The sequence below is a fragment of the Strix uralensis genome, chromosome 1 (assembly GCF_047716275.1).
Source record: "Strix uralensis isolate ZFMK-TIS-50842 chromosome 1, bStrUra1, whole genome shotgun sequence".
In the NCBI taxonomy this organism is placed as follows: Eukaryota; Metazoa; Chordata; class Aves; order Strigiformes; family Strigidae; genus Strix; species Strix uralensis.
The window spans coordinates 3,368,152-3,440,240 of NC_133972.1; the positions used below are offsets into that span (position 1 = coordinate 3,368,152).

The 72,089-nt window shown below is 41.6% G+C and overlaps 1 protein-coding gene across 1 annotated transcript; it reads right to left on the reverse strand.

The window, feature by feature from the left end:
* Positions 1-890: 890 nt before the first annotated feature.
* MYL3 (myosin light chain 3) lies at positions 891-39,751 on the reverse strand. Its single transcript, XM_074869162.1, has 7 exons — positions 39,535-39,751; positions 16,868-16,895; positions 11,639-11,788; positions 10,365-10,538; positions 7,483-7,560; positions 5,959-5,994; positions 891-1,701 (listed from the first exon to the last, which is right to left on the reverse strand). Exons 1-6 carry the CDS (start codon positions 39,655-39,657, stop codon positions 5,966-5,968), a joined length of 582 nt encoding a protein of 193 aa, XP_074725263.1. The 5' UTR covers positions 39,658-39,751; the 3' UTR covers positions 891-1,701; positions 5,959-5,965.
* Between the last annotated feature and the right edge of the window lie 32,338 nt (positions 39,752-72,089).

Below are 72,089 nucleotides of genomic sequence, written 5' to 3' on the forward strand. Positions count from 1 at the left end.
TAGGAAATCACAGAAGCCAGTGCTGAGAATGGAAGAGGTTGCCCACAAAAAGAGCCCTTAGGGGGAGATGGACCACTGGTGGTGACTGTCTCTGGTGTTCCTCTGGCACACTCGAGAAGACCCAGTTGCTTATCTCAAGGCTTTATCAATGGCCTGTTCAACGCATGGCTCTGTTCAGGACTGCTGTTTCAGAGGTGGTTTCTTCAAAACCATTGATCCGTGGTGACAATTTTTTTTTGCCACTTACTTGCACCTTTGTGTACAGTTAACCCAGACTGGATAGAAGATATTCCTGTCATTATTAGTATCTTTCTAGTCCTCTCTCTTCACTAGCTTTTTGAATTTCCTTTAGCAATTTATTGTTATTGCCATCAGTTTGATACTGCATTTAGGTCTTTAACTGCTGTTTTTCTATAATGGCTATTCAGTGGTACATTTTGTTACAGTTTGTATATTCATGAAATTTGATAGCTTGTGTTCTCTCATTCATAGCAATTCTTCTCTGTGGGGATGACCTATTCAACCATTGCTATAGAGTTTTTATCCTGGCATTCCAATGTTTCGCTGATTATCTTTCCTCTACTAAGTTTCCAAGCTGTCTGTTTTAACCATACCTCTTGCTTAAATGGAGTGTTGCATATTCAGATTTTTTGATATTTCCTAACAAACTGTATCAGCCTCTAGTTTCTCTTTTTTCAGACCCAAAGGATATATATTTTTTTTTTTTTACTTTTTAAATTATTATTCCCCAGAAAATGAGCCAACTTAATCAATGTGCTTTTTCACGCTTCTCAACTTTCCTTTGCCTCTACTGAGTTTTTTCCCAACAGCATTTATTTCCCATTTCCTGTTCTCTTACACAGACACAGAAACAATGATGAAACCAGGTGGTAAAGTATCCCATGTTTTACCGTGAAAAGCTACAGGACCAAGATATGTATATTAGAACAATTTCCAGTTTGCATTGGGAAAGGCTTTTTACTTGTTTCTTAGGTCAGACTGTTAGAATGGGAAATAATCCCTGTGGAGAAGAGATGCATTTTAGCAAATATTGTGTACACTTCTGTTTTGTTTTTTTCTTTTACATCTTATACATTAAAGGTGGTATCTTCCAAAGCTGAGAAACATGTGAACAAGGTTGTGTTTGTTCAATTGCTGGGCATTCTTCCTTTACTGTTTTTCTGTAAAGACTGAGTATTCCTTGCATACATAAAATTTATATAACCAGTTTAGTTTCTTTTCTCCCTTACTCTCTTACATCTATTTTTTTTTTACAAATGCAATAAACACAAAGAGAAAGATCCAGTTGTTTTGGAAGGAAGAGGGGAGGAAAGGATATGGCTACATGACAAATATGCTTTTTGAATGATTTAGTAATGAGAAAAATTACTCCCTTTTTCTCCCCTCTTGCTTAACAATTTTGCATTGCTGTTTATATTTTGTACCAGAAAAAAATTACAATGACCAGGTATTCACAGTTCAGATTCCAATTTCTTCAGTTTCCTAAGTATTGAATCTTCACAGAGGCCACCCTCTTCCCATGAAGAAAGACAATACAAACAAAAAAACATTTATCCAAATAACTTTAGAAATAGCACATTTTGTAGCTCTGTAATGGGAGTCCAGGCTGAAAAATGAGAAGACATTCCATTACATCAAAATCCAAGGCCAGCATCTGGGGTTCTCGGCGCCTATCTTGTCCTAAAAACAAAGTTATTTTTAAGCATTAGAGGAAGAAAGAAGAGACAAACAACACCACTAGGAATCAGCCTCACTTCTGTACTCAGCTTACTGGCAGCAAGGCCTGCAACTGAGTGTCTCTGTACTTTGTAGATGCCAACTGACATCAGAGTAATCGCACAATAGGACAAAATAGCCTTAGTCAGTCCCAACCCCACAATCTTACACTCAGTGTGTAGATGATGGACAAAACATGGGAAGCAGCGATATGGAGGTGCAATGTAGCCATGCCATACATGAAGCCAGGGTAAAGACTCAGCTTTCCAGAAAAACAGACCAGATCCTGAGCCACTAGACTGTTTCTCCTACTTCTGTTATCCCTCTATGATCTGTAGTTAGTCTCCCATTGGCAACATTTGAGCACAGGGATTTCTCTTAGCTAACATCTAGGTTTCAGGCAAGATTCAGTTCCCGAACCATAAGTATCTGATGCAATTTGAGAGCCCCAAGGCATTCAGAACATTCCCATACATATGGCAAATATGACATAGTGTTCATGGGAGATTTGTCCTTCTCAATGTTGGCAGCTGGACTCACTGCATCTACGTCCCTTCTTTGGATGACATGAACCACTCTGCATGCTCCATCTAACTGGACCTCCTTTAGGTCTAGAAACAGAGATACCCTGCTTTCACGTAGACACTTACCTGTAGGCATCTTAATCTGATGGGAGCCAAGGAAGACTATGTCAGCCAGTCAAATACTGATGGCATATTCTAGGATTTCACCTACGGCCATGTGAGTTCAAGCCATAGGGCTCAATTCACTTCCCCACACCTCAGCACCTAAAGCCACTTAAGGTGTCCTAGAGCGCCACGCTTGGCTGCCAGCTGCCAGAAAGCACTAGCCTGCCATGGGCTCTGCATCCCGTCTGTGAGGCCAGGGATATATGAGACACCTGGAGCATCTCAAACAATGCCATGAACCTACATGTGGGACAGCGAATTGAGCCTCTGTGTACACACTATGGACTGTCCCTACAGCTGTACTGCACTACTACTTGAGCTTATGTGTTTAAATAGGGTGGGTTTGTATCACAAGGTCTGTGTTAGAGAAGTAGGTATCTGAGCAACTCTGACAACATTCAACTCACTCCCAAAGATGTTCTTTCCCAGAATTTTGGGCTGTTTGATTAGCTCCCATGAATAGATATGTACCCAAGAGATAGACCATGAGATAAGGTTGAGTCTGTTCATACACTTTCAGTCACACGGCAAGGGGAGAGCTGTGTATATTGCCTTCACAGGGGGTCCATGTTGTCCACTGTACATATCCCACAGCCCCGCTCCACATTGAAACGGTCACTGGAGCACAAGTAGGGTACAGTGCTTTCCAGTTATGTGAGAAAGCTTAATGCATCCTGCTGCCCATGTCTTTCCTGCTGAATAGTGTTAGAAGCTGATGTGTAGTCAATCTGAGAGTATTTTCTACAATGTCTACTGTGAAGGAAGACTAGTTGGCTATAATCCTGCAAAACACTTGACCTGGGGGGGCTGAAAAAAACAGTGGAGGAGTCACTAATTGAAGATGTAATTGATTACTCTGTTATAAATAGTATGTAGCACCTGCGGACAAGCCAGTGGAGGGGCTGTATGTAAGAAGTCAATACAGAGTAGTCAAAACAACTATGCTCATAGAATAAAGAATGAGAAAAGGAAAGACACAATTCAGTTCTTACACCGGGATACAGCTCTAGCTTTCCTCCACCATATGGGAATGGCCAAGAAACACGAGCCACTACTTTATTTTTGGACTCAGATCCAGATTCCCACTGAGTTCAAATCCAGCGTTTTGGGATTTGTTTGTTATATGCTCTATGGCAAAGGGCCACCACCCTTTCAAGGGTAAAGACTGCATTTGTCTTTCCCTAAACATGCCAACAGCAACACAGCAGGGAGTGGAAGATACCACCACTGAATGACGCCCATCATGGCTCATTGGCAAATCAGTGGCACATTGGTTCTCTGTGAGTCAGGATGTCTCAGCTCCCTTTCCAAAACCACCATAAGCAAAGACACTCTTGCTGGCCCCTATGCTGCAACTCCCAGCTGTGAGAGCTTTACAGCCTACCACTGCTCACTTGTCTTCTTCAGTGGCTGAAGTTGCTTTAGGTGACTAGAAAGACTTTTGGCATAGGAATGGGAATTTCCCATGGCAGTGGGTTTAGGGTAAGATTAAGTATTGAAACATCTCTAAACAACAAGTAAGGATCATGCTAGCTGTGCGATTACCCACCATGACTGTGGACCGGTCCAAATCTTTGGAATCCAAAACTGGGAGCCAGTGTTGGAAAACCAAATGTATGTTCAGAGAAGATAAATGCTTTTAAGAAAGAAAGGTGGACCATAATAAGAAAAGAAAACTAGTAATCTTTTTTAGACAGTTTACATTTTGTTCAATTATGTCTTGGAACATAAGTCCCAAAAACCTGGATGTGACTCCTACTTATTCCCTGGGGTGCCAATGAACATAATCAAAAGTCGCCACACAACAGACAGGTCTCAGTGGGCTGGCATAATGTCAGCTCCAAAAACAAAACAAAGCCGGGCCTGGTCAGGACAGAGTAGGAAAATAAACCAAAGCAGAAAAAAAAAAAAAAAAAAAAAAAAAAAAGAAAAAGAAACTCCAAACAAACAAAACCCAAACCAACCAGAACAAATTTGAAAGAAGCCACTGCTTTTCCCAGTTTATCAGATACTTTGCAGAATATATGAAGTTGGTTAACTCTCAGGTCAGACCTTCCCCAATAGCTGACAGACATAAATAATGGTGAATGCCAGTTGAAAATAGTGGGCACTTTTTCCAGGAATACAAAAATAAACAATGACCAGGAAATACTGGAAATAAAGTGCAGCTCATTTTCAATGGCGAGACAGAGATACCCTTAATGGTACTGTGGTTTGGAGAACACTACTGAATAAAGCCAGAAAAAGTGCTAGACAAAGCTCATGTCTTTTCTTGGAAAACCAAACCATTTGCCAGGAGGTGTTGGGAGCCAGATTTATGGAAGGCAAATAATTATCTTCCTAGTGTTGGTTAGGTGACATAAGCATGCTTTACTCCTTATCTACTTTTCCTTGTATTTTTTGCCCACTCTTTCTCTAGTCAGCTCAGTTCTATCTCCTTGCCTTTTTAGGAGAAGTTTAGGAGCAGAGACTTGTAAGTGGACATGAAAAATATGCATCCTTTGAAGTTTCCAGTCAATCATAAAAGAATGAACACTTGTTCTTTGGAAATCAAACCCTTTTAGGATATATTATGTCGGGCTTCTAAAATAAAGATGTCTGGATTTACCAGACAATTGTAGAAAGGTCACTAATTTTCCATGCACTTGATAGGATGAAGATAACATTTGACTCATCCTGATCCTACTTAGAATCACAGAATCACAGAATCATTCAGGTTGGAAAAGCCCCTTGGGATCACCGAGTCCAACCCTCAGCCCGACTCTACAAAGTTCTCCCCGACACCACATCCCCCAACATCTCATCTAAACAACCCTTAAACACATCCAGGGATGGTGACTCTACCACCTCCCTGGGCAGCATATTCCACTCTCTGACCACTCTTTCTGTGAAAATTTTTTTCCTCATGTCCAGTCTGAACCTCCCCTGTTGCAGTTTAAAGCCGTTCCCTCTTGTTCTGTCACTAATCACCTGTGAGAAGAGACCAGCACCAACCTCTCTACAATGTCCTTCCAGGTAGTTGTAGAGAGTGATGAGGTCTCCCCTCAGCCTTCTCCTCCTCACACTGAACAGTCCCAGCTCCTTCAATCGCTCCTCACAGGATTTATTCTCCAGGCCCTTCCCCAGCCTTGTTGCCCTCCTCTACACTCGCTCCAGCCCCTCGAGATCTCTCTCGTACTGAGCTGCCCAAAACTGGACACAATACTCCAGGTGTGGCCTCACCAGTGCAGAGCACAGGGGGACTATCACCTCCCTGCTTCTGCTGGTCACACTATTGCTGATACAAGCCACGATGCCATTGGCTTTCTTGGCCACCTGGGCACACTGCTGGCTCATGTTCAGGTGCTTGTCAATTAGAACCCTCAGATCCTTCTCTTCCAGACAGCTCCAGCCACACCTCCCAAAGCCTGTACTTCCTTGTACAGCATGCTGAAAATATTCTCTTTGATTAGTCATTTACACATTCTTCAAGCCTATCTCAGATGCCAAAACCAAAATAATAGGATATTCAAGGAGGATAAAAGAGACTCACCCGGCATTCAGTTAGCCATGATGTGTTTCACAAAAGCTGGAAACAAGAGAAAGAGAAGGGTCATTTATCAATTCCTTTTTGCTGATCTCAGTAACATCCTGGGTATCATTGGTTGTTATTTAAATTCACTCTTTTTGGTTCCTCTGATGCAATGAAGACCACAGAGTTTTGTAAATAAGATTCCAGATACCAGGTGCTAAATGCTTTGTAAGACCTTAAGATAATATATATACAGTGCAGTGTAGCCAGCAGCCTAGGTATCGAGTGGAAATGAACCCACGCATCAGTTAATCCATAGCTTGCTTAATCCCTTACCCCTGGCTGCCATACAGAACTGGTTTTCCAAAGTATATAGCCGTCAAAAACTCTAGGTCCTCATCTTGCAAGGCTCTGAAGACTTCAGCACATTTGTACTAACTCAGGGGGCACTGAAGGTGCCTCTGCAGTGAACCTCCAGAATCCACAGAAGGTCACCAAGTCAGGTATTGTGACTCTGTCTCTCCAGTGAACTCAAGTTTACAAACAAACAAGATATTTCAAAGTCAAATTAAGCTTTTGTTTCAAAACTTTTTGGGTTCTATTTTTCTCAGTGTTAAAAAAAGCATTCATTATCCATAACTTTGAAATTCAAAAGGAAAAGGAAAAATACATCTTGTAGTAAGGAAACATTTTTTCCTTCCCAGTAATCCCCCCATGCTATGAATTTCTCTGAGTAAGTTCACGAGTCATTTGGGTTGGCTAAATCAACAGATTTCTACCAATAAACTACTTGTAAGAAATGGTTCCCTAAGTTCAGATCACTGGCATTTGTAAATAGAGGGAGATCACCAACTCAAATATTCATAAAAGGCTTAGTGGATATGACAATCAAGCTAAATCACCAAGATGGTACAATGGTCAGTCCACAGTTAACCTTGAAGACTCAGCTGTGTACAAATCATGTGTCCATGATTCCTACTAGAATATTGTGGTTTTATTGAACAGCCTGAAACACGTAGGCTTGCAAAATGCAGGAGAGAACCATGGTCCACTTACTCATGACCAAATTCTCTTATTGTGGCTTTCTACAATAGCAATGAAATAAAATGGAAGGTCTTTGGACAGTCTTGTAGGATACTTAGGACACCAAAGAGGATGATAACATTTTTTTTGCTGAGTTTTTGAAGGAAAATTTATTGATTTGCTGTAAGGAAGTCTCAAAAGGGATGTGTATCTTTTTTTTGAGAGGAAAAGGAACTGTGAGAGCAGGTAGAAAAAACAATGTAAAAATGTTTTTAAAAAGGCAAACAAAGTAAGAATATACAGCCCCAACTCCTGAAAGGGCAAGGCCATTCAGCTATGGACAATACAAGTAACCTTCAACAGATGGGGTATATCTTCAAATCATAGAATCTGAATTGGTCTAAAATTTGGAAGAACACACATCCTGCTCCAGATCTTCTACAGATTTAAACTTTCTCAGGACAATTGCAACAAAGCCTTCAAGCACATGAGCACTACTCAGACTGGAGTGGTCATACCTACCTTCATAGTTGATACAGCCATTGGCATCTTCCTGACCAGCCATTAGCTTATCAACTTCCTCTTCGGTCAACCTCTCACCTGGGTGGAAAGCAGAATGTCTGTTTGGTACCTGGGACCTTTTTTGATGATTTATGAAGCATATTTCAAGTAATAAAATAGTACAAAATAGAGTGAGAGGGAAGAAGGGGAGATTTTCTCTTCAGTTTAATTTGTGATGCTAACTGCTAGGAAAGCTACTTTTGTTCTTGCAAACTGAGAAAATTTGATCTCAAATCCAGAAAGAGAGAATAAATACAGAAACCCACATGATATCATGTACACATACTCATTCTTCTAAGAATAAACTTTCTCGAAGTGTCAAATCTTGAAGGATTTAGTGATTTTTTTAACCAAGTCCTCACTAAGCAAACTGCTTCTGAGTTTGAGGTTCAAGAATATTCCAGGGTCAAACTTAGGATCTCTGATCTGGATCAGTGATCCATTCCATTTAATATAATTATCTAAATATTAGGTACCTATTTGCTCATAAGGCTTCATTCTGGTTAAGCAGAGATCAACCCAATCTGTCCCCTTATTCTCATATTAGGCACTGATTTTAGGATGAAATCAAATGAGTTCCAGAAAAGTAAAAGAGAAATTTGAGGATGAATCAGATTAAAGAATATAAAATAATAAAATAAAAAATAAAATAAAAATAAAAAATAAAATAAAATAAAATAAAATAAAATAAAATAAAATAAAATAAAATAAAATAAAATAAAATAAAATAAAATAAAATAAAATAAAATAAAATAAAATAAAATAAAATAAAATAAAATAAAATAAAATAAAATACATTGGTTGTGCCTTGCTGCTCATGTTGTTCCACTTTTCCATCACTGAGTTCTGGCATATAGAGACAAACCTATGAAAATTCAACTGATTTTTTGAAAATCAGAAAAACTTGTTAATTTACAGAATATTTGGCTGTGCCTAGGATTTGACCAGTATTTAGAGATATAACTCTAAACAGAACTGTTAATTTTTAAGATATTTCAATCAGTGCTTGAAAATCAGACATTGCCACATTGTCCTGGGTTACTGGAAATAGAAGAGTAAGTGCAAAAGTATTTCTTGTAGTGCTGTGAAATCCACAGAACTGCCCACAGCGGTTTCTTTGTCCCAGATAAGGTAGGACAGAGCATCGATCCTGACCATGGGGGGTTTTTTTGTCATCACTGAATATGGTCCCCAAGCTGATCCAATAGCATCTGTGAAATCGGAAGGAAAATAACATTGCTCTCTTTCCTTATTCCCTGTGTCATTAATAGACATGGATATGCCATTGAATGAAAACCCCCAGGCATAAAAGATTTGGCTTCTTGAATTGATATCCCAGGTCAAAACCCGTCATTGGAACTCTTTGGTCTAAATCATATCTCTTTTCTAAAGATTCTTTTTTTTTTTTTTTTATCTTTTTTTTTTTTTTTTTTTTAAATAGTTGACTAACCCTAGTGGAAAAGGCTGATCTTGAGAAATGCTTAATGGATTCAGATGACAACATGTCAGTGCCATCTAATCAAAATTGGAAACCTGTCATTAACTTACAGCCAGATTTTCTGTCCTGCAGTCATTCTGTTGTCATCACTCTCTGTGAAAAAATTTGAGAGGACAGACAAATATTGATCCCTCCTTTAAAACCAGAGGCTTTCCATTTCAGAGACACTTCTGTTAAACAGATGACTGATAAAGTGTTTCATCTTAAAACTTTTATTGAAGGTACAGAAAAATGGAGACAAATATTGAAGGAATAGATGGGGTTTCCAATATTTAGATAATTTTATGGTGATAGAATATTTATTGGAGAAATAAAACACGGGAGGGAGGGAGGGAGGGAGGAAGGAAGGAAGGGAGGAAGGAAGGAAGGGAGGAAGGGAGGAAGGAAGGAAGGAAGGAAGGAAGGAAGGAAGGAAGGAAGGAAGGAAGGAAGGAAGGAAGGAAGGAAGGAAGGAAGGAAGGAAGGAAGGAAGGAAGGAAGGAAGGAAGGAAGGAAGGAAGGAAGGGAGGAAGGAAGGAAGGGAGGAAGGGAGGAAGGGAGGAAGGAAGGAAGGAAGGAAGGGAGGAAGGAAGGAAGGGAGGAAGGAAGGAAGGAAGGAAGGAAGGAAGGAAGGAAGGAAGGAAGGAAGGAAGGAAGGAAGGAAGGAAGGAAGGAAGGAAGGAAGGAAGGAAGGAAGGAAGGAAGGAAGGAAGGAAGGAAGGAAGGGAGGAAGGAAGGGAGGGAGGGAGGAAGGAAGGAAGGAAGGGAGGAAGGGAGGAAGGGAGGGAGGGAGGGAGGAAGGAAGGGAGGGAGGGAGGAAGGGAGGGAGGGAGGAAGGAAGGAAGGAAGGAAGGAAGGAAGGAAGGAAGGAAGGAAGGAAGGAAGGAAGGAAGGAAGGAAGGAAGGAAGGAAGGAAGGAAGGAAGGAAGGAAGGAAGGAAGGAAGGAAGGAAGGAAGGAAGGAAGGAAGGAAGGAAGGAAGGAAGGAAGGAAGGAAGGAAGGAAGGAAGGAAGGAAGGAAGGAAGGAAGAAGGGAGGAAGGAAGGGAGGAAGGAAGGGAGGGAGGAAGGGAGGAAGGGAAGAAGGAAGGGAGGAAGGAAGGGAGGAAGGAAGGGAGGAAGGAAGGAAGGAAGGAAGGAAGGAAGGAAGGAAGGAAGGAAGGAAGGAAGGAAGGAAGGACGGACAAATATTTGAGCTGTAGATCAGTGATTTTTAGTTAAAGAACTTTTTTTAGTCTTTATAACTGAGGACAGTGTAATAGCTGAAGGCTTGCCCAGCCATTTTCTTCACAAAGATTGCCCATAGTGATACAAGCTGTATGGGAAAGACCTCAGTGATGAAACTGCATGAAGAAAGGTTCACCTTACCCAGCGTAGCCAAAACATGGCGGAGTTCAGCCCCCATCACTGTTCCATTTCCCTCCTTGTCGAACACACGCAGACCCTCCACAAAGTCCTCGTAGGTGCCGGTGTCTTTTGTCTTGGCAATATGTTGGAGCATGGGAAGGAAGGTCTCAAAGTCAATCATCTTGGAGTTCATTTCTACAAAAATATGGATAGAAATGAAAGTTTTGGTGGATTCTGGGAGAGCTGAGGACTAACTCTGGGGCAACCACCATGGGTAGGTGATGAGGGTAGAAGAACATAAATACAGATGGAAGAATGGATAGTCAGTGGGAAAGAGGTCTGGCAAAGAGAGAAATATGAGGTTTTAATAGATAGATACATACACAAAGAGATAGATATGTCCTAGTATCTGATATACACAAACATCAAGGAAAAAAATATTTAGACACTAAAGGCTGTTTCATGCAACATACAATTATGAAACAAAGCAGAAGACAGTAAGAGATTCCCAATATGAAATCAGCTTTGCTTTGCAGCCCCATAGTGCAGAAATGTTTAAAACTATACTGGGAGAGGAGCTTCAAAGCGGATAGGCAGGACCAGGGCTGTGTATCCCATTTTCCTGATTCTTTGACTTTCAAGAACATTAGAGGGCATTTTGTTCCCATATGACTCCTTGTCCTACCTGCCACTGTGTCATTGTCATATCCTGACATATCATAGCTGTTGAATGATGGCCTAATTGTCAGTTCCACCCACCTCAGTGGAAGGAAAGGACAGAGAAGTAGTCTAGAAAATGCCTGAATATAGGTATGGTCTGAGACAGTTCTGAAGAACCTCTGTTCTGAAGAGATATCCAGTGTATAATGAATGCTGAAGGGAGATACTACTGCAATCATTACAGACCTTCTAACATGTACTTTGTATAACAAACTGTGTCCTCACAATCAGTCTATCCCTTTGTTTCTTTGGATGTATTCAATATGTCTGTATTTTTAGTAAACACATGTGAATGCCTGTCATCAAAGCAATTTTAAAAGGCAAAACCTTGTCATTGTAAAACACATTAATGCACAGGGCCATTAAATTAATTAATTCCTGTAAGTCTGAGACAATTATATTGACTGCAAGGTCACTTTTTTCCTCATTTACTTTTCTCCTAGTTATTTGCAGAAGCTGTTCCAGATCCTTTGTTCTTTCACAATTAATCTTTCCATCAGAAAATGGAGACCTCATCTGCTTCACAAAAAATTCTTGGAGGGATCTTTTTCAAAACAAACACAGAGAACACCAACCTTCTGGTTTGGGTCTGCCAAGCACTTTCATGACCTCAGCCTGGGTTGGATTCTGCCCCAAAGCTCTCAGGACATCTCCGCATTGTGCATATGTGATTTTCATCTCAGATTTAGGAGTCCGGTCAAAGAGCGAGAATGCTTCCTTAAATTCTGGAAGACAAAAAGATAAGAAGAAATGCATGCCGTGCTCCCTCAGATAAAGTCAAAGCAGCCCTAGACCTTCCCTCTAACTAACTCTGCCTGACCCTTTTATTTTGCAGTTTGGGAACAAGTTTGATGAGCTTTGTTGTTGCTGTTATCTGCAATGTTTGTGTTCCTCCTCCCCTGCATTTGCTGGTTCAATAAGGGAATGGACTCAGAAAGGTCAGATGCTCTTCTCATGGTATTTCCTTTTCAGTTAATATCAGGAAGTGAGGGAAATCTTGCAGAAATTGTTGGCCTTCAGAGCTTTCTGGCTCATCAGGAGCACTCAGAATGGCACAGAATTCAATAACAGTTCTGCCCGTTAGCTTACTGGGTATTGTATTCAGTGTTATACCCTTAGAGAACAATGACACAGCTCACTGAGATAAAGGAGCACCTCTGGTAGCAGGTAACAAGATATGCCATGATAACCTACTGGAATTAACACACAGCAGTCTATCAGTGGAGGAGGTCGAAGGTATATGGAAAACCTTATAATTGATCAATTGTTGTATCTAACAGTGTCAAGGAGCAGATTAGAAAAATCCTGATTTTTCTTTTTCCTAGAACCCAGTCCAATTACATCTGGAGAAGTAATGTTTAGTATGCCATCAGCTACCGATGGCAGGCCAGATCTCATGTGAAGATGCAATCATTCCCTCCAGTGGTTCTACATCTGCCTGCTTTCCCCTGTGCACCCATGAAGAGCCCTTCCCCTTGCGAGACATCCAGCTCCCTCCGTTACATGCTTGTGAACATATCCTCATGTTTTCTCTTTACTTCTGGCCAAAGAGGGAGTCCCTTACCACTGCAAGCATCAATATCTTGACAAGAGCATTCCCATGGGAGAGGTCCCTGTTTTACCACTAATTACGTGCAGACGTGGTGCTTAGGCACATAGTTTATTGGTGGACTTAGCTGTGTTAGGTTAACAGTTGGACTTGATGATCTTAAAGGTCTTTTCCAACCTAAATGATTCTATGATTCTAATTAATGGGGTCCATGCAGGTCCCTGCAGGAACACTAATTACTCAGGCTTGTGTCTCCTTACTGGAGTTGCAGAGGCAGAGCAGCATCACAGGGTGCAAGCAACAGTAACAGGCTGTTATACTTTACTGAACACACTGCATAGTGCACGGTCTATGAGTGATCACAAATATCCCTTTGGCTTTAAAGCTGTGAATCCCTCAATCTGCCCCTTGTCCTGCTGTTACTCTTCTGTATATGTTTCCCTCCCACTCTCCAAACACAGGAAGGCTATCTTTTTTTTCCCCCAGATCCTGACTCATTCAGCCATTCAGCCATGTGCTCTGAATGCAAGATTTTCTCTCTCTTTCCTTTCTCAATTCCTTCTCCTCATTATTCCACCTCCCTTTTTTTCTTTTTTCTCCTTTGTTTATTTCCCTCTCTCCTTCCTTGTTCTAGTGTTGCTGGATTTGTCTTTTCTTTCTCCCTCTCTTTTCATTTTTATCATTCCACTTATAGCTCACTCATTTCTTTCTTCATCCAACACCTTCAAACTGATGCATTTTCTCATTTTAGACTAATTAATGCTTCTTTTGTTTTCTTCTTTGAATTCTCCTCTTTGCTGTCTCTTTCTCTCCCTGCCTCTCTCTCCTGGATCTTTGCCTCCTCCGTCACCGGCCGGAGCCCAGGTCCCATTGGCAGCCCTTATTCCAGCAGAGGGCAATAGTGGATTTTCATGGGCTCCTTGCTGACAGTGGAAGGGGGCCACAGCCCCACTCCCAGATCTGTCTTCTCCTGGGGGTCTCAACAGCTGAGGTGGATGAGAAATACACCTACCTTCCTGAGCTATTCCTCTGACTCCTGCTTACCTACTCCCTGAGACCAACTGCCAGAGCACCCTTCACACCACCTTCGAAAAGTTCACAATTCATCATAGTTACTGACAGCTCACATTTTTTTCTTTTTTTTCTTTTTTTTTTTTTTTAAATTTAAAATAGATGTAACCACCTCTCACCAGAGCATTGTCCTGTGGGTTTGGAAACACCATTTTGTCAATATAAAGAAGTAGCCTTTTTTTTTAATTCATTTGTGTTTGCATTTGCTGGCTTAATGCAAGTTTCCATGAAAGCAATGAAACCAGCATGACTATGGTCTCCTTTGTCAGCCTGATAGCCATTAAACCACTGGCAGGAGCAGTGTATATTTTCATATGCCTAATTACTACCCATCTTCTCATATTTAATAGCTCATATTCTTCTCTTTTCAGCAATTTAGGGGGCTGAAGAGGCAAGGGATCCAGTTTCATAAATACACATTGTCACAAGCAATGAATTTCACTCACAGTTGAGGCAGGAGGACGTATAAAGATGGGTGTGTTAGCCGTGGCTTCACCCACAGACCGTTCTTCCCCTTCTGAGAGTAACGTTTTGTGGGCTAACATAATAATGAATCCTTGAAGGGAAGTAAGCCTGGCACAGCAAAGTCTTTTCTTTAACAAGAAGAAGAGGTTCAGAGTATCCTAGAAGATAGGGTTGGAAAAGACCTTGTCTGTTTCTCCTCCACCACGACAACTCAGAATCAGCTGTCAGAAAATCACTTGGGTCAGTGGTGATAGACTGATGGCCAGTAATATCTAACACATAGGATGGACTTCCTATTAATCTAGTTTCAGCTGACAAATGGGGAAGCACCTACTCTCACTGAGACACCTAGCTCCTCATCTGGTCAAGAGAAAGAGAGGGGATTATTATACATTAGAAGTCTGTTTTTTAAAAAACACATATAAAGGTGTGACAGGTGACCTTGACCTCCTAATTACTTCCTGAAAGATGAAATTTGACAAAATTAACAGTGCAGCACAGAGATGAAAATGAACCCAGAACAAAGCAAGTGCAACTGAAACTTAGAAGAAAAGGAGAGCTGGCAATCTTGGAAGCTTCAGAGACTGAGGAGAGAATGGGAAGGAGAAAAGAAATCAAAAATATGTATTCTAGAGGTCTGGTGAGTCCCAAGTCATGCCAACAGCCAGTACAACAGCTATAAATCATAGCAAGTGATGCTTGCTTTCTAACCTGTGCTTTTAACACAAAATAATACAGTCCCAAGCACAGGAATCCTGATTGTCCACTTTCTTAAACTGGCAGCACACTTCTTATCAAGGTTTTGACATGCGCAAACTAGTATAGAGGACAGCACATGCCAGAGACAATCCAGGGACAACTGTGGACCATGCTGTAGATACAATTCTACATTTGAAGCATCTAAGCTCTACCTAGGAGTAAATGTCTATCTAGCACTATCAATCTATCTGCCTACTCACCTATGAATTTACAGACTTTCTAAATGTCAGGTGAAGGAGAGGAGACTAAAAAAAAAAAAAAAAGAACCAGAAGAGGCCAGGAGGAAAGGAACTGAGGAGTGGACTGATGAGCAGTGATCAGTCCCCAGGTAATGTTCAGGACATTAGTCACTCCTTCCAGCAACTCATGGCAGAACATTTGAACCAACTGTGGATTAGTGTTTCTCCCCAGTGCTAACACACACTATAACTCTGTTATGTTGTTGTGGCTGATGTGGAGGTCTCACAGCCTTTCTCACACAGATGTTATCTGCTTCCTGCCCCATGGCTTTCCCTTTGATATTTCAAGGACATTTTGTTGACAATTCTTGGTTTCCCAGCTTTGCACTGTGTATACACTAAGTACAGCTAGATGAGAAGGGAGCAGAGGCTGCTGAAAAGAAAGAAGATGCAACCTTCTGTTTCTAGAGATGGTCTAAACCTGCTCTAGACCTGCTACTTTTTATAGCAGCCCTGGAGTTGCTCCAGATTTGCCATTTCCTAACCAATCCTATGGGCTAATGAGTAGACAAGCATCCCTTTTTTTTTTGGATTTTCTTTTGTTTTCTTTTCCCTTCCCATTCTCCGATATAGTCCCTAGGGCTAGTTCTCCTCAGGGAGAGAGAAAACAAGGCGTAGAAACTAGGTGCGTCCTATCCAGTCCCCAAACACAAGCTGATGAGATATCCAGCTGTTGTGTGCTTCTGTAACAGTTCAAAGGTTTATGGCTCAGAATTGTGCCTCTTGTATGATTCTCCCATGACTTTGGAACTGGAAAATGGGTAGGTTCCCACAAATTGGCAGTTGCCTTCAATCATATGTTACTTTTGACCTGTTGTTAGAAAATAGAAACTAAAGCTATTAAGGGGGGCTTGAAAATCCCAAGGTAATGTTGGAAGTCTGTGGCAAAGCCTCAATCGCTAAGGCATTATCGCATTTGGTTCCAGTTCAGGAAATCCTTCCTTCTGTATTTCTCTTCTCTGAATCAGCCTGACTAGATAGTCCATGATTTTTTTTCATCTAATTAACCCATTTTCTGATACCATCTTTCACAGGCTCTGCCAAGTTCTGCCAAGTGTTTAAAGACCAAAGAAAAATTCTGCCAGATGTTTGCTTCCATTTATGAATTATCCCTTTAAGTAAAAGGCTGGTAGTTGAGGATAAAGGGGACAGCTGCAGTGGTAGTGTTCCTTCATGCATGAGGTTTCAATATCAGTTTCTTGGGCTGGGACAAAGGTTTCAGAAACTAACACTGATGTTTTGCTTTGAAAGAAAAAAAAAAATCACCATTGTTGTCATTATTTGCTTCTTTCTGGAAAGCTGTTACAAAACATTAAATTCTGACTGAATACAGGGAAATGTTCTTAAAAGCAGAGAGGGGAGACTTTCTCTTGAGAGGATTGGTAGTTTGTTACTGGGTTTTCTTAAATAAAAGGTACATACTTGGACTGAGGATTTGGGGGTGGGGGGTGGCTGGGTTTTTTTTCTTTTCTGGTTTTGACTCATTGGCAGAGAAGCTGACGTTTTCTTTAATGAAATAAGTACCTAATCTGCACAGTGCATGACTTTCCCCTTTTTCTCTTGACCAACTCAACAGAGGATTTGGAGGAGGGATGAAGCAGGAGTAAAGCCATGAATTTACATTTATTCACAAATACCACACCTGTGTTCACCCCAGCACTTGCCAGCACCTCCCAGTGATGGTATTTACTATGCACAAAGGAGAAACACAACTTCCTCACCTTCAATCTGATCAGGGGTGAATTCAACCTGAAAGAGACAAAGAATAAAAGCCAGATGAATACAGGAAACAGAAGCAAGTAAGAACACTAAGTTAGTCTCTGTGTTATGGTTCTTGTGATGTCCGTGAAAGAGACTGATTCATAAATCCAATAAAATAATTTTGTAGAGCCTGTAGATTCTTCTTCTTTCTTCCTCTGCCTTCCCTTATCAGCCAGCCCCACCTTTAGGACCTCTGCCCCCACCACATGGCTACAGATGCCCTTTGTCCATTCTACTGCCCTCCTGTGTTCCTGATGTAGTTTTTTTTCCCTATCCCAAGTGACTCCCCCAGAGGGAAGATGATGTCCCCTCCAGAGATGATTATGGTAAATCCCAGGCTGCTTCACTGAAAGGGTTTTAACTGTAGAAAGGTGGGGATCTACTCTCTATAGTCATTTCGGGCAGAAGAACTAGGGAGTATCAAATGAAGCTGGCGTGAACCAGGCTCAAAAGACAGTGGTTCTTCATTCTTACAGATAAATTGTGGGAAGATGGTCATAGGATACGGTGAATGCTCACAGTCTACATGTGTGTAAAGGGTCATAGGACCATTTCCTGGAAAATAAATTCATTTCTGTACAGTACATAATGTACAGAAATTCTTAGCTTAGGAAGTCTCTGTTTGAGGTTTAGGTGAGTGTCTTGGGGAAGTTTTGCCTGGTTCTTGCACTTTTCCCTCAAGCATCCTCTAATAACCACTGCTGAACAACTCTCTGGACCTTGCTCTGACTCTGCCATCTCTCTTTTCTTTTCTCATCATAGAAACATAGAGCCATGGAATACTATAATAGTTTGGGTTGGAAGGAACCTTAAAGATCATCTAGTTCCAACTCTGCTACCATGGTCAGGGACACCTTCCAATAGACCAGGGTGCTCAGAGACCTGTCCAACCTGGCTTTGAACATTTCAAGGGAAGTGGGATTCAAAACCTCTCTGGACAACCTGTTCCAGTGTCTCACCACCCTCACAGGAAAGAATTTCTTCCCAATATCTAATCTAAATTTACTCTCACTTCGTATTTCCTCCTCTTTCTTAAGTTTTAGGGTTGTCCCACCCCCTGTCTTTACATGGCAGTACCCTCTAGCAGCTCTGGACTCCAAAAGTGCTACAAGATGCCCACGGGCTGCTGCTGAGCTCAGATGCAAAAGAAGGAAATACAATGTCAGAATTCAATGTCCAAGCTTCTGAATGAACAGGCACAGGTCAACAACGTGAATTTATATCAGAATTTACACTTGCCTCTCACAGAAAACCAACAGGGGGGGTATCTCTGCTGATGGGGACATTCCTGCAGTGCAGGAAGACTGACAGATTTCCCTTATGGTGAATACATAAATAAAGAGAAACTGTATTTTGGTATGCATAAACATCCAAATGCATAAGTAAGCAAATACATACATGCAAAGCATATGTTTGGGACAGACTTAACAGTACATGAATACAAACCCTTGGAAACATTCCTCTGTGGACATATATGACCCTTCCCCTCTCCCCAACATATATACAACCGTACACATTTTGGGTCAGATTTTCCTTATGAAGCTGACCACCTCTCATTGTTTAGTATATATTTTGTTCCTTGGTAGCAAAGCAGCCAAGTGGAACAAAGGCCTAGTGAGAACCTCAAATGCAAACTCCCTGTTTCCTTGGTTCAAGGTGAAATTCAATGTGACACATCATATTAAAGGCTGGAGATGTTGTAACTCCCCAGTTCTCCAGCTAGGATGTCTGTGACATGGCAGAGCATGACAACACCAACCTCTTTATTCCACCCAGGGCTCTATGGACAGCTCCCAGATGCTCTTCTGTCTCGAGATACCCTGAGCAGCACAAGGAGCTCTAGCGTTCATAGGACAAAATGAGGGTCTACAGGGCAGATACAGACAGCTTCAAACTCCTATTACCTACCAGTGTCCTACCTATCTCTCCCTACTGCGGTGTTTCTGAGCATCTTCTGGCTTAGAAGAAAGAAGAACCAGAATACTTCTGCTGGACTTGGAAGGCAGGACTTGCCACTGATCCTGCAACTGTTGAAAATCAGGCCACTATTTTTGTGTCTGCCCCGTTCAATCCTTGTCTGAACTAGCTCATTCAGGGGATTACCACTTTGTTGGCAATTCTCAGTCATGATTTACCTTGAATGAAATCCAATTAATAAAATAGTTGCCTAAGTGTCAGCCAGGAGGCTGTCTGGAAGGAAGCATTTAAAAAATGCAAGTAAGGAGTCCCTAAAAGAATAACAACACTCTTCCCTTTTCTAACACATGGAGAGATCCAAACACATCTTATAATCATCTAGATTGGATGCTATCCCAAATCCTCATACCTTAGTTTAATTAGAAATTAATACCCATTGGGGAACACATTGATACAGGTACATTGTCAGCAGCAGCCTTATGCCCAGTGTGTCTAATTATATCAAGCTTTGAGAATTTGACTGAAGCTAATTGCATATTGAGTTTATTCAGGCATCAATAGCCAGTATGGGTGAAATAAGGCCAGAGCTGCTGGCAACTCGTGTTTAAATCACTATGATGGATGGCTCCTGGAGAAGAATTCATCTTAGCTACACTTAGCTGTAGAAATTCAGCTGTGTCAGTGACCCCACATTTGCTGTATACCAGTAGAAGGGAACGGGTACTTCTAGAGTGTGATTTGACTTGTTTTAGGTCTAAACTTGGGGAGAGGATGAGTGATGCTCTCCTTTTCACTGAGTGGATCAATCAGTTCTACAATGACAATAAAGAGTGCGGGTGACTAACACAGATGTAGATGTCCTTTTCTGATCTGGTGAGCCCCACCCAGAAAGTGTGAGCTAGCCCTTTGGCAGACTGCAGGCCAGGAGAAACTGTGCCAGAGCGAAAAAGGATGACTGCAATTTCCCACAGCTGGATCAAAAGGAAGGTTTGAGCTAAAGGGCTGAACGTGCCTCACCTCTAATCATGGCCTCTATAAAAACATCAGCTGGAGCTGGAGTACCATGCGTGACAGCTGGCCAGGCAGTGGCAGATGGTTTGACCAGACCTACCACCCAGGCATGGCTTCCTCTCAGGAAAGCTGCAGAGATGTGTGGGTGGTGGCTGCTGCTTCTATTTTCTCCCCTCTCAGCACATACCACCGTGGAGTTGTAAGAAAAGGCGAGTCATCATTTATCCAGCCACAAGGTATCATTGAAGATGGATGGAACCAACCCTGGGTTATGTTTAGACTGAAGACGGCTGGGGTTTGTTTTTCCCTCACATCTCCCTCAGAATGGTGTGGATCATGCAAAACCAAAGCCATCTCCTTGTAGCAAGAGCAAGGGTGGATCTGTCCATGAGGACAATAGATTCACTGTACCAGAGAACCCAGGCAGAAGAGATCCAGAGGACAGACTGTAAAAATGGGGTCAGGCTAAGGCAAGCAGTGGGCAAAGGTGCAGCCACCGACAGTGACCCCATACCCATGCTCTGAGGCAGATCTACTTCTGCTGCTCTACTGCAATGAGTATCCAAGGGACTGAAAGCCCCCAGTGGTATCTCCGATGCTCAGGTCCACTCCTGCCCCCAGGCACTCACATCAGCACCATCCCACACTTCACTGAGCTCAGTAAGCAGAGCAGCCCTCATCACCCAAAGCTGGAGGCTGAAGAACCACAGGCTTAACATGAACCTGCTTTCCAAGATACGTCTTTACATTCTCCTGTTCCTTGGAAGTAGGCTGGGATGATTTCCCTTGGGGTTTTGTTTGTTTGTTTGTTTGAAATATACTGGCACTTCAGAAGAATTGAGTTTCCCTTGGCATTTTTTCTGTTGGCAACTGAGGTTTTAAAGCAAGGGCATTCCTATGAGTGTGAAGCATCCACAGTACCAAGTTCACAGTGGTTGTATTTGATACGAAACCATATGAGAACAGAGCTGTTGGTGGCCAATCTCTTTCCACTTGTGTCCTGCCCTGGTGTGTGTCTGTGCTGCATGTTCTCTGAAGATACCAGATGTCTGAATTAAATCCTTTCCATAACAAATAAGAAGCGTTATGACAGCTTCCCTGCTGTTTTAGCAATCTCAGCTTTGGGGTGGGCCATCACCTGGTCACTGGTGGCATCAGCTGTAGCCCCAATACTAGTGTTCTCTCTGCTTAAACAATAGCATTATGCTGGTTTTGTCCCAGAGACAGCAGGAGGGACGCATGCACCCCTTGGCGCTGTTAATGTCATTCACAGCTTCATATCTCAGGGAATTTTTTTATAAACCCATAGTATCTCAATCAAGAACATAGTTCTGTGTATGATAAGTCAGACATAACTCAGTCTGAAATAAGTCCTATTAATAAAACTGTTGCTAACCAGCAGTCAGGTTATCTGGGGGAAAGCATTTAGACAATGCAACGAAGGAGTCCCTCCAGAAAATAAAAAAAATATTCTTCTTGTTTCATAGTATTCTGAGGAATCTTAATACAAACAACAAGGTTTTCACTTAGCCATGGCAGGGCTACTTTTGGAGAAGGTTTTTTTTTTAAGTTGTGCTTTTAGGAGACCAATCTAAGAGGCAGAAAAGCAGCAGACGAAAAGAGGCCCAGAAAGAAGGACATCGAGATCAGTATCATTGTGTTGAGGTTACATTTGTATTTCACAAGCATGTGATTTTTTCCACTAAGACCTTTCTAAACCTATTAATATACATCATCCCATCATCCCCTCTCCCATCACTTTCTGTGCAGGGTAATTATGATGTACATAAACTCCACTGCCCATGGGCAAACCTTAACACATGGTCAAGTCTCACACAGCTCCATCCCTTACTGTTGTTTGATAGTCACTCGTGATCTCTCATCTCCTCTGCCTTCTGAAACTCTTTTGGTACATCTACATTTAGCTCCCAGGGTTGCCTCAAGGACTGCTCGTTATTTCTACTCAGCTCATGGTCTGATGGGAGGGAGGCAAAGTACAGCATATAGACACTTGACTAGTATATGAGCTGTACACACAAGAGCACAAGATGCTCCACCTGGTCTTCGTGGGAAACAGATAAAATATAGTGAACATTTTGCAGAATAGAAACACAACCATAAAATTCTATTGGTAGTTTGTGCTTTCCGTTTTGTGTTTGGTCCCCAATGTTTTCAGAAGAAAAATTGTTCCAAGTTGGACTGAAATGACAGGTCATTTTGAAATGGCAGCAAATATATTGTTTGGCATTCAAATAGAGAAATTACCTGTTGACCTTTTACAATGCATAACTATACTGATAATGAAAGTGAAGTGAAAACAGAAATCAACCATTATTTTCAGCTGAATTGGTGAAGCCTTTCATTAAAAAAGCAGTCTTTGTCAAGGTCATGCAGAGGATGCTGCTACATAAGGAAATACACAAGCACTTTTTTCTCCAGCCTGCACCCTTTCAATGAGAAGATGGTCACCCTTTTATCTAGGTTTCCCAAGAGGTGAAAAATTACAGCAGTATATCACCACTGCTCCTACTATAACTTCAGCAGACTTTATGGCTTCCAGGTCTCTATTTTGGAATAAGCCTGGATGAGGTCTGCCATGTTGTGGCTTTTGATTCACCTGGTCCCTCAAGAAGTGGATGCAAAAGCCTTAGGTGAAGGAGCAGTGTCTGGTTTGGGGTTTGGAAGCACTTGTTTGAGTCTCAGAGTCACTCCATGGGATGCTCCAAGGTGGCGACAGAGCTGGAGAGGGAGAGAGTAGCTTCATTGCACTAAAGGTGGGGGGTGTGTGTGTGTGTGAAGGACTATGGAGAGATTGAGAAATGGATTTGGGGAACCCATGAGGTTCCTAGCCTAAGGAAAGAAATATAACACAATCCTGAACCTCAGACTAAACCTACTCAGCCATACTATTGTGCTCTGAATCCTCACTGAGTGAGGAACCACAGCCTGGTAAGTCTCCAGGGCACAGGTTCAGCTTTGCACTTTGCAGGAAGTTTGTCCAAGCACATGGCGACTCAAAGCAGCCTCACATTTGGCACTGATGCTCTGCACCCTCAGCCTGAGCTAGAGCACTGAGTGGCAGTTCCTTGGTAGGGTTTCTCATCCCCTTGCTTCTTACTTTCTTGTAAATACCTTCTGGGGTTTAAGGAGCAGTGCACTTTTCAATCACTGTGCTTTTCCGACTCTGGTAGTAGCCTATAAATTGATATCTCCCTTTCTTGGATGCGGAATGTGTCGCCACAACTTTCTGGAGTGCAAAGGGAAATTCCAGAACCTTGACAGGAGAATGACACAGCCGCTTTGGAGAAGTGAGGCAGCTTCTGGCAACTCTCAGCACTAGAAATATAAAACACTTTGTAGACTGACTGTTCTCCCTGTAGCAACATGGTTTTGGATTCTCCAACCGTTTATTGACAGCTGGCTTCCTGCCTTCTCTGCAACTCCCCCCTTCACCAGCCTCACCAGCAGATGTTTGTTCAGATGTTCGCAACCATGGAAGAAATCATAAAACCTAAAAAAATACCCTCTGTTAAATCCTGAAGGGGAGCCGGGGGGTGTAGGAGAGGTCAGACATTGCCTGTGCTGTCTGCTCGAAGTAGGCACTGGCTTGTGGGTTGAGTGGTTGATGGAGAAGAGAAGAACCCCAAAGATACAACTTGTGGACCACATTGCAACACTTCCCGGGGGCTTCAGGCTCTCAAACCTCCTGGTAAGTGGGTGCTAAGAAGGAAGAATGTGCACCTCTCAACCAACATGTATGGGGACAGGTGAATTCCACCATTCCACACACAGTTATGGAACAGTATTGCGCTTGTGCCCCTTGTAATATGATTGTCTTAAGATGGAAGGTCTCAAACAGGACAGGGAAAATTAGTCACCAGATAATACATTTGGTGGCTATGATATGGTGGAAGGTTCCTAGTGAAACACTTCTGTATTTAATTTGTTAAACAGTTTAAAATAAGAAAAAAAAAAAAAATGAGGCATTATCATTATTACACTTATTATTCTGACATAAATGCCTTTCACTTTGCCTTTCATTTCCAAAATCAAATGTTTGTTTTGTAAATACTGGCAACTTATTCTTCTCTTTTTTTAAAATTTTAAATTCAAATGTTTTTATATTAACATGGCATATTTCATGTAAAATTGACTTAAAGAATCCCACTCCCCCACATTAGATCACTCCCAACCCTACCAAAACAATTCTTTTTGGGCTGAACATATTCATTTTGAGTTGCCAAAAAAGAATTTTTGTGGGTTTTTTGTGTGTTGCTGAATCCTCCTCCTGCAAATGCAAGCTGGTTTCTTTTAATATTTTAATTCCCCCACCAAGCCTGAAAACAACCACCCTTTGGTTAACTCATTTTGCTCTCAGATGACACAGTTGTGTAACTCTTCTATGTTGCTGATTGACATGTCAGTCATGCTAGTAGTGAGTGAGACTATGTGAGGCATTCAGCTGGCCTAAGTGAAATGAGCTTGATGGGTCTCAGGCAAGATGTAGCAGAAAGGCATCTGTAAAGCAAAAATCTCCTGGTAGCTAAGGAGTCAGTTTTGGATGTGGAAGCTGAAAGTCTTACTTGTACACAATGACATCCCCCAAGAAACAAAACACCTTGGCAAAGTACCTCCACCAACAACATCAGCCACCACAACCACCTACTGTGCTTTCCTTCCTCCAATGTCTAGTCTGACAGTGGTTTGCAGCCCAAAGACACATGCAAAAGAACTTCAGTGTCCTGGGTAGAAAATATTTTTTCCCAGACATTCCCTGACACAACCCCACATCATGGGGTTCACACAGCAACATGATGCAAACATCACACTCTCCCAGTTCTGTCCCAAAGGTGTTGTTTTTCTCCATCATCCTCATTGTAGCCATCCCCCAGCCATCCCTCAGCAAATCCAGGCCATCTTTGTGCACTTGTAGCTTCTGCAAAATCAAACAGTAGCTGGACCCCTTTAAAATGTCACACCCCTTGCCCTGCAACTGTCTTGAAAAAAAAAACACAACAGGGTTAAGCTGCCAAAGAGTCGCCATGATAACGTGCTGGCAATGGGGAGAGCTCTGCCTTGGTTTCATGAAGCTGGCAGGCACAGCACACATGCCGCTCCCAAAATAATCACACTATAACCCAGCCCCACTTGCAAATGGGCCAAAAGTTCCCCGTAGAAAATCCAAAAGTATAAACTAATATCTGCCATACTTCATACTCTGGGGGTTGGTTTTGGTTGTTTTTTTTTAAATTATTTTCTGAAGCAGGACATTATTCATTGTGAGCTGAAAAACAGTGTGCTCTGATCTTACTATGTAACCACAACCGTACTGGATGTTCCTGCCTGTCCCCAGCATCACCAAAGAGCCCAAGTTCAAAAAGCTGAGCCCCAGCTGGGACATTGGTCAAGAGGACAGAAATTTTAAATCCTGCCCTTGTATTGAAATTTCAAATTCTGATGGAAAAAAAGAAAGAAGAAGGAACCCTCTCCCTGCCATCACAATTTTTTTCCTTTCTGTTCAGCCTGCTGGGGTCCTTTGCTTGATTTAGAGGTTTATTTATTTACGTAGAAAGAAGCCAAATCTGAAGTTTCCTGCAACAGCAATTGGAGCTGACATTTCAGAGTTTTGTTCTGGTTTCTTTTTGGTCCACTTACAACGGTGTCAGTGTCCAAAACCTCATCATATTAACAAGTTCTCTGACCCGTGAAGGTTTTCTCCAGGCTTTGCAGCAGAGCCTGCAAGGTGACACTGAAAAACACGTTTCCCCAGAGACCCACAAGGTCTGTGCGTGTCCCGCAGCCTCGGTCCCCAACGTCCTTTCACACTCATTACAGCCAGCTCCTGCCGTCGTACACAAGGATATTGGAGGCGGATTCAGTCGCCCTGTTTATAAAGTGCTGTCATCACGCAGTTTGACGTTCAATGATATTTCATTTCTAGACACAGGCGGGTGCATTATGGGGGTGGTGTTTTTGCAACTATTAAATCAAAGAGAGAGAACATTTTTACCCCCTGCCAGGCTGTGACTGTTACCTACTAGTCAGCAGTAACCACAAACAGTGAAAAGTTTGAGCTGTTTTCCTTTACCAACACTTTATCTTTTTTTTTCTTTTTTTTTCCCCCCAAGCACTCAGCAGTTATTGTGAAGCTGCTTTTAACCATAGCTGGGTTCTCAGTGATGCCTTTTTTTATTTCCTTGCTTCCCATTGCTGTTTTTATAAGGCTGGGTGGGTTATAAACTGGTTTGTTTTTCTAAGATCATTCACAGGAGCAGACTTCTCGCAGGAGATTTTTCAGCTGCGGCTGCGATGTTCCGCTGCTTCCCAGAAAACACAATCGATGGATTGTCACTGTTTCTATTCTGGGATTTGGATGTGTAAGTTTGCTGGAGCAGAGAAGCTTATATAGGCTGGAGGTTGGGTTGACTCTGGTTGGGTTCCACCGTCCTTCCCAGAGCAATCCCGGCAGGATGGGCTGCGGGGTTCAGCTCTCCTGTACCTATTGGAGGTCTGGGAGGGTGGCACTGGTCCCAGAGTTGGCCATCCAGACACTTTGCACAGCTACAGTGTGTGTTTACACATGCACCAAGCATTTGGATAAAGAAAACAAACTGCATAGGGGTGTATGCATGGGTGTAAATGTTTACTCATCTATATCTATCTATCCATCTGTATGTATGTGTGTATTGATTCATATTTACATATGGATATACATAAATGCACACTCACATTTCTTTCCTACACATGTCTATGCACACATGCACATACTATATATTTTATATATATATATACTTACTATACATATATATATGTCAGAATGGTTTGGGTTGGAAGGGACCTTAAAGATCATCTAGTTCCATGGGCAGGGACACCTTCCACTAGCCCAGGTTGCCCAAAGCCCCGTCCAACCTGGCCTTGAACCCTTCCGGGGAGGGAGCATCCACAAACTCTCTGGGCAACCTGTTCCAGTGCCTCACCACCCTCACAGGAAAGAATTTTTTCCTAATATATATTGTATGCGCAAGTCACACTGACAACCATACTCATACATTAACCCCCAAGGCAGTCAGAGAAACCAGAAGTGAGAGATGATGTTTTATAAAGGACTGGTATAAATCTGCACTGATGTTTTTGAATCTAGAGGCTAGGATCTTTTGGATCTAGAGCACGGATCATTGGAAAAGTAAGGTGCAGGTATTCAGTGGGATAAATCAGTATGGGTGCATGCATGACTGGAGGGAGCTATGCTCATTGACCCCCTCCTGGGAACCCATGACATGAACAGCATTCACAAGCAAAAGCCACTAAAGCTCTCCTGATTCCTGCTATTAGCGGGAGTAACATCCAGTTCCCTGGCTATGGCTGGGATTCTGGGAAGCAGCTATGTCATCAAAGAGATCTGGGCTGCAAGCTGACCACATACCCCAAGCATAGCATGATGATTTCAGTTTAAATTTAGGTGAGTTCCTCTCTGCTTGTCTGCTTTTTTAGGGTTCAGATTGCAGTAGGGCAGGGGAGGGAACAATGCCATGTATGAGACATGAAATTAAAGTCAAGAAGGAAATTTGCTTAGGAGGGAAAAAAATCTAACATTCTGGAGATTATACTGGCATTGCCCCTCTACTAATATTACATTCATTTCCTTTCCCATATTTCTTTCCACTTCTTTAGACTGGCCAGCATATGATAGTTTTATACATGTATATATATATATATATATGAAATATTGTTAGGAATTATGCTTTGATGTTGCTTTGTTGGTGGTGGTTTTAATAATACCTGTGCTTTAACCAATCCTTTTGCCACTTGGAAACCTTACAACAAAGTCTGAGTAAACAGATCAGTCCCTGGGCTGGGGGAGGAAAGAAGATGGAGGTGAAGGAGCTCACTACTAATCTAACATCAGAAAACTCTATACTTTGAGACTATTCAGAGACACTACAGCTTTAGGAGAGGCTGGGATGATTTCAGGCTCAAAGTCCCAGAGCCTGTGCAGCGAGGTGGTCAGTTCTCATCAGCTGGGGGTATGTATCTTAGTGCAGAACTAACTGGTTACCCCATTTTTGGCCAGTCCGGAGCAGGCGCCCACGGCACACCTCTGCCTGAAAATCGCTGTAGATACACTCTGCCTTTTCCTGCTGCCAAGGGGAACTGCTCTGTAGCAGCTTTTAGGTATTTATATCAGTCCTACTCTTCTGACACATCAAAACCCTTCATGAAAACCCATCTCAGAGATATAATTATCACTGTCCCCGTTTTTCTTCTGGAGAATGTAAGTGCAGAAATAGGTCTTTACCCAAGGTGTCTGCTCCCAAGATCACCACCGGGACTTGCACAGAGAAGCTGAAGAGCTCTTTCACTTGGGAATGCATTTCACATGGAGATGCATTGCCCTTGTCCAGCATGGCAAGGACTTGGTGACAGTTTGGTAAGCAGCCTGGCCCTGGAAGGGATGGGGTGCAGGACCAGGGGGGAAGGCAGCACATCCTCATCTGACTCTGAGTCACGTTCCCTCCCAACTCACAACCTGTGTGGCTCCGCTCCCCACAGGGAATACCCACTAATGCCTTTTTCCATCCTGTCAGCACAGACACTGGGGAAAAGTGCACCCAGGCACCTCTACCCTAACACTAACGTCTTTGTAAAAGTTAGGGGAAACCCAAAGTTTCTGTTTCTATTAAGAGCCACTGTTCGTCTCCACCCCCATCCTTCCAATAGCTACTCTCAACATTTTTTCCCCTTCTCCAACTTAAGACTTAACTGGTTTATGAGAGGAATAAATACTCTGACTCTACAGTCCAGCTTTCCAGCAACTTGGGAAAAGTTAGCACTTTGGCCAGGGCCTTCTGCATGCTCCGAGCTGTGCATTTAATTTAAATTTAATAGTTATTGCATGTTACACAAATGGTGATTAAAACCATATTGACTGAGGTTTAGCAGCTATGTGAGAAATGCAGATCTTATTACAGAGCTGCTCCATATCCAGAGTGTGCTTTTAATAACTCCCTGCTCATCAAGGGGCAGATTGGGGAGAGAAAAAAGAAAAGGCAAGGGTGGAGGGATGATGGTAAAGCTGCAGGCCAGGCAGCTCTTGCTCGCTTCCCACCTCAGGCACACACACTCATAGCACGAGATCTTCACACCGATATGTTGCTTACTTGCCCATCTATAAATCAAAGAAGACCTACCCTTATGCACAACTATAGACATGCAAACAAGCCTACAGAGGCCACATCCACACCACATGCTGGAGAAACAGACAAACATGTTGGCTGAGATCTCAGAAGATAAATTTCCATGGCAGGATGTATTGCTGTAAGGGCTGTCGAGGTCAGGACCTGCTGCAGAGCCACTTGAAAACCCCAGAAACTGTCAAAACAGGGCTTATTTGTTATTCTCTCATTCCCCCCCTTTTCAAAAAGCTGCAAAGTTCATTTGGTGACAAAGCAAAAATAAACAACCTCTTGTGTCTTAGTTTGCCTGAAACAACGACTGAAAAGAGAAAACGAACCGGGAAAATAAGAAGCGCATTAAAATCACCCTGCTGAGAGCAGTGTAAACCCTTTCAAACCAACTCTTTCTTTTGCTCAGTTCTTTGCTTTGCGTAATTTCAGTGCTTCATGCGGAAGTGAAAAACAGGCTGGGAGATACCGCAGAGAGACAAGGGGTGTATGATAGCAGGGGGCAGATAAAGATGTGAAACATGCAGAGGTACAAGGGGAAATGTAGTGGGAGATGAAAATTAACCCTAGCTATGCTTGCAGAAAATCTTACTTTAGATGATTTCAAATGACTCAGTAAAGCTGGGCTACCCTTGGATGGGGTTTAACCAGCGCCACAGCCTTTTCTTCTGTATTAGGCAAATAAGGTTAATGGTTTTTAAGACCCACTACAGAAATCTTCTCCTTTCCATGACAGTCTAAGGAAAGCCACGTTCAGAAAATCCCTCTGTGCTTCTGTCTCTCAGCAGTCTGGACACAGACTCAGAAAGCTGCACATTTTGCTTTAAATGCTCCAAGGCCTGAGGATTCAGTAATGTTGCAACTCTGAGTTATTTCAAATAAAAAAGAACGTATGAAACTTGACAGGTTTCCATCTCTACATCCCTCAGACCAAGATGAGCTGTTTACAGGTTTGGTTTTGTACATCCCTGTGCCACAGACATCAGACATTGCAGAAAAGTTATTTTTTGGCAGCTGCATAACAAAGACTTGGAAGAGGAAACTGCCCAGAAAAAGAAAAAATAGCTTTTTAAAATAATCATACTACTATGCATTTTAGGGTGCCACTGAACAATTTCCAAATTTTCAGAGAAAAAGTCATTTTAATTAAGAATGAAAACAGGTTTGGGTTTGTGTTCTACTTGATGACAGTTTTAGTTGGAAATGAGGGAGAAAAATTGTTCCAGATTGGTCAAACTGAAGTAATTTCAACCATTAAAAATTTCTGGGTGTTTTTTTATATAAGAAGGAAAGAACCCTCCAAAATTAATGGCTGCTTCAGATCAAAAAAAAAATCTAAACATGGAATTAACTAAAAAATAGCTGAAACTGGTAATTTTCCTTATCCTTTTCAGATTTTTTTTGAAAACTCTTTGCAAAATCTGCGTGTATTTGCAAAACATTCAGGTACCATCAAATTGCATTTTTCAAGTCTCCCCGAAAAGTATTTTTACGAGGAATGTCACCCAGCTCTGTGAACAAGAGAGATATACAAAGATAGCCAGACTTTCATTGGACTAGAAAATTCATCTGGAAAGCTTTTTTGATTTCCAGTTCTATTTGGTTTTGGCCCTAAGAATGAGTGGAATATACCACAAATAAACCCTTTTGCTGTGTTTTAATGCATGCTTTCTCAACGTCTTAATATTTTTTTGCCGTTCCTCATCCTGGCCTGCACCTCTTAGGGATCATTGCTTTGGGGATGCCCCAGCCATCCATCCCACATCCCCTCTTCTGATGAAACATTTCACTGGGTGAAGGCTACAGGTTGTTCCTTAATGTTGAAATACCCTCTACGCTTTCAGTCACTGATTCCTTTCTGTCAAACAAGCTTCCAAATTCATGCCAACCTGAGGCCATCCCCCCCAAAGGAAGGGACAGGAGAGACAAAGGTGCTCTCTCCATTAATAAAAGCTGCTACACAATGGCCAGCCTGGCTGGGAACATCCTATGCTTCCAGGCTGACACGGAGAGTGATAAATAAAGGAGAGAATAAAGGAGCAGAGCTGCCTTCAGAAGAGCACTATGGCAGCATGGCTTTTTAATTATGCTTTTCTCTAGGATCCATCCAGAAGCACTGAAGTAAATTGCTAATAGGGCGTTACAAGCTTGACAATCATCTGATTTTTATATATAAGGCAGCATGTCTCAGCCACTGACTCCTGAGAAATACCTGTGGTAGTTGCATACAACAGCCTCGACGGATGGGAGGTTTTGGAGAGTAAACAGAGACTGCTGACAGCCCTGACAGCATCATCCAGTTTAGCTCCCCTCTCTGTGCACACTTGCGTGTGAGCAACTTGTGAAACATCGGACCTCTGCACCCTCCGCTACGCAGAGGGCATGAGACAGGATGGGAGAAAGCACCATTTATAAATGGAAAGTGGTATGCTGCAGACTTTAGCTCTCATGAATTTGGAGGATGCTCCTTTTCCAGCTCCCTCTCAAAGCCATTGCTGCCCACCATGACCTGAAATCCTCAAGTCAGGTTTTTCCTAGGAAGGACCACAGACTACTGAATTTGGATTCCTCCCCAGCTTCATGGGGGTGATGGATGCAGGATTTTCTTTCAGACATGGTAGAGATTGCTCAGGTTTGGGATCCTGCAGATCTGTTTTCCTCCATGGTCAGCCCAGAGCCAGGATTTTGGAGTAGGTCCATCATTTCTTTTAGAGTAGCTCCTTAGGCAGAACAGCTAACATTCAGCAGCCAATATCTATACTGTGAAAAAGTCCCCACACTGCTAGAAATCCAAACCAGTGGATCTATTCAGCACTGTACAAACCAGATAGTTTTACTGGCTTGCATCCAAGCACACTCCAGCTCTGGCAGTGTTCTACTGGTGAGCACCAAGTATTTGCAGTTCTCATTACCTGGAGAAAAAAAAAATGAGCTGTCAGGGCTCTTCACCGCATCCAGCTCATGGCTCAAGTGTGCCTATACTTCAGCGAGCCCTCTTCTCTACCACTGCTTTATTCAGTCTATCTTAGATGCTCATCTTCGGGTGAAATGAATGAACTTCTGAAAGTGCCTGTTTCTATTTAGCAGCTGTAGTGGGATCCTGAAGAGACTAGCTCAGCCTTAAATGTCTAACTTGTAGATGCCTGAAATACAGCAGGTGAAGCCAAATTTTTTCTTTCTTTCTCTGTCATTGGGCCCAAAATGCTTTTCCCTAATCTTTGGGCTCAGTAGAGCTCATGTGAGTCAAATTCTGCATATAAAATATCAGATTAGATGATTAAACAGCCTTAAACTCCTTAAAACAAGTACTCACCACACTCAGTGACATGAAATGCTAATAGATCATGCAGGAGCCTTTGGTCTTCTTCACTCATCCTCATATTTCTATTTGGTGTAACTGAACAGGGCAGAGGACCCTGGATATTCCGATTATTCCAACTGAATGGAATTTCTCCTATATTACTCTTTTCTGGTTCTTATCTTGTGCCCAACCCAAGGGTATCAAGGAACTTTGGTTTATTAGCTTTCTAGTGCAAGAGGGCAGTGGGTCACATGTTAATTAGTTGTGGAAACTTTTAATAATGCAACTCAAACCTCCAGAGACTTTATGCATTTATCTGGGTAATCTACTAAGACCCTGTGCTTGAGATAGTAACTCAAATTTGTGCAGCCAAAGATTTCACAGTGGAGCTTGTTTTTCTTCACTATAACCAGCTGAGATAGTCATCTCATCTAAGCTAAATGTCTAGGTCCCTCCCCTAGAAGCCAGGCTGGACTTTTTCCGCTTTCAAATAAAGATACATCCCATACTAAGAAAGATATCTGGTATTTAAAATAGATGGCATCTGAAATCTCTGGAGTTACAGGAGTTTGTCCCATTATTATGCTGAAAAGGGAGTAATTTTTATGCATCTGAAGATATTTTGCCAGATCAATGCAATTTTTGAGCATATACCTAAGAAGCATTTGTTGCTCACTAAATTAAAAATAAACCACAATCAGCTTACAAAAGTTCTCTCACCTCGTCAGAGCACTGGTCCATAGCAAGAACGGTGAGTCAGAGGTAAATCCCATAAAATGCAAAAGGAAAAATTTCCTACTGACTCCCACGAGCTTACAATGGGGTCTCTTTGTCTTTGCTAAACTTTCAGTTGTTTCTGCCTGGAGCCTCATCAAGACTCACTACTTAAATTTCTCTGTGCTTGAAAGGCTCAGGAAGAATCCACTGAGAGAGAAAGAGGCCCAGCATGGGCTGGGTTTAGCCTGGCAGGTGTCTGCCCACTTCAGAAACCTTCAAATATGTGAGCACAGGAGGGAAATTGCTCTCTAAAAGTATTTCTACTGAGATGCACTGTAGGCCAATAATAGTAACAGTGATGACAATGGGAATATGTAGCACCTGAAAGGAAGGAAACCAAGGGAAAAACTAGGTTGGAGAGAGAAAGATGAGAGGGTGTTGCGAGGTTGAATGCATATGGTGGCCACCTTCAGCTGTCTTGTTGCCTGATCTTGGAGGCTCAGGTAGACAAGTGTAAAGAGTTCCCATGTCATTCTCAAGGAAGGCTTGGCCAAACTCTCGATGAGATCTAACATCCTGACAGGTTTCAAAGTGGGCAAAGACCTACATCCCCCCCACATCTTACTAAAACATAACATGATTTCTTCCAAGCTGGATAAGACACTTGCACACCACATGGGATACCCAGAAAGGCTTTCTTCTGTATCAGACAAACTCTTTGTATTTTGGATGCCTTTAGTATGTCCCGGGTCATCATCTACTCAGAGGCTCACACAAAGTGTCCTCACACTGAGTATTGTGCTGTCCTGTGTGGGTGGCTTGGGGACAGCTCTGTACCACCTTCTACCTCATGCACTGTTGACATAGCTGTGCTCTTCTGGTGTAAAGCAGGGGTGAAACAGATTGTTGAATGGCTTTGAAGAAACCTGCTCCTGTTTTCTCTGTACCACAGGGAAGGTGTTCTTCAATATGCTGAGATACAAATCATGCCCACACTGGGATGTCCTAACCATAGCCTAGCAAATGGCTTTTTCTGGCAAGAAGAGTCCCCCTCTTTCCTAAGCAACTTCTGTTGTATCATGCTTTCTATGGGTTTATGTTGCAGACAACCTTATACTCCTGCCACCAGCCAGCTACAAGGTCACCTGCTGCTGAGCATCTCACGCCAGAAGAGATGTGTGCCCATGAGCTCATAGTCTGCTTTCCTCACACATCCAGATAAAATACTTCTTTTGCACACTCAGAATCTCTCTCAAGTGGGCCAGCATCTCAGCTTTCTTATTCACAAAGAAGACTTTTGCTTACAAAACCTTTCACCCCTACACACTCCCCCCGCTTCTTACAGAAGTCGGGGATGCAGCTAAATTCCTCTCTCTGAATTAAGAGACACATTCAAAACCTCCCATGCAGCTACAAAACTTCAAGAAATCAGGGCACGCACCCCATGGCTACTAATTGCACACACAAACTCCTCAAAATCATGACCACAAAACCTCTGTCTCATACACGTACCTCTTCACACACAAAGGCACATAGGTGTTTCACCTTCTCTTCTACACATATTCATTACTCCCATAAACTGGATTTGTTTAATGTAGCCACATGTTTAATAGAGCACTTTTTTTCTCTCATGCACACTAATGCAACACATACCCAACAAAAAAAATCCTTTTTATCCACAGAGTAACTCCTGTTTTTTCATTCGCCCATCTAAGCTGTTCTCACAGGTACGTCCACTATTAACTCATATACATTTCTCCCACATCCAAGCTCACTTCAAAATAATCATTTCAGTCACTTCAGCCCCCCAAAAAATTCTTCAGCAAGGCACCAAACACTGCTCTGACAATTCCACCTAGCAGGGTATTTGTTGTTGAATGGGATTTTTTCCCCCATGAAGATCAATTCATGTCCCCCAAGAGACATTTGCTTCCCTTCCCCCAGACCTCGACCTCTACTCAGCCCCACTGCACGCTGTAGTGGAGGCTCGCACGTGCATCCCTGAACAGCTGCATCCCTGCTATCGCACTGCAGCACGCTCCATGCTTCAGAGATGAACAAGCAAGTCCAGCAGGATCTCATCTTTACCGGTGCTGCACGATGCCTGCGTATTTCTCTCATGGCTGCTTCCATCCCTGATGCTCTTACATGTTTTCTTGCAGAAAAAGGGAAAGAAGCTTTTATTTTTTAGTATCCCTGCAGATGTTTAGAACCCTGCAGGGCTTTTCAGGGACAACAGATTTCCAATGGCTTCAAGATCACAGTACTCCACAAAAATAAACAATGATCATTTTTTCCCCAGGCACCTGTATTACTGCATGCTGCTACAATAAGCATATCAAGTGATGACAAGGGAAAATGTGGTTATTAAGGATAACTTTATATAGCAAACCATGTCCCTTCCACGTCTTCACATATGCCAGCTGTCTCTGCACGGCCTTTTTGTACCCAGGACTCACTGGACTTTGAGTACACGTCATCTCAGCTAATTTTAGCTGCTGAAATGTTGGCACGCAAATACCTGTTTCATCTCCCTCTCTAAACAGCATCTCCCAAGGATGATTCAGTCCATCCCAATATAGGTGTTTAGCATTACTGCAAGGGACAAACCTCTGGAGAGTTTCTCTCTGCTGATTATAGATGATCTGTTTAAGATCTATGATCAGCTTTCCAATGGTTAAGGCTAGATGAGCCAATCCCACTTTCTGTGTCCATAACAATAAAAATTTAATCCTGTTTTGTATCAGCCTTACTATTTTTCAGGAGAACAGAACATATTTCTGGCAAAATGTGCCCCCTGCTAAAAGACAGAATTCAGGTGGGAATTAATCAGATATATGGAAAATTAGATATATTGCTACAAAATCTCTTCAGGATGGGACCATTCTAGAGAAACACTTTCTTTAAAAAAGACTTCCTCATGGACTCAGTCAAACTGTTACAGAAAAACAAAGAAAAAAAACCCCCAAAACCTCTTTTCTGTAAGTTGCAAACAACATTTGATCGATCACACTCAATCTATTTTGAAAATTTCTAAGTATTGAGTCAAATCCTATGGGAACGTGTATGTGAGTAACTTAAAACTTTAGAATAACTGCATTTACTTGAGGGGACATATCTAACATTTAAGCCACTGTAACTGACACCCAGTAGACACCCAATACAGACCAAGACCATGAAATGGCAAGAGAAAGACAATAAGAAAATCTAGTATGATTCTGGAGTGAAAAATAAGCTCTTAGACCATTATCATGACAGCAGACTATGACAGTCAGGAAAATTTTCTCTACCACATAAATATTTTACTTTTGAGACTTTTTAGTGTCTAAAAAAAGAGTTAAAAAATTCCAAATACAAAATTGCACAATAAAGTATTAAAATGAACATTGACAATTTGAGACAGTCCCATCAAAAGATGCATTTTGATCATTTTTAACATTTTGGTTTGATATAAGGTTGTTTTTCTTGCCTTTTTTTTAACTACCAATTGTCTTCTGCATGAAAACAAGATCCAGTTTCATCCTGGAATGCAGAAATGGGATGTTTGGAGAATTTCAAAACTCATTAAAGCATTTTTTTTTAAATGTTGTACAATGATCTAGGGAGGTATTCTGATCTACACAAGATGGCCTGAGCTCCACCAGAGCTAGGTTTATGAAGCAGGAAGCAGTATATTTGCCAGCCCCAGCCCCTGTACACAAATAGTTTCAATTTTGACAAAAGCATTTTTGATTAAAAACATTTAATTTGAAAATTCCCAGGAAAACTTCTCTAGAGAATATCATCTCCCCTTTTGGAAAAAAAAGCAAACAAACAGACCCAAACCATGCGTTTACCAGCACTTTGCCTAGTCCAATTTTCTATATAGTAGATAATGGAATAGTCTCTGCAAAGATTAAGAGATGTTATCACAGGAGTACTGGATTTACTTATTTTTTAGAAACTTAATACATATTTTTTAAGTACTTTAAAAAAAATAAGAGTCCATAATTGCAAATTGTGCTGGAGGGAAAAAATAATACTTTGCATAAATAAGCGTGCAGAGTCAGTAAGTTCAAAAAAAAAAAGCAGAAATGAGTTGGTTTCAAATCCTGTTTGGATTAAAATGTATTCGATGATCCTGAATCTGTGTTGACTACAATGATGCATGTCTATTTTTTGAGAGGTACCAGTTAGGGATTTGTATTTCTAAATTACGACTCATCTTTCTACTGGACTTAGCTGCCCTTCATACCACAGTGTCATAGTACCCCAGCTGAACATTATCACAATGTCACAGTATCCTGGCCGAAGCTCTCTGTGCCCTCAAAGAGAAGTTATTGCAATTGTCTCCTCTTTTAACAGCGCAGGAATGTTAAGTACAGAGACGCTAGCAGAGAGCTGGATCCCACCACGTACCACTTGCCCAAGGTCACGGTGGAAGTTCTTCTCAGAGCCACAGCAATAACTCCGATGTCATTACTTTAAAAACTAGCTCAAAACTGAATTCTTTGTAATTTGGCTTCTTCTTGATATAGTTACAAATGATTGCTTTTTTTCACCAGTATTTAAACAGCAAGAATTGCAAGGTGTTTATGATTCAAGGTAGGACAAATGCGCTTTCAGTACTTCCTCTGTTAGAAATCCCCAGATGCAAGAGTCAGTCCCGTGTGGAAGAAATAAAAGGTTTCAGCAGCCCATGATTCACAAGCAACCCATGAGACCTGTTGTGGCACACTCAGGAGGCATGCTGAAGTGACAGAGTAACATATTCCCTTTCTCACATAATTTCTGTGTTTTCCTGAGAGAGAAACTTTATTCTTTTACCTAACAAGAGAGGATCCCAGAGACATTCATCCCTCATCTCAGCTCTGAGGAACTGGTGCCATGGATGGCTGTGGAACTCTGTCCGTTTTCCTCTTTGGCATTATCCAGTCTTGTCTCATGTCCTCTGGCTCACCTTAAACACAGGTGATCACCAGGACTCCCCTGTTGGTTGCTCAATTTCTTGTAAGAAACAGGAAAGAATCTGGCTGCTTTAAACTAATCAACAAAATAATGCTGATTTACACCCAGCTACTGGCTGGTCCAAATCCCCATGAGAAAAAAACCTGTGAGATGATGCAAAGCCCGTCTTCTTTTCCCTGAGGGCAACACCTTTTCCCAAAGGACAATTCCGAAAGGACAATACCTTGAAAAGAAATTTTGCTATGTCTTGCAGTGTCTACCTGTCATGAGGTACTTACTGTGCAAGCAATATGGGAAAGCTGTTCCTAAAGATGCGTGCAGGGATCTCTGACATTGCAGGAGGAACAAAGAGGAACTAGTCATTTTCAGAGCTTTATTTGCTTATTGCAATTTTGTAAGTCAGGAGATCACTCTTTGATAGTCCATTTCATGTTCATTTCCATAGGAATAAATAAATTTCTTCTCCTTATCACTCTCTGAGAGAAATTTCTTTTGAAATAAGAGTCACTCTCAGATATCTGCTGAAGGATCAGTTCCCATGGAAAAAGCATTTGAAGGGGAAGCAAGATCTCCAACATAATTTCACTTGAATTATCTACTTCATGGCTTTAAAATTCTGAGTGTTTCCTAAACATTGACAGTTTCCTGTCAATGGAGTAATTCACTGAAAGGGCAATGTGATGCCAGTTAGGCAGCTGAGGATTAGTGACCCCAAATTCTCTCAAAACTTCTTTCTGAAATGACCTTGGAAATATAAGCTTATCCTTACACATTTGAGCAAGACTTCAGCAAATGCTGCTGAGATCAGCAGTGACTCTTTCCAGCAGAGACTTCTCTAAAGGAGAAGGAGGAGGAGAAGTCTCATGCCCTTTGGAGGAATCTTTGGAGCAGAACCTGAAAGCAGCAGGTCATTCAGGAAATCTGGATTTTTGCCCAAGTTTCTCCCTGCCTTCCAACACACACACACATAAGCACACAGTTTCTTTGCCATTCAGTTGGGCTTTTCTGGAAAATCACGGGAGGTGTCACTGGCTTACTTTAAGGAAGTCCCAGGCTGGTGATGTCTACCTAAGTGATGCATTCCAGGCAGTGAGAAATGAATTCAACCCATAGTCCAAGCCCACTCCAAGCCTGCAATCTAGCCTTGGCCTTTGGTTAGTCAGTGGTCAGCCCCAAGTACAGTCTAACCTTCCCGGCATCTACCTGCAATATTGCCTGCAGAAGAGCAATAAGTTTCCCACTGAGGTCAGTGAGTCTTGCATGCAATAACATTTGCTATTTTAGGGATAAGACAGGACAAACAGGGCTGAACATCCTCAGATAAAATAAGATTCAGCTCTTAGTTTCTCTGTTTAGCAGACCCCCCCAGTGACTTTGCTCCCACTCTTACTCTACCTTTGGCAATTGCCTTTGCTGCTCGCTTTCTGCTTAAAACCAAGAGCTACTTTTGGAGAACGTCATCTCACAGCATTGAATACACCACCACCAAAACCACCATGAACACAAGCCCCACCAGCCTGCTTCCTCCCATGCCAGGTTAGAAGATACATACTTTGATAGAAGCTGGGTTAAATTCAACTTCTTTTCTGGGTTCTGGTTCTGCTGGTTTAGGTGCTGGTTTGGGTTCTTCTTTCTTAGGTTCGGCTTTCTTAGGTTCAGGCTTCTTTGGAGGCATGTTGGTTTGCTGGTGGGCTGCTTTAGAAAGGGAGAGAAGGAGACAGACAGACAGACAGGAAAGAGGTGGCTGCTGCAGAATAGATCACCAGCGCACACAGGTCTTTATCCCTGTCCAGTCTCTTGAAGTCACGCATTGTGTCACTCTCAGACCTGTCACATGCCAGAGCTTACAATAGGACCATTGCTATAAAAGGACAAGACATTTACCGGGCTATTTTAGAGCCATCGTATACGGCATTGTCATGAATTAGCACTTAAACGGAAAGAGAATTTGGGGGGTTTAGGACAGAGGCTGGCGCTGGGTCAAACATTTTTGGTGTGTGTGTGTACATGCATGTACATGTATGTGTACAAGGGGGAGGTTGGCTTATGACCCAGGTCCCATTGGTAGGTTTTTTCCTCCCCAGGGCCATGCTGACACTCACCTTCCCAGCTCACTTGCAGCAGTGTCTCTGTTTCAGGCTGGATGGCACTCCTGTCCTTTGTTGTGCTGTGGTTCATTAAAAGACAAGCACAGATTTATATTTAGATGTGAGGATAGAACTATATGGGAGGTTGACCATCAACATGTCAGCTGGTGCAGGGGAGCATTCATGCCTCACATCACACACTGGTCTCCTCCTGGGAAGGTGCAAAGAACCAGTATTGCTTATAGCTGAATGCACCTAGTGAGCAGGGACACACACACACATACACACACACACACACGAACTGGGATAGTACTGGTGTACATCCTCATGGCTGAGATTTTCCAGACCATTTTAGGGTCTTGAATGTCAAATTCCTATTAAAATAACTAAGATAAGGGTATCCATTTGAAGCCTTTCTAATCCCAGCCTTACTTTGATTTAAATAACCCCCCTTCAAAGCAGAACGGAATTAACAGTTTTCAGAGCTGCGTTTGCTTATGTCATTTTTCTAAATCAGGCAGTCAATCTCTGAGACATGGTCGTTTCCACATTGCATAGATTAATTATTTAAAAAAAAAAAAAAATCATCCCATGTATCAAGACAACCACCCACCAAATCACAATGTATTTGAAAAGGGGTTCTAAGCTGGCTTTTCAAATAAATATCAGTTGAATCATAAATGCTTGTTTTACTTACTATTTCACCCTTATAATCTATCATTCAAACCCCTTTGAGACCTGCTTTTCCTGACACTGCTGTCAGCCTGAGCCCCCAGTGTCTGCCTCTCTGCACTCACGGATCTTTGCTGGAAGAAGGTTTGTGCTTTATCCTGCCCAGCTGCTCCCAAATCACAGCACGTCCATTACTGGCAGTACACAAGCAGCTTCGAAGTGTGACATGAATACTACACAGAAAGCTGGCCACCTCAGTTAAGCTGCTATCTCCACCATGGCTTCAGCAAGTGAAAATGGTTGGGGTTCTGGCTTCTACCTGAATGAGAGCCTGCTTTCTGATTCCATGTTTGAGGCAATGCCACAGTATTTATCGCAGTAATAAATACATCACTGCAATAACATTATTATCACAGTAATGGTAATTTGTGGGGTTTGGATAATGGGAAGCAAATCACATTCCTGTAATCGAAGAGGACACTTTGAGAATACTGTCTATGACAGGAGCCCTGAGCTGCTCCTGACCAAGCTGGTGAGGTATTTTGGTGTTTTAGTGTTTCAGGGACAGCCTGGAGAGCTGCATTTTTCCCTGCAGTGTGTCACCTTCCAGGAAACTCAATCCTGGTCAAAGCTGGTAGTAGAGAAAGGATGTGTCTCCATGAGAAGCTGTGCAGAGATTTGTCTACTTACTCTGACTAGACCAGACCAGTTCTGCCAATAGTCTTCAGTTCACAAAAGCCACAAGACCCCCTCTGATGGAGCCCACCAGTCCCAACTGATGTTTTTGTGGTCACCTAGGGAAGAAGTTTCTGACAGAAGCTTATCAACATATTGATCTACTCACTAAACCAGCACAGTCAGGGGAGCAGTTCAACTTCCCTGAGGTAGAAAACTACATTTGGTCCCCAGTTTATAAAGTGGAATTTGTTTGTGTTGGAGATGCAATGGAGATGCAACAGAGATGCACTAGATGATCCCACCTGGCTTTCAGCTGCTGTTGCAGAAGGGCCTCAGTCTCCCATAGGGTCTGTGCCGTAAGTGCATATCTGCCAGTCCCATGCATGTCCCAGATACCACAGGGTATCAGAAATGGCTCTAGAAACACTTATGCAGGCAAATTAATCCCATCCCCTGTGAATTATTAAACTACAGGACACCCACACAGTTCCGGAGAGGCCACTGGAGACAGAGGCATCTCAAATGACACCAGATACTTGCATTTAAGCAACTGGGAGAAGACATAGATAACTACAGCTGAAAGAGATGCATCATCCTCACACTGAATACATGGACTAGATTTCTGTTGACCGTGATGAGAGCAGAGCCACATAGTTCACATAAAGATATTTACATTGTAGACCCTTAAATTGAGATTAACCCTTCAAGGGCTGAACTCCATCTTCTGAGACCTTCTTCATATTGCAAAGCCCCAGAGTACAGGTTTTTCTGCAGGTTTCTATTTCTTGTTTGCCCATTTTCTGTCCAGGGCAAACAAGAATTAACTGTGGAAAGTGTCTGATGTACCCTGCTGATCAGAATAAATGATCCCTGCAAATCTTGCAAGCTGTAGCTCTTTCTGCAAAGAAATAACACAAATCATGCATTGTTTTCATGCTCTGTATAAAGTTTTGCCACATTGATTTCTGCATTGAAATGAGTCATGGCTGCTGAATTGTAAGAGCTTTCTATAGACCCAAAGAGATACTAGGGAGTAATTTCACCATGTTCCCCTACTACAGACTTCTTAATTAACATTGCAGGAGCCAGGAAATTCTGGGTTCTGCTAATTCAAAGCAGCAAGACTGCAGTGTAAATTAGTGTGCGCTCTGAGAGCAGCCGTAACCATCAGGACAGCATTTGAGCAGGCACCAGCCTAAGCATGTAAGTGTGTTTTAACCAACATTTGAAAAAACCACCAGGTCTTATTCCTGAACTGAAAACAGCACTGGAAAATATCAGGCAATTAAGATGCCAGCAGCAGCTCAACAGCAGCTCGGAATCTTGTCACTTCCACCTCTGCAAGATAAGAAGAGACCATAATAACAAGGAGAGTCATATTTCACTTTCTCTTCCGAATTCCACAAATCAGTCATGGTTGTGGTGCTTGTTGGTGGTTGGGTTTTTTTCCCCTCAGCTGTTCTTTAATAAAGACACATTAGAGAAGTAATAGCAAAGACCTTTCAGAAAGGTGGCTGAAATCTCACTCAGACTGATTCTCAGCCAAAATTCAGTATATACTCTCATACACAGATTATCTTAATATATCAGTATATACTGTCAGTATATATCAGTATGTGTCAGTATATACTGTCACACACAGATTACCCCATTATTTTTTTAAATTATATTCATGACAAAGTATATTTGCAGTACAGCTGTCTTGACGCAGTTCACAGAAAAGATCCTTTGACCTTCTGTCAAAATCAAAATGGTTTCAGTATCCAACCACTTTTTGTAAATTGTCAGTTCTGCTTGGAGAGGAGGCTTCTGACAATGCCACAAAATCCCAGTTAAATACTTCAGGATTTTATTCAGTGTCCTCCCTGTCTCCTCTTCTAGACCCATGGCACATTCCCTTCTGACTTCTGTTTAGTTTATTTGTGTAGACCTATTGATGACCAAAATACCCAAACAGATCAGCCCTTTCTCATAGCTTCAGGTAGTTCTTCACTTCACTTTTTCATCACAATGTAGTGTAGATGGCAGGCAATAGCCTCATCTGTGTGATTACTGCATATATGAATGCTTAGCTTTATTTAAATATAGAATGTCAAGGTAAAACTGGGAGCTACGTTATGAGTTTTAAGTATCTGTAGGACTAGCTAACCACTGCTGGGTGCATGTCTTGGATCAATTCCACAGATTAAAGATACTCCAATGCCCTGTAAATCCTTCTGCAAACAGCCAAATCAATGCATCTAATCTTGCCCTAAATCCCCCATTCATCTCTTCCACGAGGATCCCTAGAGTGCCGGCAGCTTCAAAAAAACCCTGACCAAAAATCCCCCTTTTTATTAACAGGTTTTGAAGGGCAGGGGGTGGGGGGAGTGCTCTTCAATTTTTCAGTCAAACTCACAACTGATGTTAGCAGCAGATCTCAGTGCCAAAAATCTATTGCAGAGTCACGCTAGAGTCCTACACGAGAGGCTGGGTTAGCTGTGGATTTTCTAAAATTCTCTTGAACATTGGGGTATGATAAGTTTCTTCTCAGAGATGGACTGGGATCATCTTCATAGAGAACAGAGCTCATCAAGACATTTCCCACAGAAAAAAATGTATTTAAGAACCAGAATAATAGAATATAAGTGAAAACAAAGTCTTCTTGCCATGATGTGAATCATTTAAATTTGGGAATACTGCCGCAGTGCCTTATGATTCTCTGCTCCTTGATAAGTCTGTCAAGTTTTATTAGAATCATAGAACAGCCCAGGTTTGAAGGGACTTCAAAAGATCATCTGGTTCACCTTTTTGTAGGAAAGGGAGCCTAGATGAGATTGTCTAGCAATATTAGTCCATTTACTGCAATTTGTCACACTCCCCCTCAGACCAAATAGAGGAGATTGTATAGAGAATAGGAATTGCCTCTTTCTGAGGAAAATGAAAACCTGAGAGAAGTTAACAATTTTCATGAAATATTGTTGTGGGATATCTGAGTTGAACTATTTGGGGCCAAAACATATCCATTTTCAGATATTTGACTTCTCAATAAAATAAAATACCCCTCCCCAAGTAGGTTGGGGCTTGTTCCTGTTAAAAAAAAAAAAAATAAAATAAAATTGATATTTGAATTTAAACTTCAATTCTCTCTTCAAAACCAACCATTGATGGAAACTCTCCAGACATCTTTAAATGAGAGTTTGAGAGCACGTCAAAGATGTTCTCTCTCCAACTAACAGTGGTTGTGCAACTTTTCCCCATAAGGAATGCTGTCCTTAGAGCTGTAAGATGGCCACAGCTTGAATGTCTCCTCCAGAGAACAGAGAAAAAGTAGGTTTAAAAGATTTGTAACCAGAAAATGATTCATTTTTCTGCTTCTTCAGTCCCCAGCACAGCAGATGTCTTGTCAGCTGTTGGACAAAGAAAGCAAGCTCCAAACCACATCTTCTCATATGCTACTCAACCTCTGTACTTTAATATAACCAAGTTATAAACAGAAAGTCAGATATTTTCAAATGGCAATGGCATTTCAAAGATAGTAAATGGGGGAAAAAAAAAAAAAAAAAAAAAAGAAAGAAAGAAAACCAGACAGGGAACTTCCAAGAAATCTCCATTTCTCTCCCTATTTTTTGTCACCTGTAGAGCTCGTCGGTTTTTCCATCCATGCCTTAACACCTGAGTGGTTAGAACCAGACAAGAAGATACTGAAAGGAAGAACAGAAGGAACTGTATCTTCATGGAGAAAGGGATGGAGCGGCCTGAGAGTGTTTATCTGATGGGAAGCTGCTGTGAGCAAAGGTGGAGGAGGACAGAAATAAAGGTAAAAATGAGAATTTTCTCAGAAATTACTGTTGCTGCTCCCAATTTCCATAGGGTGAACTGTCTGACTATTATTACCACTGCTCCATATAAGAACATCAGCTCAAAAGAAGAGCAAATGCCTGCCTTTGGACCAACTCTTCAGCTGCTATAAATCAGTGAGTTCCACTAACTTCAAGGGAACTATGCTGATTTATACCAGCTGTGGATATGGACCAGAATAGTAGATTGTCTGGCAGTAACCATCATTACTTTCTGATGTGATCAGGAGAACACATGTTTGCTGTTCATTGGGGTGGGGGATGGGGAAAAAAAAGAGAAGAGAAGAAAAACTTAATCTGTACAGAAAACCTAACACTGAAGTAGCAAAGCAGCACTAGTGATACAAAACTTGGTGGAAATGTGCTCTTGCTGTTGCTACATGTGGGATTTAGTAGAAAATGAGTATATAATGGATCCTGAGACTAGGTACCATGGGATGAGGAACAAAGATTAAATGCTTTTTGTGTTACAGCCTTAGCAAATTTTCAAAGTCCTCCTGCAAAGCCAGTAAAAGTCTGCAAAAATCAACAGGATCTTTCAGGCGGTTGTTGAAAGGAAAAAAATGTTAGATGTTAAAAAGCCTTATTAACAGCTATTTTACAGACTTCGTGATAGCCTACTTCTTTTAAGTATAGACTTATTTTCTTCAGAAAATCATCTATTTCCTATTAGAAACATTAGGGGACAGTGATGTCATTTAACTTCAACATTGGTGAAATGTCCAGCTTTTAGATGAGTGACCAGCTATGCCTTTTCTTTGTCAAAATAAAGAAACATTCCCAGATGGTAATTCTTTCCAACTTTTGGTCTTTATAACAGGTAGGATGAATATCCTTCTAGACTTTTCTTTTGCTGTATATATTGGCAAAGGATGTCTCAGCCATTCATATTGGAAGCTTAATTTTCAGATGTTTAAAGTGAGGAAATTCCACATTTCCATACTTATACAGCGCACTTCATCCTCACTAGGATATTTCAATTTTATATTCAGTAAAGGAATAAAATAATGCATTCCTTTATTTCCAAAAGGAGCATATCTACCCCTAGCCTCCATCCATCACAGGTTTCTATGTTTTTGTCTCTGGGACTCAACAGAGTCTGAGATCTCTTCTCCTTTGAATACTTACGAGCTACAAGCAAGTCAACTCATGATCTTCTCAGGGACAAACTAAAATGATCAGCCTCAGTGACTGACAAGTTGACAACAGGTTACTACATATAACCTGATCACTTGGTACTTAGCAGGCAAGCAAATATTTCTTCTCAGGGGGATCCTGCAGATCTTAGAGCAGATGCTGAAGGCAAAAGTGGTAGACGTATGTTGATTTATCCAGAAGTCCCCACTACCATCACCATTTCATCATTACCTTGTGTTTTCAACTTGATAAAGCTCATAAGGTAAATGAGATACGCACGGCTGATTTCAATGGGGCTGTGGCATTTTGTTCTCCTCCTTTTGCTCCTCCTCTCTCTCTTTTTTGGTGGTGGATGAGATCAGCAGCTCATATGGCCCTGCATCTATTTTTACAGCCTTTGACTGTCCCCGCTTATACTGCAATGTGGCTGCTGTACATTTCAAAGCTGAACATTTCATGTTGTTACTAAACCACTACTAGAGACAGCTGCAGTGCAAGGGGCGGGCAAAGGTGGATTCCTTCCTTCCTTCCAAGCTGTGTTGTTCTCAGTGGTATTAACTGAAAAGCAATTTCAGGGACTGTAAATAACAGCTGCCTTCTGCTAGCAACCTGAAGTGAATTCACCGAAATCTAGAGCTATACTAGGAAAATAACCCAAAATGGGCCAGTGATAGACACAGCAGAGAAAAAAAAAAAAAAAAAACAAAAAAAAAAACAAAACCAAATTATCTGAATTCACAGCAAAGTATGAAAACAGGACATCTCAGGAGACTTCTCTAACCTGGACACAGGAGATAATTAATCATACAGCTTCCTTAATGGGATCATCTATAAAAAGCTGAACCTCTCTGCACATTCACATTCAAGCAAATCTGTAGCATAAATTCTTGCCACTTAAACCAATGTATCACACACTGAAGGGAATGTGGTAGGTATTTTGGGAAGCATCTTCACCCAGACACATCATCAAACACTGATTTTTTTTTTTTTGTCCCAAAGGAGATGAATCACAGTGGCAGATCAGACCTCCTAAAGCAAAGTTTGTTCTTAAGTCCTCCAAAAACTTAAGTTTTCCAATCCCCTCCAGAGTCTTGGCACTGGCCACTGTTAAATACCTTTTATAATTAAGATTTTTGCCTTCAACGTCAAAAAAATTCTCTAGTCAGGGCCTGCAAATGACTCTTTCCTTATTTGAAGTCACCAAAAGGCAGCACATTAATGTGGAAGTCAAATCTACTCCCACACTGAATCTACAAGTCATCCTTCCCTCTTTCCTTCCTCCCCCTAAATACACATATTCATTTGTATTATTGTCCATTCAGATTCCCTTTTAGGAACTAATAGAAATACTTCTATAGAAAAAGGGCAATTTATCACATTCTCTTGGACATCCGTCTTGCTTTCTTTTCAAAGGCATGTATATCAACCCACTTACCAGACAAGAAGCCAGGAAGACTAATCAGGTTGGTTAGTTATATGAAATCCAGCCAAATAAAACTGTATTTCAAGCTGTGAAGTTGTGGTAACTGCTACAGTATTGCAATTTTGGGGTTAGCAAAAGTTCCAGACTGAGTGTGAAACTCACACTTTTCTGTTCTGATGCTCTCAGAGTGATGTGTAAGAGACAGTGCTGAATTTTCCAGGGAGCTGTCTCCACTCAAATCGTTACCAAAGCTAGAGTCCATCAGAGGAAGTTCCCAGGACATACACAACTATAGCATTAAGCATATCTTTGAGTAGCTTGAGCTTGTTATCTCCTGATGTGATGGGAGATGAAGGCAGAAATTCCACATCATGAGAAACAGCCTCCAACAAGTCAGACCTCTGTTGGAACTTTCTGCTCAACAACAAAAATAGATATACCCAGCTTATCTCATTTCTGCTTCCTGGAGGCCTGTCATGGTTTGAGCCCAGAGGACAACTGAGCACCACGCAGACACTTGCTCACTCCTTCCCCCTCAGGAATGGGAAGGAAAAAAATGCAACAAAAGCTTAGGAATCGAGATAAGGATAGGGAGGGATGAGTCACTCATTATGGTCACAGGCAAAAGACAGACTCATTAGGGGAAGAAAAGGAACATGAATTTAATTGAAACATCACCATCACCACCACTTAACAGAGCAGGGCAATGAGAAGCATTACCACATCCTAAAAACACTTTCCCCCCACCCCTCCCTTCTTCCCCAGCTCAGCTTTGCTCCAGATTTCTCTACCTCCTCCCCTCCAGTGGCACAGGTGGCAGGGGATGAGAGGTGCGGTCAGACCCTCACAGGTTGTTGCTCTGACCTGAGTCCTTCTCATGGGTCACAGCCATTCCTATGCTGCTCCAGTGTGGGTCCCTCCTGCATGTTGCAGTCCTCCCAGCACTGAACTACAACAGTGGGGCCTTCCCTCAGAATCCTGGCTTTCTTCAGGTGCAGCCCCCTGCTCCAGCGTGGGGTCCTCCACAGGCTGCAGGTCAACATCTGCTCCACCAGTGACCTCCATGGGCAGCAGGGGGTTGGCCTGCCCTCTCACCATGGGTTGCAGGGAGGTCTCTGCTCCAGCTCACCTCCCCCTCCTCCTCCTTCTTTCTTCCACTGACCTCAGTGTTTGCAGAGGTGTTCTCCTTGCAACTGCTCCTCACAACTTCCCTTCTTAAATACGTTATTGCAGAGGCTCAACCACCATCAGTAATTGGCTCAGCCTTGGCCAGAGACAGGTCTGACCTGGAGCCAGAGGAGCTTTGAGAAACGTCTCACAGGGGACACTGCTGTAGCCCCCTCCCCTGCTACAAAAAACCCTGCCACACACACAAAATCCAGCACAAGGCCAAATCCTACTTGGAGATGAACACTAACAACTTCAAATCAACCCTAAAGACTGGCCCTGTTAGTCATCTCTCTATTCCTTTTTTATTATCAGATATAGTGAAAATTCTGGGCCATAACCATAAAGGCAGCTTTTGCAGTGATGATCAAAGAAATTTACATCTTATTTATTTTTTATTGTTATAATAAATATTATCATTATATATATTATATATAAATACATTATATATAAACAATTGTTATAATAAATATTATAATATTTATTATTATCATTTAAGTCACAGGGCTATATCAAGGTCCCAACAGAAACCATAATTCCAGCTTACTAGTTACAGACATGGAGAAAAAAAATTTAAAAATTATGTAAAATATAGAAATAAAAATATAAAAATTTAGACTATACATACAAGTGACAGGAGGCAAAAAAGTGACTGGAGAGTGTTATCCTATACCTTTTTTTGTGTGGTGGGAGGATAGATGATTTGACTAAGGTGAAACAGAGAGTCTATGATAGGTTTAGGAAATAAATACATTTCTCATGATGTTTCCACATTTCTATATATCCTGGAAGCTGAATACAATTCCTGCAGAAGGCACACAGTGTGTGTTATGGGAACATACTCATGAAAACTTACACAGCAATGTTTTAACAGTAAATAATTTACTCAGTGGTGATGTTTTTTGGTTTTTGTTTTTTTTAATTAAGTAAAGGGGATATCAGAAGGGAACATGGAGTCTTTTCTTGTGATGTCACAGCTATAACATTAATGTCACTTCCCAAAATACTCATCTTCCTTTTTCATGCAGTGAAATTTCTGGCCTGGTTGTGAAACCCAACTACCCCTGTGAAGGGCTGTAACCCAATCTGAATCAACAGCTTGGGAACAATAGTCACATAGGAGAGGAACGCCAGGAATGTCCTGGACTGAAGGGCTCAAGGGCTAGCTCCATTCTGCTCTCTTGAAACCCTGGGGACCCTCCACCAGGCGCTGATTATCTGAAGAAGCCACAGAGGTGTGAAAAGAAAGCTTAGCTCCGGCAGCCGAGTTAGCGCTCAAGTATGTGCAAAGCACACGGAGATCCCGATCTGCCCATGAATTAGTTTGTGATGTACAGACACAATTCAGCCCACAAACAGGGAATATGATCTCATGCTAACCCCTCAGCATTCATACCCAGGGCTTGCCCTTGGGTGTATTTCTAGTTATATTTCTTGCTCTGCTTTAGTTACCATCTTATCCTCTTATTTCTTATCTCTTTGTTGATCAGCTGGCATGTTTCTGAAGGAGCTTGAGACATTTTTTAAAAGGTGTCCACCAAACACATATTTGTGGTCTGCACATCCAATTGAACTTTCATTGCTCTTCAAAAATTACACTTTCACCTTTTTTGTTGTACTCTTCCCTCTCCTTCGCCTAGCTTTTTAGTTGTGCCAAAAGAGATTTCCCACATACAGACTCAAGAAGCTGGAATAAGATTTGGACTGATATCTAATGACTGAAGACTGCATGAGCTCTATGATTGGGTAGCTGATCCACTGCTAACATTCACTGAATCTCATTTGAGATAAGAGAGGCACAGATTTTGGGACCTGGAAAGCTGTTTGTCATGAGTCAGTTCTATTTAATACACATTTTTCACTGGCAAGGCCAGTACATATCACTGACTCTCAAGTGTTACTTTAGACTGGAACTTTTTCCTTTGACATTGTGCTCAGCTGATGACGGAAAGGGCTAATGATGGATATCCTTTCACATGGAACATACATCTACAAGACTCTTTTCCCCTTTCATTATTTTCCTCATACTCTTGTTGAAAATGGCTTGAGTATGTTGACCTACAAGGCATCTACCAAGCCTGCCCATCTGACTTTGCCAAAGAGACCAAAATGACACTGCTTCGCAGTGGGAAGACAAATACAAGTGGATTGTATGTTGCAATTGTCCTATGACTGTGTCATTAGAAGACACGTGGGAAGGAGGATTGATATTCTGGTCTTAGGTTTTCTTACTCCTTCAGCTTTCTATTTAAAGAGATGCCAAGGGTGTCTGGTCCTTATGGGATTACGCTTTTTGTGTAGGATACATTAAATGGCCAAACTCTCACACTAAGACACAGTCTACTCCAAGCATATCCAGTGAGCAAGTGTCAAAATTAAAACAAACAAGCCCACCCCCACAGAGAATGTCCCAGATGTCTGTAGTAAACATTGATGTAAATTAATAAAAAGACATAGAACAGATAATAGCCTGGTCCTGCCCAGTTTCAGTTACAAGAGTTTCTCCAGAGATGATATTGTACAGAAGGCCACAGTTATTTTGGGGTAAGGACATGGGAAGTACAACATTGAACATGAACTCCACCAAGTGTCCTCTGTGTTGTGATACCCCCAGGGAATATCAGTCTACTACAGAAGCAACTAATGAGTCATGTCCCGTGAGTGTTGTCTGCAGGATATCCTGCACACAACACACAGAAAGGCAATCCCTTCTGCCCACCAAAATAGCAATTTATTACCAGTGCTTAGCACTTGACAGCAGTCGAAGACGTGCTGCATATCCCTTTCAGGATCCCAAAGGGGTGTTTGAGAGCACATCAAACTTAACATACACTGGGACTAAGCTCACAAGTGGACCTTGCACTCCAGCTCACAGGATAAGAGACATGTGATCCCCAGTAGCTCAGGCCAGTCACATCTCGGTTTTACAGCATTTCACAAGGACATAATAGAAGAGGACAATTCCTGGAAAGAATTACTCCAATTCATACTTGTTGACATCAACAAACCAGAAATATGCTTGACCATTTTAAAGTATTTCCCAAACCCAAAAGTGGTTCTGTAAGAATGTTCTGAGGTTCTGATATCAAAGTATATTTACTTGCTGTCTGGCTTGTTACACTGGCTTATCTGGGAGCAGAAATACATATATGCTTGTGTGCTTGCATTGCCACATGCATGCTTATGAATATGTGTAGGTTATTATGTAAATACATAAACTTATAGCAGGAAGTGAAAAATACAATGCTTTTCATTGAACCTGTCAAGGAAATTTTGCATTTATGAAGATACATATATATGAATTTGTGTAGATCACACACATATTATGTGTATGGTCAGAAAACGAAAGCATTAATAACATTGTAATTTTTTAAAAAAATATTAAAAATCTGCCTGTTAATTTTTCTATTGACTGACCAGAGAGTTTTATGCTCCTTCCATATTTTCTGACAGGAACACTGGATAGACACAAGATTCCTGAAATTCCTGGCACAGAAAACATGGTGGAGGAAGGCCTACAGTCTACAGTCCTCCTGGCATCATAAAGGGGATCTAGGACTTGGTAAGGGAGAATCATAATAACACAGAGAGATTTGTCTGTTAGCTGGGGTGATTATGATAATTTTTTAGTGTTCAGCTCAGACCTGAGGAGCTGTGCAGTCCCAGTCTGTCAACCTTGAAGCAGATCCTCTAGTGGTCAGGGAGAGACCTACTTAGTGAACAAGTCTCAGTCCCACAGGCATGAGTGAAAATATGGATGTCGAGATTGGTTCAGGTCTCCTCCTGATAAATTGTTCAGTGTATCTTCAAAAGATAAGCAACTACGATTATTTTCTGGGATCCACCTAACCATGCAAAGTAAACCTAATGAAATGAATGCGGAGTACGATGTGGAAGTGGACATTGCTACATATTATTTCCCATCCTCAGCTGGTAAAAACATCTTTAGAGAAAGAGAACCACCTACAACTGTTTACGGATATTAATTTTACGAATATGTTTCAGTCGATGTCAGCCTGCCGGGCATCTTTCCCTGTACACAGCCACTCAGTGTATGAAAACTACAGAAAAAGAGTTTTAAAAAGAATAAACAAGTCAGATAAAGGATCCACCATGTGGGTTTTCCAAGTCTTGTAGAGTTTGATTTTGCCCCATTTGTGTTACGTTGAACAGCTGCAGAGGGAACAGCCATATTCACAACAGCACTGCAAAGTCTGAAATAAGGCAGCATGACAACCTTGCTTACATCTGGCCTGCCAAGAAGGAAAGATTAAGTGCAATCTGATGACAACATTGTTCTCCCCATTCTCACAAAACACAGAGTCTACCAGAGTTTCCCTCCTCGTTCATCAGCTGTGAAACGCACGCTTTCAGAAAGTCATCAGATCCCCAGCCACCACTCGTAAGGTGTTAGAAGCGATGGGCCTTGCTTGGATCCCAGGGTAATAGGAGCCATATGACCATATGACTTGTCACAACACTAGCTCGGAGGCTGATTTAAAGGGAGAGAGGAAGGGAAGGGGTTTCCAGTTGTGTAAATCCTCGTCTGATGAGTACTGGTTTGTAAGGGATGAGCGCCTACTCTTGTGAAGTGGGGATGACAACATGCTATGCAGCCCACCCATCTCACCCAAATGGCAACTCATCAAATCCTGTAGACAGATAGAGACATAGAATTAGGTTGGTTTGTATGGAGAGGGCAAGGCGGGCTTCCCCCAGATGCTGCAAACAACACAGACCCAAATAATCTAAACTATGAAGACAGACTGAATGAACTAGGGTTGTTTGGGCTAAAGGAGAATGAGATAGGGGAGAGGGGAAGAGAAGGCAAGAAATTTATAACCTTCAAGAACATGAAAAAATGCTTTAGAACATACAAAACTACTCTGTTCTCAATGTCTGTGGTAATCAAGGATTTAAACTGCAGGATGGTTAAACTTTCTGCTTAAATGTTAGGAGAAACTCTGTGTTAAGATGAGTGCTGGAATCTGTCTTATGGAAAACTTTTGCCTCCTGGAAAGCTTTAAGGCAAGTTTAAATAAACTGCTGTCAGGAAGACCATAGATGTAGTTGTTCCTGCCTTGGTACTAGATGGTCTTTCAGGGTCTACCAGGATGTTGGGATTCCCACTAGAAATCAGAACTAATCCCACCCTCTCAATCACACAGGCATGACAATTAGCTTGCTTTAGTTTCCAGTCACAACCCTACAACAAATAAAGCTCCACAGCTCTATTCCCTATGACCAGTTGATTCATATATCGTGCCCTTCAGTTGCATTTGCCATCCCCTTTTACCCAGCTTTTGTTCTTATTATCCAATCAACAACATGCTTGTTCTTGCTTGTTTAGAAATTCTTTACAGCCATATGGATTAAACAGAAGAAAAAAAAAAGTGTCAAAACCCAAATAAATATCACTAAATATAGTTAGGGCCAGCTGGCTTTAATTAGAATCGTCTCAAGGCATCCATGCCAAAAGCACTCTGAGCAGAGTCTTATGGCATGATCTGTTGATCTGCCAACATCTTTCAGGGGTTTACTGTATCCCCTGCAGTGAAATCGCGCCCCTGTGTAATACAATGATGGTGCATTCCAGACATATTTTTCTGCTGAGAGGCACTGTTTTGGATGCAGCAGGAGCAATTGCTGTCATCTGATCCTAGGGCTCTGTTTTGCGTTGAAGGCGTCACACTGAAACCTAGACGGGCTCAATAACCAAGGTGACCTCATGGGAAGGAGCCACCGTTATGGAGAGTCCCCCAGCATGCTGGTGAGGATTATGTATGTGGAGGTGAACCAATCTTGGGACATGTCTTGAAGCTCTTCTAGGCTCTTCCCTTTTCTGATCGCCCCAGTAGACCACTGGGCCCAGTGTGTCAGTGAATGGTACTAATTATGCAGTCAGGTAGGCTGATAGTGATCCAGCTTCCCCAGGATATTTTCATACAGATAGGATCCAGCTCTTGGTGAACAGCCTTCCTGACCAGGGTAGCTATTTATTGCACAGGCTGTAACAAATGTGACAATACCCGTGAGCCAGAAAGACTCTGCTACCTGCATGTTTTCTCTGTCCCAGCAGGGACAAAGGGGACCGGAAGGAATCAGATGAGTCTAGAGTAGGGTTTTTTCACTAATTACTTGTAAAAACAGAGGAGGAAGGAGACTGAATCATCACAGGGACAGGCAGGCAGGTATTAGGGCCTTAGACTTTTTGTTACTGGGCCTAGGAATATTCAGTCTCAGCTTCTTCCACCAACAGAGAAAGATGGTAGATGGGGAAATGGTATGCCATACCCTCCACTGGTCCACCACCTCAGAAGACTGTCTTAGAGGCAGCCCCATTTCATCTCAAGGTATGCATACTGGTTTGATTAAACCTCAAGATTTCTCCCAGCTCTAATGTGATGTGGGTTTACTGGTGGTTTCTCAAATGGGCCAGTCCAAGACCTGCTGAAGTCAAAGGAGTTTTTCTCAGTAAAGCCAAGCACAGAAAATGGATAGCTGTTATATTTAAGTTGCATAACTCTGTCTTTCTGCAAGGGATTTGAGGTATCTCCATATTTAAAGGGCTGCAGTCTCATGTCAGATCACATTTCCTCATGGCCCTTCCTATACTGAACAATTGTTCATGCATACATCTCAGTTCTTACATTTCATCACACAAACAGCCAGAGAAGAGTCATCACTAGTAGAGACAAATATTACTGGATAGCCATCATGTCCTGAGGATAGAGGACATCTTCTAGATCTAATTCTTCTGGATAAAAATGATAGTGCATTCAGCTGTCTGTCTCTATTCACCAGCTTGAAGTTTCATATTCCTGCAGCCTGCTAGTGCACAGGATAACGTTGACATTCATTATGTACTCCAGGCAAAGTCATTTAGGTTTGCTGATGAAGGCTTGGTTTTATAGCTGGTATGGTTTCAGCCTCTCCACAATGGCTGTTCTTCCTTGTCCTCAGAAGAAACCTCAGGCCCTTGCAACCAGCAGAATTGGGGTATGTGGGACACTTTAATCCACTTCAGCACAAAGACAGGTAACCCTGTGGTGAAAGGTAACACCCATACGAACGGCTCTACAAGCAAACGCTGAAGACAGTTAACCTCAAAGAAGGATCTGTAGTAAATAGTCAACAGGGAATAGAAGGTGGAAGGAGGTAAAGAGCACAAAATTTTTCAGTCTTCATGGTGGATGGTCAAAGAGAGATGAATCTGTTCCCTCTCCTTGATCCCTTGGAAGGTCCTTCAGCACTGCACAATTTGTCGGCAGAATTACCCACTTATGCAGTTGCAAAAGCCACTTTCTTCCACTTCTGAGTATCATTTTGGCTCATGTCACATCAGGTAAAAGGCAGATCACAGCACATACATGAACACAGAAGGCAAAGTAATCATGTGTAATTAAAATGTGTTTATAAGACCTCATGTTTCCCCCAAAGAATGACAAAATCAATTTATTCTGTTTAGGTTTATTTCAAGGAATACTTCCTGAGAGTGTTCTTCCAACAGGAAACTCTTTGTTAGGATTACTTGACATGTGGGAGAAAACTGGATGGGGCCTGTCAAATAGCAAAGCTACTAGAGTCCCCTTTTGCTCCATTAGGCCTGATCCTAATCTTATTTATAAATCTTCATCCTAACAAGGCTTCATTTTCTTGCTTATGCCAAAAAAAGCAAATGCAGAATTAACAAAATATTTGCAAAAACTAACCCTTTCTCTGCAATTGCAGAGTTGGTTGAAATCTCAGAAAATCATCTCATTCATGTCTTCTCTGCCAAGACAGGACTGAGTCTACCTGCTGGGTCATTTCCAGCAGGGATGTGTCTAAAATCTGCAGGGATGGGAAATTCTCTGTCTTTCCAACTAATGCATAGAAGTTTTCCTTCCTCAGGCTATTACACAAATTTTGGTGGATTTGTTTGTTTGTTTGTTTTTGTACAGATGCCTAAACTGATCCATCCTTGTTGCAGTTTAACCCTCTGACTATTTGGCCTATCTGGATTAGCCAATGAGAACTTGAAAACAACTTTTTAGCCCTTTCTTCACTGTGTTATTTTTATACTGCAGATTCTCTTCATTTTTCTTGGAAACTTTCAACTACTTCAAGTTTATACAGCACCGAGCCATCTGGAGAATTGTTTCCATTTCCCACCTCTCACTGTAACACTACAAAATATTAATATTACTAATAGTTAATATTTTCATCTACATATTTTATTAGTACTAGTTTGAAGTTGAAAGGAAAATACAAGTGAGGAAATTACTGTATTTGCATGTGCTCCAAGATTAGCTCTGTAAAGCAGAATTCCTCTGCTCAATGCACCATACTTGGCATTTGAAATAAATCGATGAGGTCTGCCACAGATAACTCATCAACCTGAGACAATCAGAACATTCATAATTGTCCAATCAGATGTCAGAATCACACTTATCAATAGTGAATGTCCCCAAAGTGGAGGGAGAAGGAAGTGAAGTAAAAAAAATGAATTTATGCTAACAACATAGTGTTCTTCTTTGCTTCCTCCTGCAACTCTGTCCCATTCAGTGCAAATCTCAGTTGCATGTTGAATGCTAATTTTTCTAACGCAGTGGTAAGAGAAAAGCTCTTAATCTGGTGCATATAAGCAGAGTCAGAAATGGATGTTTGCCATGTAGCCAAATTTTGCCCATCCGTTTATGCATATGTTTCATAAACAAAAAGGAAGTCTATATTAGGGTGCTGGGGGAGATGCTATAAAGTTTTTGTTGCAACTTGTTTTTGAAAGTCTTGTCTAGCAAATCCATGTGGCTTCCCTCAAATTTTCAGTAATAAACATTTAACAGCATGTTCCACCATCCCACTTATATAGGAAATTTTGTTGGGTGAGTGAAAGAAATTGCTCAGAAGGAACAAGGATTGCTGTGTTGCAGTGTGACAACTGCAGAGAGCCAGAGTCTCAGGCTTGTTGCCTCTGTGAGATGACCTGTGGATGTGACATCTTTGTCCTGAGACTGGGAAAGATCATGAATTTTTATATAAAGCAATAGGTATTTCTGATCAAGAAATGTCAGCTGGTTCCACCTTCTGCCAAATCATGGGCAGAACTGATCTCCTATGAGTACAAACCCATGGATCTGAGATTTATTGGTTTAAAAGAAAATCCAGAAAAATAGTATGTTTTGGCCTCCTTGGGTCAAGCAAAATCTTGAAAGAAGTAGGAAGACCTTTCAGAGGTCATCACTGTCTCCTGCAAGACCATTTCATCTTATTGTTCAACTCTGAGTACCACACCATGGAATACTGTTTCCTCCATTGCATACCCACTCTTACTCCAAAAGGTAAAAAAGACATCACAGATTGATCAGACACTGTGGAAACCATGTTATGTCAACATGGCAAAACCTTTCCTGTCCACTATGACGGGAGTTGTGTGGAAAATGGTGAACTGAAGCAGTGGACCGGACATTTCACAGAACAAAGGAGCCCTTCTGTATATCCCTGGTAGAGAGACTCAAAGAGCATCACATGGGACCGCTCTGCTGGACATGAGGACCAAATTACCAGTCAACAGCAGACCATGTGTAGTCTAGAAAACACAATTGGTTCTTTCTATGAGAAAATGAAGTGTGAAATAGGCTAGTTATATCTGGAACAAGCGCATGAAAGGTGAGATCCATAGCAATTATCTTCAGCTACACAAATGTATGGAGTAGGAATTCATCTCATCTACTGTTGGTTGTGTACCCCAGTGTCTGAGAAAGAAATAGAAGGGAAGTAGGAACTTTGAGGTCACAGTGCACCTAGTTCGTATAAGAGACAGAAGTTAAGATGAGATGTGTTGTTCTCTGAAAAATATGCCAGAAAGAAATAGAAACTTTGTGGGTACAGTGTTTCTGGTCTATAGAAGAGACATTTTTCAGCATGAGATGGATTGCTCTCTAAAACTTCCCTTTTCTCTACAATGACTGGAGGTGATTCTAAGTGAATAACTCCTGTGTAGATGTCTACATTGTAGTTGTCTAACACGAGGTAAGAACCCCAACCCTCATGTCCAGTAACAACAGATCTACACTCTCTCTAGCCATGAAAACAGAGGTACCTCCAGAGAGTGATTCATCCCACCTGAAGAAAATAAGAATGTAAGAGGAACTGTAGTGGGCCAGACTTCTGGTCCATATAGCACAGTCTTTCCTGGAAACTGGTCAAAAGAAAATGCCTAGGAAGAATATAAGATCAAAAGACATATACACCCTCAAAATACATTCTAGAAATTTCTGCCTCAGGGACTTTCTGAACTAGAGTGGTTGTCTTTACACAGTAAATTTCAGGGGTTTTATCTGCCACTAAGTTGTTCATATTTTGAAACCATGTATAAATTTAACAACAGTAAACATGCGTTGACTCAAGTGTCTAATCTGGGTGATTCACTCCCTGAGAGCGTTCTGTCTCTTTCAGTAGCCTAGACAACTTGCATAGACTAAGTGTTTAATTTTCAAGTGAGATGAATCTTACTCCCAGCAATCAGGTATAACTATGCTTTGCAGCTGACTGCATTCATTTACCCATCTCATAGCAGCTTCCAGAGACTCCCAGTGCCTTGAATACTAGACACGCTGAGACAGAGTCCCTCAGGTTGGTAATTCCAAAATAATGCATTCCCAGAAAAGAAATCCTAGGTCCTTGGCACTGAGAACCTGGCACCAAAGTCTACAAAGGAAAGGAAGAATATTAGAAGGCAGCATAGTCCATAGGCATACAGACTCAGTAGACAGCTGGGCAGAGGTAGCTTCCTCTAAGAAATAAGACAGAAATATGTGAAGAAAAATTCATTGTGAAAGTCAGTCTGTTGATCTGGATAAGCAGGTCTTTCAGAGCAGGAATTGATCAATACCCCAAATCAGCCGGATGGCTTGGCTTACTGTGACTGTCCTTACATTCTGATTTTAAGATGGGGTGAATCACCTTTTAGAGGTACCAATTTTTCTTCATGAGTTAAGAATGGAACTTGACAATTACAAATACTTTCTACATGCTCCAACACACAGGGTATGTTTGTGCAGACCAGAAAAAGCCTTATCCTTCCCCTCTGCAAACACTTAGTGTTCGGGGGCATTGCATTCATTTGTTCTGCTTTCCGCTGTTAGCAGCTGTACGTGAAATGTCCCTGGGCTATTATTGCATAGTATGTTTTACTAAAGAAAATCATCCTTTCAGCTTGTGCTTGTCATCTCAAATAGTCCAAAGCATTGAAAAACACATGGTTGCATATAGAATTTCAGATGTGCTAGGCATATTGCACACTCAACAGAAAATCATCAAGCTTGCATGCTTAACATAACTTTGTGCTGATAGCCGAGGCATGTTTACAAAACACGCCTTCACCGGGATTCCTCTCTTCCATAACAAGAAAGCACTTAGCATAGTATCAATTCCCCAGAATCTAATGGAAGGAAATCCTAGAAGATGAAAAATGGTGAGGTAAGATGCAAACCCAGTTAGACAGTGCAATTTCACCTGTGTAATATCCCCAATTATTACCTCATTATAATAGAGTAGAAAAATAAACTTTAACAGTATTTATCTCAAGGTAATTTTTCCAGCATGTTTCCTGCTCTCCTGTTCGTCAATGTTTTCCTTAGTGGTATGGGGAAACGAGCCTCTAATGGCAGCTACTGTAATATAGCGAGTGTTTATTTAAAAGACAGTTAGCTTTTATAAGGCACATTATTTCCATTGCAGGCAGCATCAGCTGCACTCAGAGAAGCTCATAAGCCCCTTTCCACAGAGTAGGGACATTCTTCATCATAAAAGCCGATGCTGGAAAACCCCAGGCAACTCTGGCAGGACTGGCACTGCCATGAAGCACAAAGCTCTCAGACCTCATGTAAAGCAGAAAGATGTAGCAGTGACTGAAAAATGCTATCTGCTGGTTTATTCATCTCCCAGAGGGGAACAGCAACAGATGTTAGTTCATACACACACAAAGTTGTCAGTGGCGTCAATGGTTCTGCTTACAGATACCATCTTTTATCTTGCAAGAGTATTTGGACACTATTGACTTTTATCCTGATTAAGATCTCCATGTCTTGATCTGTTTCCAGTCATAATTTGGGCTGTATACACTCAGAAGTTCTTTATTTAAGGCAAATTGTAATGCAGGAATCAATAAACAGATTACTGAAAATTACTGAACTTTACTTCATCATTAATTTGCCACCTCACTCAAATTGTGATGTGTTACACAGCATCATAGGAAGTTTAGGAGGCATCTGATCTGTGGTTAGGATGCACAGATGTGCCTGTGTGGAGAACTTTGTTAGAATGAATGTTTGAGGAAAATTAATATTCATTCGGGAAAGACTTGAACCTGGAGGGAGAGATGGAAGGATGAGCAGCATATGAGTGTTTCTGGACAAAGGGCTTGAATCCTTGTGTTGCAAAGTGTCCTTGGCAGGAGTGCATGAGAGTGTGAAGAGAAGGAAAGGCAAATTCATAAATATTTAGCGGGCAACAGGAAGAATGTGCAAGTGTGAGAGGGTGTATCGGGTTGCTATTCAAGAACCAAAGCAGGGTTTGTGTCTGGAGATAGGGCAGTCCTGCAGTCCTGCTGTCCTGTCATAACATGAGGCTGAGCCAGATCCTCCTCTTGATTTTCATCAGACAGTTGTGAGGTCCTATTCATAGAATCATAGAATAGTTTGTTTTGGAAGGGACCTTTAAAGGTCATCTAGTCCAACACCGCTGCAATGAGACATCTTCAACCAGACCAGGTTGCTCAGAGCCCCGTCCAACCTGACTTTGAATGTTTCCAGGGATGGAGCATCTACCACCTCTCTGGGTAACCTGTTCCAGTGTTTCACCGCACTCATTGTAAACAATTTCTTCCTTATATCTAGTCTGAATGTACCCTTTTCTAGTTTAAAACTATTACCCCTTGTTCGTTCTCTTCTTTTCCTCACCACTCACCTCAGGCTGAATTCACTCCCTGCAGCTCAAGTTTTCATGACCTTCCCCTCCCTGGCTACTTGACCCATCCCAGGTCTCCCATTGGTCTTGACTCATTTTCGCAGGGCTACTTCATCCCTTCTCCCACTTATTCCTGCCTCCCAGCCACAGGTTATGAAAAGTTATGAAGGCCAAGGATAAACCAGCCTGAATCTTAAGCTATGAAGGCTTAAAAATACACTGATGGCAACTGGAACCTCTTCACTGCATACTTAACCTGTGATAAAAGTAATTAGCTAGTTTGGGAGTGTAGGAGGGAGAAGACAGCAGGAAAAAGAAACACAGAGATGTAAATAACATAATGAACTATTCATAAGGGAATGCTGGCTTCATGTCCTCTATCGCAGACTGCTGAATAGCTGAAACCACCGTGTAGATCATGTGGTGGTGCTCTGCTCCTGTTGCTATTCACAAATCTGCTTGAGCCTCAGAGATTAGCCGCTCCTTAACCCAGTCTGAGGTTTCAAGAAGCAAAGCTTAGTAGAGTCTCAGGTCACAGAGAGAAGCAGATAACTGTTCACTAAGATTGGCTTCAGTTAAACAACAAACTTGGGGTAAAGCCCCTGGTATGGTAAACACACCTGCAAAGAAGAGGGAACAGGCCCTTGCTTTCAGCTTGAACCCAACTTGTTTTCTCTTCCTCGGTGTCCCTCAGTTACCCACCTACTCAGATGTCTACACTTTGGGATAGTAGGGTCAGATGGCATCCCCACAGGTAGGCATGCCACCTTGTTCAGGATGCTACTTAAACATTAAAAGCAAACTCAAAAAGGAATCAGTGGGGTGGAGGAGAAGGACAAGGATGTAAACAGAGCTCAAGACGTATAGAAATTAGGTCAGTAAAAAAATGTTGCGCAAGCTCTGAGAGCTCATGTTAATTTGCAGGTTGACTGCACTGTTCACAAGGGACTGGGGAGGGAGGGGAGACATTTACATTTCATTAAGTCTACCCAGAATTCATTATGGGTGAGTGAAGAATTTCCTCTATCTGCATTTCCTGTAAACATAACAAACTAATGGGCAGGGGACATCATTTTCTTATTTGTGAAGAAGAGACAACAGCTGTTTTAATTAAAAGTTGGGGTTTTTTTACATTGTCAGGATGAAAGAGCATAGATAATATTGGAATAAGGATTCATGTTCTAAGAACAGGGAGAAAATAAGAAAGCTTTGTTTATTGATCATTCTTCCATATGACAATACAAAGTTCTCAGAACTGGGGCTCTCCTAGAGGTAAGACAATAGAAGAACTTTATGACCCTCACCGTTAAACATAATGTAATGCCTAATTTGTATTGATATAAGTGGGAGCCAAAGGGTAAAACACATTAAAATTTCAGGTGCTATCTATCTGGTAAGGCATTATTTATGGTGAGATCACTGTGCCTGTCTTCTGCCACTTTAGGGATCCTTCTCACTCCATGAGGCACCTAATACTTCCACACGGTGAGACAGATATAAAACCTAAATCCTAGATACTGATGCCTGAGCACTTTCTTGACTGTCTATGAAGTCTTGATAGGAAAAGTTCTGAGAATCTTCACAGTAAAGCACCTGCAGCTACCCAGTCTTCGGTTGACTATTGTCTTAGAGATGTTTCTGTGAGACATTGGAAGTTCAGATCTTCTCTTCCAGTTTCAGTGTTGCTCCAGCAATATACTTTAAAACATAGGATTGCAAATGAAAATAGATCCTTGCTAATTTACTGTCATTAACAGTGTGGACATTGCAGTTTAATTAGACACCAGTGAAATTCCCAGCTGAAGCTGTTATTTTCAGATCCGCTCCGACAGATGTCAACCAAGTGTTTTCACATAACTTCAATTCCTCAACATCTTTGGCTTTTGATCAACGGATTAATGTTATTTTCCGCTGCTATGTGGAAAGAGGAGAGAGTTTTGTCTGTTTGTTCACTTATTTCTCTGGCAGATTTGGTGTGAAAAGAGTTGGTAATTTTTTGGTTCCCTGGCTGGGAGTGAGAGTGGGAAATGAGACCAGTGCTTTAGCCTTTGATGTGATGAAACAAATTCCTTTTCTAGATCATTAGATGATTTGAATCCAGTGCTAAGAAACTTTCTGCCATACTGAGTTAATTCCTTCTTTTGCCTGTTCTGAATAAGTTTCAACCTTCAGATCCTACATTATGATTAGGAATGATCTCAGGAAATTTTATCGTCTAAAGGATCTATCACACAAAATTTGTCTAGGCTAATCCCTCAAATAGCTGAGATTCCAGCTGTCTAACATTTTCATGGCTAAATTTAGATAAGATAAATACTATGTGTCTTAACAGCTGTAAAGTAATAAATATAGCAGAGGACATACTTTTTAGTGACAGATAGAAAACCTTTTATATTAAACTAGTTTCTAACTAAACTAGTTTATAACTAATTAAACTAAGTTAAATTAGTTATATTAAACTAAACTGCCACACTTCACTTGTTTTATAAGTTTGGTCTGAATGCACACATCTACACAATATTATTTTTTTAACTTCAAAGGATGATTACGCTGTATTTGGCCAAAGAGTTCACTGATATCTTCTTAATGGAAGTGAAATATATTTGTCTGTTAAAATGTTAGGATCTACAAAACTACCGAATCTGCTTTCTATAGCATTGTGAATGAAACATTCTGACAGTTCAAATTTTCATAGAATCACAGAATCATAGAATACCAGGTTGGAAGGGACCTCAAGGATCATCTTGATTTTTTTGGCATCATTTAACATTCCCTGGTTTTGCTCCTCTCTGTAATACAAAGTTTATAGGATTAAGGTTAATGTTGCAAAAAAAGAGTGTTTGTTCCATTATACAGAAAAATCAGTGTGCAATGGATCCAGAAGAGATACAAATTAAAGTACTGGCAAAGTACGATACTAAAGTTATGTTGCTGGAAAAGTCAACAGATCCCTTGATGTGTGCAGCTTGGTGAATAGAGATAAGTATTCATGATTTCAAATCCAAGTGGTCAAAACTCAACATTTCCATTTTATGGGAAACTATCATTAACAAATATGTTCTCTGTTCCAAATAGAAACAAGCTTTTGAAGTTTCCCACAAATCGGGAAAGATTCATACTGCCCCATTTTAATACAGACAGAAGGCACTTTGATCCAGAAAAGATAAGTATTTTTAGTGAGTACTGAGAAGCAGCTGTCCTTGGTTTTTTTTAAAATAAAAAATACTGCATTTCAACCACTAATAATGAGGTAGTATTAATGACATTTTATGAAATATTTCAAAATTGAAGGAAAACCAAAGAAGATCTACACAAAGTTTGCAAAAGCTTTTTTTTTTTTTCCCCTGTAAGAGCTTAACAAAAGTAAAGTCTCTGCAAAACATTTTGTCTTAATCAAAACTAGTGTTTCTCTGCAAGAAGATTTGCTCCCAGGGCCCTCTTCAAGAAGCAGAGTTTGTCATGAAAGCTGGTAAAGCATCTCATGAAAATGCTTCCAGCTTCTGGAATAATGAGGCATTTTCAAAGATAATTTGAGAGTATAAATATCTATCTTTTCTGTATCCTGGTTATGTTTAGAAATACATCTCTTCATGTAGTCACTTGATTTTAAAAAAGAAAACAAACAAACAAACAAAAACCAAACAAATGATCCCTCATCAGATCTTTCTGGTGAACGTAAGGACTTCACTATCAGAAACGCACTCAGATATCCTGTTACTCTCCTGCACAGAAAACCCCTTATTTCTAGGGGAACTGGCACTCAGATTTCAATGCATTTCCATCTTCATCTTCTTTTCTCCTCTACTTTGGTCATCTTCCCACTCATGAAAAGATGCTAAAAACCTGACTTCTTAAGGTTCAACTAAACATCACGATTTAACATAAAAATTGAGAGGGGGGATGTGGATAAAGGGCAAGAGGATAACTGAGTAGGGATCTTCTGCTCTGTGCTTTGTACTGCTTTGTGTCACTGGAAGGAGTGCAAGTCCTCTGCTGAGCCTGGTCTTGACTAACTCAAAGAAAAAACTGTAAAATTAGCTGAGGTGGATCCCACCCCAAAAACAATCCATCAGCCTTGGTTGAATGTAAGTTGGCAGCAGGTCTGGCAATATTTCATCTGCATTAGCTGCTAATATCAACATTAGCTCAGTATTCAATCATAGGCAGTCAAACAAATCTCAGAGCCTGATAGAAATATATACATTGGGCACAAAGATAGACTCCAGTTTTACTTCCATGTAAATCTGCTTCCTTTCTTGAAGCTGTTTCTGATTTACTATGAGGTATGTGTGTGCAGGATGCAACCCAAGGAACACATCTGTACGATGATAATTTTCATACCAAAGATATGTTTGGTGCATTACAAATAAAGCAGTAATCCCCTCAATGATCTAGTTCAGACAAGAGCCAAACAGATCAGACGAAAGTATAAATAGCAAACCACAGGCCTGCTTTTCCAAAACTGCCAATTTATTATTGCAAGTCTCTCTTTTTTTTTCCCCAATAGTTCCAGCTTCCGGATTCCTGCGACTACTTAAAAATATCGTGCTTCATTTAAAAAAGCAGGGGTGGGGGGCAAGTTAGCTACTTTTTCTTCCATGGTTGTGGGAAAACCCTGAAAATGTGGTGGTTTAGCTGAAGACGCCATCAACAGAAGACGAATATAGGTAAACCTAGTTAGGGCTGTGAACCAGGGCTATTTGCAGACTAGCAACCTCAAATACCACGGGAGTGGAACATTCGTGGATTTAACGTAAAAATGTGTGATCCAAAAAAAATGTAAATAATGTATACATGTATATTTCAGAAAAAGGATTCAAATGATTCACCAAATCTTTAAATGCAAAGCGGTGTTTAGTAAGCCAGGGATGTGAGCTGGTAAAGATCTCAGCATAAAATCCAGACAGTTTCCCATGGCTGGACCTATATCCACATTACAACCTCCATATTTCATGGCTGCCTGGACTGAGGTTTGACTTTGTTCCCATCTCTAAATGCACTGGATCTGGATATTCTCCTGTCTAACCCCTTTTATATGTATATTTATATATATATATATTTCAGACTGCTCTCAGTGAATTTGCTCTGATCTGCCTTTGGGTAAGAAGGAAATCACTTCCAACACAAACACAAGCTTCCTAGCAACAATCTGGTTTAAAGCAACATCTTGAAGCATCAGTATTTTGGCAGATGACTTTGCCAGCTTCTCTGCCTCCTGCAGGCATGCCTGTGTTGGGAGCAGGGGCTGCAAAGGGTGCTGCCTGCCTCCCTGAGCTGCTGGGCAAAGCCAGCCAGGGGAGAACTGACAGCAGAGGCAAGCAGTGGCACACAACTCATTCTTGACTCCAAATTTGCCTGCATACTGAACAACTTTGCCAGTTTAATACAACTTTGACTGGTGTTGGGGAGGAAGGTGTATGTTCTGTCAAGTAACAACAGATGACATAACACTGGTCTGATCAGCATCTGTCCTGTTTCCTTAGCCACCATCCAGCTGCTAGCCAAAATGTAGGTGCAGGGATTGTGAAGGGGAGGGATGGACAAGTAGATGTGGTTGACAGGTATCAGTATAACACAGACTCAAGGGAGTGTGTAGGGAGATGCGTGGAAAGACAAGCCTGGGTGACATATAACAAAGATGAGGTATTTTGAGAAGTGAAGGGCATGGAGAGGGCACAGTGATGATGCCATAGCAGGGATGACAGAGATCTAAGAATATCTTTTCAGTACTTAAATGGGGCTTACAAGAAAGATGGGGACACACCTTTTAGTAGAGCTTATTGGTATAGGACAAGGGGTAATGGTTTTAAACTTAAAGAAGGTAGATTCTGACTAGATATAAGGAATCGTTTTTATAATGAGGGTGGTGGCATAGGTTGCCCAGAGAGGTGGTAGATGCCTCCTCCCTGGTAACATTGAAGGCCGGGTTGGGTGGGGCTCTGAGCAACCTGATCCAGGTGAAGATGTCCCTGCTCCTTGCAGGGGTGTTGGACTAGATGACCTTTAATGGTCCCTTCCAGCTCAAGCCATTCTGTGATTCTATGATTCTATATCATTGGGAGATGGTTGGGAGGTGATGTCCACAAACTTCTCTTCTTTAGCCCATTGCTCCCAGGGTGATTCATTACAGTTTCACAAAATGTGCTGTCCCTTTATGGTTTCTGCACCTTAGCTCACCGCTTGCACCCAGGCAGGAATGTGGTTCGGAGGCAGGACCTGTTCCTGGGAGCTTGGTGTAGAAGAAGAGAACAACACCAGATGGAGTCAGGCTAAAAATAAAACCAAAGTCTAAGAGAGCCCACAGCCGAAGGGAAAAACCCAAGTGCTTCTGAAAAGTCTCGAGCTTCTGAGTAGCACACCCCAGGAGCCAGCCAGCTCTGCTTGGCCGGGATCTCTCTACCCGCCCGCTCTGGGCTACTTTCCCAACCTGTTGTGGTGACTCTAACAAGAACCAGTTATGAAAGCACAGATCTGGAACCAGTTCTCTCATTTTCGTTAAATGCTAGAAAGAATGATACCAGCATTTTCTTAATGTACAGTAGCGTGAGGTGGGGAAGGTTCTAGACATGGGGGAGGAGAAATGAAGGGGGTGTTGGCACTTTGGGATCTAAAAAGGCTGATTTGTTTCTTGATAGTCCCAAACCACTGCTTCCTTTTCAGCAGTTTCCAGTAGCCCAGCTGGTCTGACACTCACACTGCAAGGTTAGCACAAATAATGAATGATCTTTCATAAGCTTTCTACAGCCTGAGCATGAAACCACCATTGCCATTGAGAATTTTCCTGCTAACACCAATAAACTTTGGACCAGTCCCATAAAATATGCAGGTCACATTAAAAATAGATGAACAGGTGAAAAAAGACTGAAGACAGATGTGGGTCACCGCGTGAGGGTGTTCTCTCTGGGACAGCGATGTTCAGCCTCTGGTTCAGTTCTGTGCTTCTGAGTCCACAACAGCTCTATCAAAAATAAATATTTCAAGTGTGAATGAAATCCATCCTTGGCATGTGGAGTTTCCAACACTCAAGGGATCACTAGCCTCTGCACCAACCTGACATGGGCAGCAGACACACTTGGTTGATACGGTTTCCTACACATGATCATCAGCTCTTTGCTCTTCTTGATATCAAGGCAGGAGGTAACAGCTCTTCTGGTGGTGATGCAATTTTAGTCCTATGGAGATGGGCATTTATGGGGACTTCACCTCCTTAAAATCCCTGGTAAACCCATGTCTAAAAATTGAAAGAAACAAGTCAGAGATTTCTAAGAATGATTATTTCTACTACATTTTCTCTCTCTTTTTTTTTTTTTTTTTTTTTTTTTCCCCCCCAGTGTCACTTAAAAAAATGAAAATCCAGACTGGTTTTCACTGTAAATCACTGTACAGATGTCTTATAATAACATTCTTCACACCATCAGGAGATGGAGAGATGGAATCCAACCACAGTTAAGGAGGGTTTTTGGAAGGAAGGGTGGTCTTTCACTCAATCTGTTTTCTGCTTGCTTTACAGCTGTGCCCTAGACAACATGGGGTTTTATAATAAATACTTATTCTATTAATACTATTATAGATCTAAACAATAAATAATCAACATGGCTGGGATAGTTAATAGAGCACCATCTATCAATGGAAGCTCACATGGATTTCACAAAACCTTTTCTGCTAACAGATGGGCCAATGAAAACTTTTTAATGTGCTTACAGTTTTCAGGCAGAGAAAGACAATGCCCTTGTATGAGAAGACAAGAGGTTTAATACATCTCAAATGACTATTCAGCATTGTCTTTTTTAGTAACAGCCAGATGTTTTGGTCAAAATTTGCCTGAAGATATACTGAGAAGTGAGGAGATAATTTGCCTGTGGAGGAAGTACTTGTTTTGACCAAAATCTAATCAGTTTTGTGAGAACAATATCTCTACCAAGGAAGACACTTTTACAAGAATAGAAATAATATTCATGCTTATGTCAAATGTAGATGATAATTTAAGTTAGAGAGAAAAAGGATAAAAAATAATAGAATATTAGGAAAAAGGAAAACAATGTATTTGTCTTGTCAAATTTTAAGTAAAACATTTTCATGGTTAATTCCAATGTGACTTTTTTCTTCTTCAAATGTGAAGCTGAAGAGAAGTGTTAACTATCTTGAGTGCTTAATGAGATGTCTTATTTCCCATTTACCTCATCTTTTTCTAGTATTTCTTTTTTTCTAGGATGTCTTTGCCAAAAAAAAATTTAAACCAAAATTTTATTTCAGGTGAAGCCAAAATTAATCCATTTTTCCCACCACCTCCACTTTTCTGCTTCATCCACCAAGACAAAGAAAACTTATTCCCCCTGCTCTCCTCTTGACCCCATCAATTACTGTTGGCAGATATCCTGGAGTGTGATGGTTTACATACCATGCAAGAGTTTTAAGATTTGAGTATTTACTACTATGATTTGGGGATCTTCTTGCCATCTGTATAAACATCTCATCCCTTTAAATACAATTTTTTCATTATAAATGATTGGGGTGGGCTTACTGCCAAGTAAATAATAGAGAGAGGAGCTCTCTTTAAGCAACGTATTATTACTGCAAGGCAGAGACCATTATTTAATGAATGGGCTCAGTAACCATTGCAGAAAATGTCTGAACTACAGTATAGAGCTCTGCCCATCTTAACGTGCACATGTGTGTGCCTGTATTTGTGCTTGGGATTGCCCCAACACATGTGCAGGACCTTGCACTTGGCCTTGTTGAACTTCTGGAGGTTTGCACAGGCCCAACTCTCCAGCCTGTCAGGTCCCTCTGGATGGCCCATCCCTTTCCTCCAGCGTGTCAACCGCACCACACAGCTTGATGTCACTCACAAACTTCTTGAGGTTGTGCTCAATCCCACTGTCCATGTCACCTGTGTAGCTGACCTTGGACAAGTTATTAAGACTGCAGTGAACTATATTGCTTTTGGGGGCAGAAGGGTGGTGAGAAGCGGGTATCCTGAACATATAATGAGCCTGTTGCCATGTGAGGACCTCACCCTGCCAGCATAAACCTGCCTAACCCAGTTGTGTTCATTTAAACATTTTAATTAGCTGGCTTCCCTCATCCAGGCAGCTATAACAAAACCAGCTAGGAAAGGCAAATGTGCAGTTGTGCCAGCAGATTTTAAGAGGGCGAAAGTTTTAAATAGGAAAGAAATCTCTATGCTCCTTTGTACACATGCAGAATCTGGAGAGGGGAGGAGTTCATAATTCAAAGAGAGAGACCAAATAAGATGCTGCCTATTAAACAAATGAATAAATATATATATAAATCACAGGTATATGTACATAGGGATCATATATGATTATTTATGATTTATTAGCTGTATATAGGAAGAAATCTCTATACATCTGTTTCTTTATTCATGACAATTAAGGGGCAACCTCATGATATAGCAAGTCAGTCAGGGTCTTTTAAACTGGGAGTAGTAGCACTGCATTGGAAGGTGGAGGAACTGATCATGTTTTCAGAGGGAAAATCCCTTGCCAAGGTGCTGAGGCAAGAGACTGGTGACTCACAAGCCCTGTTCCATTCCAGCACATTAGTTGTAAAGAGCTAGCTCAGGAAGCTGCCAAGGTGCAGGTGAAGAGTGGCTCCAGATGTGTTACGGCACACCATTCTCCAAAACAATGATGGCAAACCGCTGCACCAACACCAATGGATACTGAAGTCGGTACCAGTGGCAATCAACAGAGATGCTTTTAAAAGTATATGTGGCACTGTAAACACACCCTAAAGGAAATCTGTCACTGGCATTTGTTAAAAAACAAAGCAGGCTGCCCAGCTTTCTGCTGTCCATGTGCAGAGTGAAGGTGTCTACACCTTCATGTGAGGAAGCAGATATATATGGCAGCTGAAAACCTTGCTCTCTTGTAGGGCTCCTTGGAGTCCCGAGGAGAGCACACATGATGGCGTGGCCTCTCTCTCTCTCTCCAGATCCTCAAACGCCAGGCAAGCAGATGGCAAAGAAAGCTACACAGCTGCAGCTGCCCCTTGGGTCGCAAGGAAGGAGGAAGTCTACAAACTCGCAGACTACAAACTTGCAGTGAGCTGAGGCAGGAATCAAATGAGTGAGTGTGAAAGAGCTGGAAACAGCCAGGACCAAAATTGTGCATGGCAGGATTTTGTAGGGTGA

Bases quoted from the DNA above. Each gene is read 5' to 3' on its own strand.
- MYL3 (XM_074869162.1), bottom strand. From the start codon at position 39,657: ATGCCTCCAAAGAAGCCTGAACCTAAGAAAGCCGAACCTAAGAAAGAA. The intron at 16,896-39,534 runs GTATGTATCTTC...TGTCTCTTTCAG, and splicing joins TTAACCCAGCTTCTATCAAA to GTTGAATTCACCCCTGATCA. The intron at 5,995-7,482 runs GTAGGTATGACC...TCTTGTTTCCAG, and splicing joins TGGCTGTATCAACTATGAAG to CTTTTGTGAAACACATCATG.